At 39.9% G+C, this 72,089-nt stretch overlaps 2 protein-coding genes across 2 annotated transcripts in view; both read left to right on the forward strand.

Annotated features, from left to right (window-relative positions):
- The first annotated feature begins 19,599 nt into the window (after nt 1-19,599).
- On the forward strand, nt 19,600-51,560 carry LOC139448774 (protein O-mannosyl-transferase TMTC4-like). The gene is made up of 18 exons (XM_071230311.1): nt 19,600-19,608; nt 20,210-20,261; nt 29,120-29,456; nt 32,054-32,273; nt 32,696-32,783; nt 33,557-33,798; nt 35,204-35,308; nt 35,943-36,107; nt 36,472-36,674; nt 37,981-38,161; nt 42,969-43,025; nt 43,447-43,518; nt 44,338-44,411; nt 45,467-45,574; nt 46,792-46,933; nt 48,884-48,998; nt 50,043-50,225; nt 51,154-51,560. The coding sequence occupies exons 1-18, from the start codon at nt 19,600-19,602 to the stop codon at nt 51,303-51,305; spliced, it is 2,505 nt and encodes an 834-aa protein (XP_071086412.1). The 3' UTR covers nt 51,306-51,560.
- An 11,246-nt stretch (nt 51,561-62,806) lies between these two features.
- The window catches only part of LOC139447493 (protein O-mannosyl-transferase TMTC4-like), an 18,095-nt gene continuing 8,812 nt past the window's right edge, over nt 62,807-72,089 (forward strand). Inside the window, exons 1-4 of the mRNA XM_071228893.1 lie at nt 62,807-63,123; nt 64,387-64,606; nt 65,484-65,575; nt 69,891-70,005. Of these exons, the coding sequence (XP_071084994.1) occupies nt 62,807-63,123; nt 64,387-64,606; nt 65,484-65,575; nt 69,891-70,005 (744 nt within the window). The remainder of the gene's footprint in view (nt 63,124-64,386; nt 64,607-65,483; nt 65,576-69,890; nt 70,006-72,089) is intronic.

The raw sequence follows: 72,089 nt of genomic DNA on the forward strand, positions 1-72,089 counted from the left end.
ACCTATAGCTAGATTGAAGACTACATAACCCCTCTTGGGTTAACATATCTTTATCTCCTTGTTTAAAATCCATCAGAAATATTTGAACGCTGCTCACTTCATGGAAGATACTAACAAAACAAACCCCCAAAGTAAACAACACATTCTTGACAGACGTTGCCCACGTATGACGATATGCACAATCCAAGACATACGTGTATAAAGCATTACATATGCCTTATGGGTATATCTACTGCTTGCTATATGGATAATCCTTATCCAAAACAGAATATATTTCACATTCTCCAAAAACATCGCATTTGGAGTTGCCTTAATTTTATATTCTGAAAACGTTTACAAGCATCGTAATTTAACCTGTCTGTGTACTCCTGTCTTTGGTAATCTCATATTTCTGAACAATAGAGTAAAACTGGCATTTTTAAACAATCTTAAAGTAAACTGTATGGAAACTAGTTATTATTGGTACGTCAAATGAAGCCTTCTTGGCCTTTATTGCGTTTTATAACTTTGAGACTTGTGATTAAGATAATTAAGATAATTATTTTGATTCACAACTTCGACATTACAGTCATAATATGTTCGATTCTTGCTGATCTCCCTCCTGTTCTATTGTAGTTTGGACACATCCACGGACAATGACCTGGACTTGCAATAATTATGCAATACATTGAACCGTTTATGTAATCCATATACACTATCTGAAATTAGAGCCACATCGTCATCAAAGAGTGAAACAAAATAACTCCAATCTGACGATAACTGAACATTATTAGTACATTACAACTTCTGTAGCAAATTCATTTATGATAAAGAAAACAGAATTGCACTTAAGACACATCATTGTCTCAGTCCCACAGGACAATCAAACAAAGATGTACAACTTATATTTGTCTAATCACAGAATCTCTGCACTTACACACAACAAACTTAATTCAAACTTAACATATCGTTTTTAGTTTCAACAAAGTCAGTCAATGCTGTATTGTGTTTCACTGGATTGTCTGGTTTGTAAACAGGCGGCACAGTTTGTATGGCGGGAGTACTGCCGTGCGGCGTCAGACACAAACACTGACATTTTTATGCAAATTGTGCGAGTGGCGCGTGTTACATTTAGGGAAGGACACCTGGTGTCATCACCAATTTTCAGTGACCCATTCATATACCATATTGCCTTTTCAGCCCAAGGGAATCTGGGGGGCACGGGTGGCCCAGTCGTCTAAGGCGCCGCGATTCGCTGTGCAGAGTTGCGTCCCCTGGACACGCCAGAAACCTAAGAGTGTGGGTTCGAATACCGGTTCACCCCGATTATGTTTCTAGGTTTGTCAGCACCATACCCGTGCTCGTGGGTTTCACCGAAGTAGTAAACGTCTAAGACCTGCACCACTTCGGGCTTTCCTCTCACATTAAGCTGACACGCCGTGATATAACTGGAATAATGTTAAAAGCGGCGTTAAACCCAACTCACTCACTCACCCAATGGAATCTGTTTCGGTGGATAATCGAGACTGGTTATTCTATGGCGTTGACGTTTTATAATAAATACCGAAAAAATAGTCTCATCACTCTGAAACATCTTCCCATTTATTCCCACATTTTTAGGAGGATATAACAGTTGCTTCCTGTACACCGAATCGAACAGAAGCGACATATAAGTTACCCTTTTTCGTAGAATTATATTATTGAATAACTGCACACAGTGTGAATAAATTATCTTCAAACCCGCCAGTGCTTCAGTGAGTATTTCATTAACGTAAGCCCTCTTCCTGATCCTCATGTTCAAAATACTAATACATATTTGCTAAATATCGACAGTAAACTAATACCCCGATATTTGTCTGGGGCAATCAGTTACACCACACGTAGTAAGCAGTACAATAATACATGTTGACCACTGACTTGGGAAAACACCAATTTAAAAACAAGTGTAGCTTAACCATATAATCAATAAAGTATTGTCTACATTTTCGCAAGCGTTCGCTCGTCACGCCGAAGACCCGAGTTCGATTCCCGACATGGTTACAATGTGTGAAGCCCATTTCTGGTGTCCCTCGCCGTGATATTGCAGGAATATTGCTAAAAGGGGCGTTAAACCATACTTACTCACTCACTCACTTCTTCTTCGCAATAATATTATATCATAACCTGCGGAAAACTTTAACCCATTGATAGCTGAAATAATATCTTCTCTATCTATCGGGGAAATAAACAAACGTCCTCAAGGGTTTGGAAGAAAAAGTTGACGCAAGCTGTCATGCTGGTGAACTACCATGCAATACAATAAAATGTCCATAAAAATATAATTAAAACTTTACTGTTTATCGTAACCGTGCTATCATCTCGTAACGAAACAACAAAAAGTTTGTCGTAAGAAGCGACTCACAGGATCGGGTGATCAGGTTCGCTGATTTGGTTGATGCATATTATAGTATCTCAATTGCGTAGATCGATGATCATGATTTCAATCACTGGATTGTTTGATACAGACGCGATTGTTTACAGACCACTACCATGTAACTGGGCTATGGCTGAGTAGATTGGAAGAGAACAAACAAACAAACAAACAAACAAACAAATCATAGAAAACCATTAGGCAGTCGAAGGTCAAATGCGTGTTTTCAATTTGTCTAAAAACGGATATGATCGGTTTTATCCCCTTGATGTATCATTAGACAATCGTAGCATTGCCAATCAGATGTTGCATGAAAATACCCTATTCATACGTTTTCGATTTTATAAAATGAAATATTAAATTACCTTTTCAGGTCTCCGAGGTAAGTGCATTACGCCACAATCTTCACTTACATAGGTTGTCCTCTCCATATTCGTGTCTATGTGGCTTGAAAACAGCCGGTGCGACGTAAACTATCACTTTACACGCTCTAGTCGATATATCTTACATCATGAAGCTGGTTCCACTGTTAGTTCGCGCAGGAAGCTTAGCGCTTCAGCCAACAGGCGGTGATCAAATATTGTGGTAGGCATGCCTAGTATCTCTTACCTACGATAAGAGATATAAAGTTTGTCTGGGGCCATGGCAAACATCCTGCTGATGTGTTTTTGGGGGATAGCAAGTTTACTATAACAGACTTCTACAATTGTTTTTCATTAGATACAAAGGACCAATGAATGCTTATGTTTATCTGTCTTCCAATCATAGCCTACGTGTCATCGGCCACTTGGTAGACAGAAACCCAGTCACCGCATCATGTTGAACAGGTTGCTGTCACCGGCATCCATGTACCTACATGTTACGACCGCCTCCGTGGTCTAGAGGTAGAGCGTCCGCCCGGAGAGCGGAAGGTCAGGGTTCGATCCCCGGCCGCGTCATACCAAAAGGCGTTAAAAAATGGGACTTGTTGTTACCCTGTCTGGCGCTTGGCATTAAGGGGCTAAAACAAGGACTGGTCGGCTCGGAGTCAGTATACTGTGTCTGAGTGAGGTATTCATGTTAAACTGCGTCGTGGTATCTCAGTGTGCTAGCACTATAAATCGGCATCAGACCGGACTAGTACAAGCAGCCACACACACACGTGCATGCACGTCGCTATATAAGTGCAATAATCTTGGACGCGACGTTAAACCCCATTTCACCTCACCTCACCTCACCTCACCTCACCTCACCTACATGTTACGATTGTTCGTGGTACAGCTTGGCATGTAACTATGTTGCCGTCATAGTTATATTATCACCAATCTATTGTTGTATAAATCCTATCTTTTATAACTCCAGTACTTACAACTAATGATAGCGGAACACTCTATCGTTTAAGTAAGTATATTGGTTGCATATTTCAGAAGTTAAACAGAAAGAAAGACAATAATGGTATTTATCATCCAAAACTGACTCCCACATGCGATATCGCTTGGTTTAGATCAAACGATATCTACACTGTAGATATCGCTGCAATGAAATTACATCACAATGCATTGTAGACCATTGTGACGTCACTGGTTACCATGACGTCACAATCAAATGACATCACTAATGGCTCTGCTACTGAAGCTGTTTGCAGTACTTTTTACACTGAAGACACTGCTAATTACTGTATACAAATTGAAAAAGTTGAAAGAATGATGTTGGATGATAAATAAAATCTCACCCTCGTGTCTTTTGATATCAAATATATCAACACTCGTTGATAAAAGTGGCAAAATTCCTCGGCAAGCCTCGGAATTTTTTTCCACTTTTATCAACTTGTGTTGATATATTTGATATCAAAAGACACGAGGGTGAGATTCTCTATTTATTATTACTTACTACCACTGACCTGTTAAATTAGCTCTCACTTGCAGACTGTCCTATCATTATACCATTAGCACCAATTTTGTGCTATGATACTGCTCATATAGATATACTACTCAACATTTTCTAAGGACCAAAATAGCCCTTGGCAAAAGTTGAGTGGTACTAATGTGCTGTAAGGATTTAGCTTCACACTTACTTAAAAAACATGGCAAATGTAGCCTGGCCGTTTCACCATTTGTAAACATATGCATTGTTGGACACCTGTAGCCAACTTAAATAGCTATATAGGTATGTAACCTGCACCTAATTAGTCTACCACATGACGTGCTACTCAGTGCATAACTCTGTAATATCATATAACTGATTTGAATATATAAAGAAGAAAAACGTTGAGTGGCATAAATACAATAAAGTACCACTGTGAGTAGGTTTGGGTGAAATATAGAACTTGATGACTTGTATGAGATATTGACTTGTAATTATTAACACAGCTGACACATGTCCCTGATATAAACCACAAAATGTCAACTGCTTCCGGAACATGAGGGATTTGAAAACCCGAAATCGATAGCTGTGTTAATGACAGAAAATTCTGGTACAGAAATGTTTTGTGTTTTAATATCATTGCTTTTGATGTGCAAGGACGTTAATGTTTTTTTTATTACGTTCGTGACTTTAATAAAGATTTTATAGAGTTAAAATTATCAACAAGTTTTGGCCTCTGGGGTTTGAAGAGTAGTCTCCCTTTGACCCTTAACGTCTTAGGTTATAAGTGTTAAGTGTTGAGTTTTAAGTTTTAATGTGACATGTGCGACAAAGATACCAAATAGTGTAAACTTTTCGGCACAATAAATTCGTTATGTTGTCTTTAGTTGTCGTATACGGTGTCGTATTAGGTTAGCAGAAAAATATTGGGCTCGGCTGACGGCATAAGACAGACAAACATGCAGGTGTTAGATGTGTAAGTTGATCGGTATCTTCTGTTTCAATTGCTTTTCTTCACCCATATTCAATGATGCGTGTTTCATGGGACTGTTTCACGGTAGCGGGGACTTCCTATTTTCCACAATGTTTCTCCAGGTAGAAGATAGGTCTTCAGCAACCCAAGCTGGCCGTAAGAGGCAACTATGCTTGTCGTAAGAGGCGACTTACGCGATCGGGTGGTCAGGCTCGCTGACGTGGTTGATGCATTTCAACGTATCCCAATTGCGTCATGTTCATGATATCAATCACTGGATTGTCTGTTCCAGACTTGATTATTTACAGGCCGCCGACATATAGCTGGAATATTGCTGAGTGTGGCGTTAAACAACAAATAAACAAACAAACCTCGGCCCACACACAGCCTTGCTTATACAGAGTATTGGGCCCATTCACCACCACAGCTTCTTTCGGACGTCACTTAACCATCTCTGTCTCCATCAAATGTACAGCCAATCAAACGGGACGAGAGCGGCATAGATCTACTTTCACATTGGTTGCCTCAAAAAGATGTTTTCCTGAGTATCAACAGATCGGGGAGCAAGTGTTACCAGGCGTTTCCATATGTTTTTGACGACTACCAATATATCGCCGCTTATTACAATAATGAGTGAGGGTGTGGAGTTTCATCGAATTGCTTCAACGTGGGGATCCCAAATTAAGACGTGATACAACTTAAACTCTGTTCAAAGTGGGGTTAGGCCCACTCACTCTTGTTTTATACCCAGATCCTCTAGGATCAGGAGGTAGTTTTCCAGGTCCCAGGTGTTGTCGGACTAGTCTGTGTTGCATTCTGCCACGCAGCGATCGCATTTGTATGACGACCAGTGTCTCGATACTGCAGGCCAAAACAATGAAAATAATCTAATCAAAGCGAGCGTCTTCTTGCGTGTTTCGGGAGCACGGGTGGCCTGTTACAACCCTTAATGTAAAAATTACTCTTAATGTAAAAAGTTTTACATTAGTGAGTGAGTGAGTGAGTATGGTTTTACGCCGCGTTTAGTAATATTCCAGCAATATCACGGCGGGGGACGCCACAAAATGGGCTTCACACATTGTACCCATGTCGGGAATCGAACCCGGGTCTTCGGCGTGACGAGCGAACGCTTTAACCACTAGGTTACCCGACCGCCCCAGTTTTACATTAAGGGTTACGGGTTAACTCTTGTTACAACCCTTAATGTAAAACATACTCTTAATGTAAAAATATTTTACCTTAAGGGTTGCGGGTTCACCCTTGTTACAACTCTTAATGTAAAAACACTCTTAATGTAAAAAAATTCCATTAAGGGTTGAAGTGGTAGATAATATTTTTTACATTAAGGGTTATCACTATGAAATAATACTCATCGAACTTTCATGAAACTTCGCAGATTTAGTTGGTCGTTACTTTGTCTAGATGTGCAAATGACTAACCATTTTTCGATTCCTACTCTACAACGACCATCTGGTTGTTATATTCAGGCTTCGTATTCATAACCGATTTTTATCAAACTTACTGTTTTACAAAGGTTATTTTTCGATACTCTGCAAGGTAACCTCGTTACTATCCTAATACCGTAATAACGGAAAGGAGGACTCAGCCCAAGCAGATCAGACCAAGTTGTAGATGATGCTTGGTTGTTCGAGTGGTCAATTAACAGAGTTTCAGACATAAAATAATGGACATTTTGCTACAGTATTACAGATATAACAGTTAAGCATACAATGCAATGGTGTTTGGTTAAAATAACAAACCGTAGGTTTTCCAAGTACCGTGCCGAGTCAAATATAGCCACTTAAAATTTATATTTTTCGGATATGAAGTTTCTATAGCAGTTTAGCATAACTTGTAGTAAGACCATATTGTTGATTGAAAATAGCGAAGATGAACATAACGCATACGGCCTGTAGAGTATTTCATGTCAGTTAGGAGCTGACCATTCCATCTTCTGGGGGAGCTGACTCATAAGCTCACCACGGAACTTCGTACCAGGTGAGCTGTAAATGCTATTTTTCGACATATTTTATGAATAAATCGTATTGAATTGTGAAGAGATTTCGCATGACAGATGACGCACGCCGTACAAAGACGGATGGCGATACGTCACACAAGCCTTTCAGACATCTTGCATGTATAGATAAACATGGAGCTCACTAGAACTGTCCATTGAGGAATTAATGAAGGCATGTCGTACAGCGTCCGTAGCTACACCTACGTACATATCTGAAATAAATCGACGTAGTAGTTTAGAAGATGTCCAGACAAATTGAAATGACGAAGTAATAAAAGCAATAACTCCGCCCAAATGAAAAAAAATAAATTGGTGGGTCCAATAACATGTTGAAGTGGCCACGTGTATAAAGTTAATTGAAATCAGTCAATGAGTTTGGAGGGAATTATTCGGAAAGTAATTTTCTGCGGACAGACCGACAGACGGGCTGACACGCTGATTCCATCAACGTGGGGGTACAATGGACTAATAATCTAATGAAATGTTATTCACGAGAGTTTTCAAAAGGACTTCATAAATAGATATTTACTCATTTAGATGTTTGAGATCTATAAATTACAATATGGCGACTGTGAGACCATCTTGGATTTCTGAATGAGGTTATATAACTGTATGTTGTGCTGATCATCCAAACCTTGTTTAATAAAGAGCACTTAATAGTATGGTAAAATAGTCTTAAATAGGGTTAGCTATATACATTTCGACCAATCAGAGGACTCCATTCCGTTGGTATTGTAATAAATTATGCTTTATGTGCAAAAATATATCTAAATATCCCTTTCAACGAAATCGAACAACTTTCGACCAATCAGATGCCGCAGTTATATTGCCATGATGGTAAGAAAACCTATTCGGCTGAGTCCTGAAATGCATTGTATCTAAATACTAAATTTGAACGAAATCTCTGAATAGCGATTAATCAGCTCTGCAGGTGCCCTTTCCGTTTACATGGAAGCAAGGTAGTAACGTAAATAAAGTCATATTGTATAGTGTCCCTAGATACACCTTTGTACCAAGATTTATCAAAATCATCAGTTATGACCCATAAAGAAAATAATGACCTGTAAATAACGACCAGGTTGTCGTTGTTGAGAGGTTGTTGGAATATGAAAGGTGCTGTTAACTTACACAAGTTCCATGGCACTACTTTTTCGTGTTCCTGAGAAAACGCGCACAGTTGAAGGAAGAATATATTCCATTACGAATAATTGGTCTTCACTTTATTCAGTACTTGTAGGCCACGGGCTTTTTTGTACAAACGAAATACAATTTAGGTGCAAAGACTATAAAATACAACACATTCCTTTGCATTTTTTTTAAAAAGCAGTTTTAACATAATTGAGTATTATCAAAGTTGGAGTATTTGTGTTCTTCCAGCATTGGCGTAAAACAAGAAGTTTTCTGTATTCATAGGGTATTGATAATAAGGTCTTGCGATGACAGTAGTGTGTTAAACTTCAGAATATTTCGAAAGATGTAAATACTTTGCCTGAGTCGAAAACAAGTCAATGTGGTCCTGAATTTATTTACAGTTATACTACTCAAATAGTTGTCACATGAAACGGATGTTTTAAAATGGGCATTATAAACAATTTAGGGGCTTTCGCATAGATCGAAATCACTATGCCAAACCTGAAAAATAGTTTCAACCGCTTACGTAACATATTTAAAAATGCGGTTTTATCACCACATGTTTGAAAATACCAGACATCACCAAATCCTAATCTGAAAATAAAAGCTTTAAGTTTCGTTACCCAATTTACGTGGCCTTGTTCATCGTACAACCGCAACATATTGTAACATTTTGGGGGGTAAACGAGATTCCTGCATATTATACAGAGAACATCTGTCAGGCTCGGTTCTATGTCACTGAACCCCCAAATGTCTGCCCCGTATAGAAGTATTGGTGTTATCTTTGTATCAAAACATTTGAAGTAAAAGTGAGGCGAGTATGGTTTCAAGGAATGTATACTACTTAACAGGACCATGAACACCATTCTTACCTGAATTGCAATATTGTTTAAGCATTCGACCTCAGTAATCTATTGCTACGATACAAGCCAAGATAACTGTATCCAGTAACTACTTTATACGCATTTCCACCATAATACCATTTTTTCGTAACGTGATAAACCTCCCCTATTTTTTGAAAAACAACTATTTTTGTATTCGATAGATTGACTGGCATTTCCCATTTACAACAGTCATCATGCAAGAATTCAACTTCATTTGTACGTTGTTGACAGTATTGCCAAACACAAAAAAGTCTTCCGCAAATAGAAGTAGAAAAATATGATTAAATTCCGAAAGTAACTCAACACCAAAACGACAATTTTGTTCCATTTCAGTAACGAATTCGTTCATAAAAAAAACTGAAGACAAAAAGGAACAAAGCATGCACCCTTGCCTCACACCCATGAAGCAACAAATATACCAGATACTCTGTTGTTTGAACGAACACAAACCTTTACATTACTGTACATGGATGATAACATTTTACCCATTTTAGCACTCAAACCATGTTTGTACAATGGCTTCCATAGATGTCGTCAAGGTCAGCTGATTTATTATGTTTCTTGGCACTGATGCTTTCAAAAAGTTCGGATCTGGCGATTGGGGATTCTAATATGTCAATTGTCAGTTCTTGCACATAACCTTGACATGTCACTCTCTCCTCCACCTCACCAAGATTATCCTGAACACCCATTGGTTCAGAATTCAGCAACGAGAAATAGTCCCCCCAGTCTTGTATATCAATAGGGTCGGGTCGTTGCGGTCGTCCAGACACACGCTTTATGATGTCCCACAAACGTTTAGAGTCTACAGCTTCTGCAATTTCTAGGTCATTCATTTTAAAATGTGCAAACTCTTTCTTGATTCCACACAGTTTTCTGTGTTCATTGTAAACTTTGTAATACTTAATGAGGTATAAGTTATCTTTAGTTTCTTCTGAACGCATTTAAATAATGGCATCGTTCATGTTTTTTAAAGAGACATTCATCATCATCGGGGAACATGTCACTCGATGCTAAACCATAATCTATCACACTACACCCTAAATGCCCAATAGGGGGCACGGGTGGCCCAGTCGTCTGAGGCCCCGCGATTCCCTGTGCAGAGTTAAACCCCAACGTTAAACCCCAACTCACTCAATCACTCACTCACTAAAAGCCCAATACATATACAGTCACCGATTTGATAGTCAGTTCCAAATCTTCCATTCACAATATGTATGTTCAGAAGTGAACACATTTCCGAATAGTTTTTCCAAAGTTAGTCATTAATTTATCACATGAATATCTTTCCATTTTGGAAAAATTGTGGAAAAAAATATACTTGGTAATTATTACTTTCGTTCTCCACATAGTCCCACGTCACACCGGTTTTACTGTTCATGTACAATGGACCCGTGAAGATCCGCGGTGAATAGGTCTTCAGCAACCCATTCTTGCCATAAAGGGCGACTATGATTCGGATCGGGTGGTCAGACTCGCTGTCACCATGTCCCAAATGCGTGGATCGATGCTCATGGTGTCGACCACTGGATTGTCTGGTCCAGACTCGATTATTTACAGACCGCCGTCATATAGCTGGAATATTGCTTAGTGCGCCGTTAAACAACAAACAAACAAACAAAAAAATCCAAGTACAATGATAGAAACAGCTGGGTACTCTTACAGTGTACTCAATAAAAAAAACCAGCAAAATCTCTATCCCATTTTGTCTATCTTTGTTATCATACCAGGTCGATCTCCCCGGCTGGATATATGTAAACAAAGCATAATGTAGCTCTACTGAAACCAAACATACTTTTATCCAACAGAATAGTAATTACATGTTCTCTGTATCGAACATCAATAACATATCTTACCAGTGAATAATTTATCAAAAGTTTTCCTCCCGAATACCTTCCGAACTTGGGCCTTTGTGGCTTGTAAACAAAAAAGTTTACATTCTATTGACTATGTTTCATATAAAGCAACAATTTTCAGACACAAAAGAAACAAAGCCAATGTCGGACAGTTTGTTGGTTAAATCTTCTATATTCCTTGCAATGTAAGATATGCTTTTGCATAACCTTCGACCTTGACGTCATCACCCGCTCCTGATCCACAGAAAAGTAGCTGGCATGTACTAAATGACAAGCCTGTCATTCTTATAATAGACCCTCTTGTTCTCAGATCTGAGGAAAGTCAGTTTCTCATGTTGTCGCTTTTTACGAAAAATTGCAAGAAACAAAATCACTCAAAATCCCAACTCACTCACTAAACATTGTATATAATTTGATATGCTGCCACACTCCTGGGCGACCCAAACATACGTAAATCAAGTTTTTAATAGCAGCAAACGAAAAAGCGTTACCCATTTGTGGCTGCCGTTTTCATCCTGTGATTTCAACATGTCATAACATGCTTTGGGGTTTCGATAACTGTCCATATACAACAGCCTGCACAAATACTTTATACAACGACTAAAATAATTAACACATAAGTAGGTTCGACCAACTTCGCCTGGTAGAGCATTGGCTTTTTATTAACATATAAATATCGTTTAAAGTAAAAACTCTTTTTTCAATATGTGCACGAGAAGTGTAACCCCAAATGTCCGAACCATATAACAATATGGAAGCTATTTTACTGACAAATATTGTAGATGCTACCTTTAGAGAAATGTTTGGATAATCCTTCAATAAGGTCATAATGGTAAACGAAGCCTTTCTGGCTTGTAGTGCTAATGTTTCACATGCAATACCTAGATATTTATAGTGGGATAATGCTTTCATATGTCCATTTTTCTGTTTTTCTTAGGTATCCTCCATTTCTGAAAACAACAATACATCACTTCTCCAGGTTAACGTCTAGGCCCCATTTGTTACGATAACCTGTTAACACATCAAGTTTTCTTTGCAGGACTATTACAGTGTCGTCAATCAATGTTACGTCGTCTGCAAATAATATCAGTATGATATGGGTTAGTCCATCTCCGACAAAAACACCTCTCAATTCACATTTCTTCATTTCATCTACAAGCTCATTTATAAAAGATATGAATAAAACAGGACTCAACATACATCCCTGGCGTACTCCACATGGTGTTGTAAATATTTCAGTTTTCGAACTTCCGATTCTAACAAAAGCTGAAATCTTGTCATACATATCTTTTAGAATTCTAAACATTTTCCCATATACACTTTTCATCAGCAGTTTCAATAGCTTATGTCTGTCAACAAAGTCAATTTGTAGGACAAATACATTATCAATTGTAGAATAGTCATGTCTAAAACCTACTTGACACTCATGTAATACTAGTACTCTATGCACTGTAGCTATATCCTTATACTGGATTCAAGGATAGATGTGAATATCTTACCCATTCCATTTAGCAAAGAAATACCACGGTAATTATTTGGATAATAAACATTCTCTTTATTACATAATGGAATAAACATGCCGACATTCCAACTATCGGGATAAACACCGCCATCCAATATAGCATTGAATAGCGTTTCTTAATATGGTGAAATTGAATTAGCGTATTTAAACACTTCGGGTGGTATACCATCGATACTCGGGGATTTGCCCATTTTAAGTGACTTGGTTGATTTCTCAATGACCTCTCTGGTAATACTTTCTGACAGATTATCCATACTTATACAATAAGTACATTCATCATCTTGATGTGTCATATAATCATTGACAGTTGCATCAAACCCATCACTGCTGTTACAACGAGTCGGGTTGAGTAAATCTATAATATATAGAAACTACTTCTCTGACGAGATGTGCATCTTCTCATTATGGTTCTGGGTGTTTTCGCTTCTGTGACAGCTGCGGTAATTTGAGCGCGTTATGTAAAGTATTGTTGTACTAGACCTCGCTGTTCAATCATCTAGTCGACACGAAGGATCTGTAAACACGCCACGGTGCAACGTGATCAGAGGCACAAAGACCACGAACGCCATATTCTAAAGTGAAGGTAAGGCTCTTGTTAGGGTGAGAGAAAGTATCAGGCGAACAAGCATATTTATTATGCACATTTGAATCCTTGCGTTATTTCTAAGGATAATATTTGTTAATCTTTTGGTTGTGACTCTTAAAAAAGTTGTTAGCCTTGTCACAAGTGAGTTGACACGAAGGGTTGGGGAAATATGATGTTCATGTTGGGAAAAAAATATATGTAATAAATGTTCGGTCCCTAGTTGGACAAGATATACCACAAGGCAGATCTGATAGATGTTTATGTATGTTTTGATTAATCGTGTTTGTTGAGAATTCGTTTCAATTTTGCTATTTACACAGAGAAAAGGTTGTGCTGAACTGGAATATGTGTAAATTATGTGAAGCTTATCACGCCCTCATCATACAAGAGTCAATTTACCTGCTTTGAAATGGTGGTCATCCTTGACATTCTACAATTCGGAGGACGGTGACTCTAGGTTCTACTACACCAAATCAGTACCAGTTTGGACAGTGCGGTGAGTTTGGCTTAACACCGTTTTGAACAGTATTTATATTCCAGTTATACCCTGGCTTGTCAGCTTCAAATGGGACGAAACCCACCATCATAGGTTTCTGGCACGCCCAAGAAACGCAACTCTACACAGCGAATTGCGACGCCTCAGACGACTGAGCCACTAGATGACTGTCCAGGTAATTGGCCGAAAAACGCGAGATTGGTCAAGAAAATAGTTGCATATGACTGTATAGGCAATTGACACAAAAGCACGAGAACGCGAAATCGTGTCATTGGCGAAGTGTCGCAATCTCGCTATCTCGCGTTTTTGAAAATAGTTGCACATAACTGTATAGGCAATTGACACAAAAGCACGAAAGCACGAGAACGCGAGATCGCGACACTAGTAAAGTGTCTCAAACTCGCGTTCTCGTGTTTTTCAAAATATTTACAATGAACTGTATAGGCAATTGACACGAGAACGCGGGATCGTGACATTGGTCAAGTGTCGCAATCTCGCGTTCTCGCGTTTTTGAAAATAGCTGCATATGACTGTATAGGCAATTGACTCAAAAGCACGAGAACGTCACTAAAGTACGCAGTAACAACTTTATCGTCAGTTTAATCAGTCAATGAGATTATCTGTAGTTAAAATTATTCATTGTCATGTCACATAAGGCCACAAGGTTGCACTAAACTCAGTATCTCGTGTGACCGCCCGGGGCAGCAATCACGGTTCTGCATCTCCTCTGCACTGACTGGTTAAGCGTACGAATTCTGTCCCGCGGAATTCGGCGCCATTTTGCTTGTAACGCGTTGGCCAGTTGTGGAGTGTCTGCGGCGGTTCTGACGTTGACGTACACGTCGATCGAGTTCATCCCAGAGTTGTTCCATTGGGTATAATATGTATAATTTATGATGTAGCTAAGGTACGTGCACGTGTAAAAACTGTATTTTGCTGTCAATCAAAGAAGATCTTCAACACCTTATAATTGTAAACTGTTTTGAAATGTCTCGCCTCATGAACACGTTCCTTATTTCAATATTGTATTCAGTTCCACACATGGCTGTACACAACATTTATATATTTTACATGTAAACGACGTGGGCAAGCTACATGGGCAAGCATAACGGTAAACACAAACGTGTGTTAGTTTAACATTTTTATGTGTTGAAACACGTATTACTTTAAAGGGAAATATAAACATTTAGTCTGGTCGGGTAACTAACTCTGACTATTGTTTCCTGAATAAAATATGATTTACTTCAGATATACCTCTTATTTGTTGGTGTCATGTGACACCAGATGTTGTTATGAACCAGTACTCCTGTATAGAAATATGGAACATCAATGCTTGAGAATGCTAGTGAATAACCAATTTCGAGATGCCAACGAAACAAATTCCTGACTACGTTGACAATAGCGGTAAGAATATATTCATGGATCAGTGATCACCCAGTTGTTTGCAGAAAGAAGCTGTTGCCTCAGATGAATAGATGAAGTTATGCCGAAACAGTAAGCTCTTAGAACTCTTAAGCTTGTTTGCCTGCTCGGACCATGTCTATACATCATGTATGAAATGTATGTACATGTTAAACGCATTGACAGACAGTATTATTATCTTGAACGAATTCTGCAAACGAAGTAGACATTTGGGATTCCATTTATGCACACGAAGATGTTTTATTTATCAAAATATGCCTATGTCACCGACTTTGCTGCAGGCTTCAATGCAGGGATGGAGTACACAAAAACTATTCAGAGACAATCAATTCAATCAATTAATTAGTGTAACTACCAGTGCAAATGAAGAATGTTTATTATAACATGTCATTGTGTGTTTATGCGAATTCTGATTGGTCTTTCGACTCAAACCGTAATAAACGCGAGTATGCGAGATCGCGACACCTGACCAATGTTGCTATCTCGCGATCTCGCGTTCTCGTGCTTTTGTGTCAATTTCCTTTTCAGTCATATGCAACTCTTTTCAAAAACGCGAGAACGCGAGTTTGCGACCCTTGACCAATGTCGCTATCTCGCGATCTTGTGCTTTTGTGTCAATTCCTTATACAGTTATACGCGAGAACGCGAGATTGCGAAACTTAACCAATGTCGCGATCTCGCGTTCTCGCGTTTTTCTGCCAATTACCTGGACAGTCATCTAGTGGCTCAGTCCTCTGAGGCGTCGCAATTCGCTGTGTACGTAAAGTTGCGTCCCTTGGGCGCGCCAGAAACCTATGATGGTGGGTTTCGTCCCATTTGAAGCTGACAAGACAGGGAATAACTGAAATATAAATACTGTTCAAAGCGGTGCTGAGCCAAACCCACTCACTTATTCAGAGCCATGCCGGTCCCTCAGGCTGGATATTGGGGGTACTTATTCAGTATAAAGATGTTATTGTTTTCTTGTCGAACTATTTAAGGCATCTGTGTACAATTGCTGTCGAAGGATGCGATTCACATTTATCATGCGTGTTCAATAGGGCTACGTGCACGGAATAGGAATACACATATTAGCGATATTTCTATTTCTAGGAAGTTTGAGGCAATAGAATAATGTAAGGCGGGATGTTTTGTAGTCAGGTGGGAAAGCATGATAATCTATTAATTAATTTTGTATGGCCTAAAGTACCGACTATGCTGTCGTGTAAAAACATCGGACAATCTCATTTTAGCAGAATGCTACAAATTGGTCTTGGAGAATTTTGTTTTAATGAATAATAATGTGATTATTTCTGTAACTGATACAGCAATACTGCTGATGTGGCTTTAAGCAATATTTACTCTCTCACTGACAGTGGTATATATTGTTTCCAGCTTCCTCACCCTTTAATGTTTTCACTATCCATGAACATTCATGTACACAATTTCTTTTGTTAAATTATGTTTAGCATGTTGAGGGTTTTAATTTAAAGTACATAGAAAACAGCACCAAAGGGAGAGGAGTCTACTCTACTCTACATGGGTCTTTGTGTATGTAAATTACATGATAGCATTTTCAAGCTTAAGTCATACATTTTCTAAATGCTACTTGGAGAATGAAGAGCATGAAAGAAGCATGACCACTGTGCAGGACTACTAATGTGCGCATGCGCCTTAACCTTATGATATCACGCATGCGCACGGACAGCGTCTAAAAAACGAGAACGCGAGATCGAGAGAAAATAAAATGTCACATTCTCGCGTTCTCGCGATTTTGTGTTTTTGTGGCCTAATTTGACAAGTCGAGATTGCGAGATTGCGAGATTTTGCATCATGTCCAAATGTCGCATTCTCGCGTTGTCGACTTTTCACAAAAAGTGCTATGTATCAAAAACACGAGAATGTGAGAACGCGAGAACGCGATATTTTGTCCAAATCTCGCGATCTCGCATTCTCGTGTTATTGGCATATTTAGCTCGTTTCCAAAGGTCGAGATAGCGAGAATGCGAGATCGCGAGAATGTCCCTTAAAGTATTCCATAACTACCTGTAGGAACATATTGTTTATACTCGTCCATGTTTTTGACGGACAATACAATTTACATGCTCGGTAATAGTGAGGACGGGCATCATTGTGTGTTTCCGTGCTTTGTTCAGGTGAACAATTGACTTGTCCTTGCATGTGTTTGTGATTGATGCCACCTGTCTGGCAGAATACGCTCACCTTTTCGCGAACACCCGTTGGATGGCCTGAACCACTTCGGATTTTTATCCCACATCAGTCTGATACACCGTGATATAACTGAAATACTGTTCAAAGTGGTGTTTAATGCGATCACCGTAGTGTGTTACTGCAAGTGTCAAAATTTGGTTTAGTGATGTTATGTAATATGCAAAATAAAGCATATTCAATTATCCAATTGATTAGAATATACTTGCGTCAGTGTATTTTATCAACGCCCAAAACCGTATTTGTTAAACACATATAACAACAGATCATATATGCGCATGGTCCCTTGACTTACTATTAGCTTAAATAGGCCATTCCGGAATAAATTAGTTCCCCCAAAAGCGAGGAACATCTGTTTTAGTTTGTTTACAAGAAATATATTCCAAAAAATATCCTTATTAGATGAGAAGGTCTGTTAAGAACTACACCAGTAAGTCAATCACAATGACAGAGCGTCGTAATACATTATATTTACATCAAGTACAAGACGTCAAAATGGCCGACACGATAAACATGACGGGAGATATTTCAAGCCTTTGTGATCACTGATCAGTTGGCCGATCATTGAAAGGTGATTGTAAAGATGTGTCAAATAGATACTACGGTAATTTCATAGATTGCTGTAGATTGTCACTACGATAGTTTGGATTTTTGGGTTTTATTTCTCTAGGATGGGTTGTAGCGAGGGTATCCTTGAACGGGCATGCAACTATGACTTATCTCAGAGTATGCTAAGACGCTACGTTCAAAATTAAAGGGTCTAAATGATGAGAAACAACGCTTCTGTGTGAATTCGTACTAGGGAATTCCCAGGGTTTTCCCCAGGAATGTGGAAGTAGTCAGTGCTTACGTAATTTCAAGAATACAGTCACGTGAAAAACGTCATGTGACCCACCTCTCATCCTATGGAAAAGCCGTATATCGTGTAAACTTCACATTACAAAATTAGTTACTGTTATAACCAAATGAAACACAACCCAATATCCGATAGAGGTAACTGTGCATAGCGGAGGGATATGTTATCTCAATAAACTTGGTACATGGTTTGGTTTGACTTCTTGGCGCGTGTCTGAATTCCATTAACATGTTACATATCCTAAAACTGACTAATCAGCAAATCTCGCTGCGCGCGACAGATACTAGAGCAAGGCATGCCAGAAATACGAAACCTAATGCTTCCGAAAGGAAGTCTTCTGTATCACGTGCGTCGGGGGACCAGCGCCATCTGATTGGCGGTTAACAGTTGTACAAGGCGGAGCAAAGAGCATCGTTTTTCCGTCCATTTTACGCTTGAAAAACTCGACCCTTTTCCGGACACTTTCTAGACGCTAACCAATTAATCAATTTTAATGAATTTTTAGTCGTTTTTCCGTCCAATAACCATATACGGAAAAAAAACGACGTTTCCGTGTTTGCGGTGTGAAGTAAGGGCTATACACCAGTCCCAGAACCTGCTTAGATGAAAATAATATCCACTGGCTCTTTTGGAATGTAACATTATGGTTCTGAAATCATCTGTAAAGAATGTGATAGTGTTCGACAAAACTAAACTATCTCCCCTGTTTAGTTAATGCATTGTATCTTTGATTCCCCTATAAACTCATAAATTATTGGAGAGAAACACTATTTTAAGCTGGTATAACATGACACTGTTGATTGTGAATAAAAAGAATTAAATTTATGTCAGGATAAGCTGTACATTTTCAAAATTATATGGAATTTTAGCTTTGTTTCATTGAAATTGGCAAATAACTGAAATAAGCAAGTTTAGCCACCTTGAAACATTAAACAGTAAGAATGTTTGATGTCATGTGAGTATTTTAAAGTCTTAACTAAATAAATCAATAGAGTTAAGTGTAATTTCCTTCCATGTTGTGGTTTCAAAAAGCTTTTTTCTACATGAGGGTCCATTTCCAATTCTCCGCTTTAATAGGCGGTGTGGTTCACTGGTCAGTGTTTGAGATTGCTGGCAACAATGCACCCTTTTACTTCCTATTTGCTGGTAAAGTTCATTATCCAGCCTTACATATATGATGACTTTAAAGCTGCTTAATGAGTCCCTTGCTTATTGTTGGCCTGAATTCCATGCTCTCTGTCCAATTTTGAGATTTTTTTCTGATTCCTTTCCATGTGTACTTATGTCACCAGCCTATATCATAGGTGATTATACTTTTGATTTTTGGAGTATATGAAAGCACAAACATTTGTGATAGCCCCTCCATAGATGATTTACCAAATGCTGACAGCCATTTGAGTGTTTAATTATATAAACAATGGATGGTGTAAGTTCGAGCAATCTCAAACAATATCAATCGCATCATGTCATGAGTGTCAAAACCATATTCCATGAATGTAGCAGGCCCTGCTATGTTCTGATGATGTCAGCAAAGGAAGGCAAACAACAGACCACTACTCAATTATAAATATGTATTGTAACTGGTTTTGAGGTTTAAAGATTTGTTCAATTTTCTTAGTCGAAAAAATATTTTAGGGTTATATGATCTATGCAGCCTCAATCATTTATAGAATTGACCCCTGACCCCCATCTTTTATGAAATATGAATGAACTCCCATGGTCAGTGCATGAAGGTAAAAACTTCGTTATCAATACAGAAATACCTTTTGTAAAACATTGATGAAGTGTACATCATTAAACTCTCACAACTCTTTCTGTGCATCAAAACTATGTATTCTGGTGCCATATAGACATGCTGGATAGGAACAAGTAGTGAAGTTTAATCCAATTTCCATTTTTTTTTCTGAGAAGCTACATATATATACAATACATAAATCACAGATTTGACAAGTGCAAATATATTCTGATTTGTCTACAGGTTCTACTACACCAAATCAGTACCAGTTTGGACAGTGCGGTTTTCGTAGGCCTTCAGTGCAGATCGAGAGATATCTGCTGGCTGTGACTGGAGGATATTCTGTAAGATTTTTATGTCTTTCAAATGTACATCCATCCAGTTAGTAAAACTGACCATGTTTTTCTATATTTAGTACTGTCTTTTTCAACATGATGACTTATGCTGAATGTGACCACAGCTATTTTCAAGTAGGTGACGTTTGGTGCGTAACTGGGGGTGGTGTGTTTAGCTTCCGGTACTCGGAAAAGGAGCTGACTAAGCTAGTCATTTCTTATTTTTTTATTGCTGCTCTAAGGCCAAACTTTGCACACACGTACAGGTAATAGCTGTTGAATGCTTAGTTATTTTAAAAAAAATATAACGTTACTATAGAAATCTATCATGGGAAAACATTTGGTTGTGTGTAACCTCTTGGGCTGAACTGGCACATCCACGTGGTGGTAGGGTCATCGATGTAGAGTACCAATGATCCGTGAGTGGAGGGTTCTATCCATTTTTTATGCTTAACTTTGGACACTTTACATATAAAAAATTGACACTTTTATCCACCTCGATTCTTTTATTGTATGTTATTTTTACAATTAGCAATTTACAATTTATTTATCAAATGGATCGACTTTACACCATTCAATGCCTCAACAAAGCTTTCAAATAGTTTTATTATTTACATGTGGGGGGCGTTTCCAAATTTGACACATGCGAGACGTTAGACTTGACCCATTCATTTCCGTGTTGTTTCACCAGTGGGGCAGGATACGCACACCGTTTCGCGAACGTCACGTATCATCACTATTGCCACTTTTAATGAAATACTGCAGCGCTATTGAACCGGCCGTTGTATACGAGAAACTACAACATGTGAGTTAAGTGACCCGAAAGTTTGTATGAGTTTCTACACGTTTAATGGCACTGTTAGCATAACACAAGTTGGATAACCCCATCCCTTTTTGTGACTCAGAAAACATATATTTTATCTTAGTTTGGTTAAAATGTAACAACCCATGTACTTGCCCAGTGATGGAGGAAGAGAGGTCTTGATTTAGTCTTTCTTCAATAAAATCCATATCAGTAGATGAAGTTCATATACATGCGTCATCGGCAAATACACCTGGTGATATTTGGAACCTGGTCAGTCATATCATTTATGTCAACTAGAAATAGGAACGGCCCCAGTACAGAGCCCTGTGGGGCACCTGCTTTGGTGAATTGTTTACTTTACCATTACCATTACCCTGTCGAATGCCTTTGAAATATCACAGAATATCATACAAACATATTTATGATCGTCAAACGAATTACAAATTTAATGATACATTTCGATCAGTGTATATGTAGATAAGTATAATTGTTTGGCAAGAATCCCAATTAATATTTGGAAAGTAGTTTAATCTCCAGAAAGTATTCTTTTTAAAAATTAGCCTTTCAAGACAAGATAACTGTGGAATAGGCCTGCAGTTGGAAGGGTGGGATTTCTCGACCTTTTCCACTGTGATGAGAATGTGCTTTGTTCAAGAGTTAAATTAAATAACAAAAGTAGAGGATTGGCTCTCGATAATGATATACATTTTAATAATCTGTGATTGTACTCCTAATATCTGATTACAATTTACAAATAAAATATTAGCGTGTAAGGAAATATAAAGAAGGACATCTGCAGTACACTGTGAATGTATATTTAGTGACGTTCATCGTACATGTAGTGGCAACCAGTATTTCCCTTGTTTGAGGATTGTCGTCCCCTGATATTATTTATACAAAGAAACTTGACACAATCAAGAAATGTTTGATGATCGTTCAGATAAACTCTCGAGGACTGAGGCTTTTTTGAGACCCGTGAAGATCCAGGGTAGAATAGGTCTTTAGCAACCCATACTTGCCGTTAAAGGCGACTATGCTTGTCATAAGAGGCGACTAACGGGATCGGGTGGTCAGGCTCGCTGTCTTGGTTGATGAATGTCATCGATCTCAATTGCGTGGATCGATGCTCATGATATTAATCACTGGATTTTGTCTGGTCCAGACTCGATTATTTACAGACCGCCTTGGGGTGTTGTTGTGATATATGACTTACCTAGGATTAATTAAATACAGCTCTTACATGGATTTTAAACAACACGTAATCATGCTATTAAAAAGAGATAGGTTACAATGTGAAAGAAGTTAGCGATAGTTTTGTAACCGTTCATATATACATGTAGAAGTTGCATTTGACGATTATTTAAATCGGTCTAAAAAAATCGGCAGTTTTAAAAAAAACATGTTTTCAGTTGAGTCTTAAGGGACTGACGTCATGGCGCTGTTCAAATGACCTCCCCCGTGATCTAACGTATCCTTGGTAGCATCGCTCTTTCATTGCTGCCAAACAGGATGGCGGATGAACAAGGATTTCCTGTAAAAGAGTTTGTTTAAATTTGTCGAATATTCGAATATTATTGTCTCGGAAGAAATATGGCAAGAATATGTTTACCATCTCTCATGCCATTGTAACCGTCTACTATCTCTCAAACCACTGTATCCGTCTACTATCTCTCATGCCACTGTATCCGTCTACTATATCTCAAACCACTGTATCCGTCTACTATCTCTCATGCCACTGTATCGTCTACTATCTCTCAAACCACTGTATCCGTCTACTATCTCTCATGCCACTGTATCCGTCTACTATATCTCAAACCACTGTATCCGTCTACTATCTCTCATGCCACTGTATCGTCTACTATCTCTCAAACCACTGTGTCCGTGACACAGCACTTACAAAATTGTCCGAGGCGGGCGTTGGTTCGCTACGAAGTATGTATTTCTCTCAGGACAAAAAAATGAGCAATCCTTGAAACGTTTCAAGAGAACATGTACAAGTGTTGCTCAGCATTCGGCATTTAACAATATTCATCAGTCTAACCAACCGGCCGCTGCTGCTCTTCCTCCGCCATGTTCCCATGACGACGCCATATCATGCCACAGACCGTCGCTTCACGTCGGTATCGGTATCGTGTAGTGTAACCAGCTCGGTAAGCACACTATTTCATGGTTTGCAGTTGCTACACTCTGCTTACATCGGTAAGCACACTATTTCATGGTTTGCAGTTGCTACACTCTGCTTACATCGGTAAGCACACTATTTCATGGTTTGCAGTTGCTACACTCTGCTTACATCGGTAAGCACACTATTTCATGGTTTGCAGTTGCTACACTCTGCTTACATCGGTAAGCACACTATTTCATGGTTTGCAGTTGCTACACTCTGCTTACATCGGTAAGCACACTATTTCATGGTTTGCAGTTGCTACACTCTGCTTACATCGGTAAGCACACTATTTCATGGTTTGCAGTTGCTACACTCTGCTTACATCGGTAAACACACTATTTCATGGTTTGCAGTTGCTACACGGCTATGTTTACATTAGCTCACCCCAACGTGATAAACATGAAGCAAGGTAATATACAACCTTAAATTTAAAATGTCTTCTTTTTGCTGCATAAATTTGGGGATAACCACACTTTGAACGGATAATGAAGTGAAACCTATTTATCAAATATGTTGCTCAATGACATGGAAAGCCCTCTAAAACAAAACAATCATGTTTATATTGTCTTAATGGTATCTCCACAGCAAATGTCAACAGCCATGTTACAAGTATTGCTCAGTGACGTCTAAAAGTGTCAACAATCCTGCTCATTATATTGTTCAATGACATAAAACGAAACTGTTAACAATTACGATCAAGTTGAAATTTCAAGATACTAAGTTGAAATTTCAAGAAACATAAGTTGAAATTTCCAGATCCTAAATTGAAATTTCAAGTTATAATCTTAATGGTTCAACTTATTATCTTGAAATTTCAAGATGATTATCTTAAAATATCAACTTAGTATGTATCTTGAAATTGTAACTAAGTATCTTGAAATTTCAACATAACATCTTGAAATTTTAACTCGGTATCTTGAAAATTCAAGAAAAAAACAAAACAAGAAATAGCCTTAAACGGCTTGCGTACAAAGCTGCCAACACACGTTTTAAAAATATTGTTCAATGAAGTCAACACTGCAATGCTCAGGTGAGGTTCTTCCGTGTGATTGTCCAATCGGTGTAGATGGCAAGACTATACCACATCAATGCTCAAAAGCTTTAAAAAACCGAGATTGATCCCAAACAATAGATAAATAACTTTATTGACTTTTCTCAACCTGCCATACTATCTCAATATTATACCACGGGGCGATATATTGACTTTGGGTCACATATGGGAGTTCTACAATTCTTATCATGAGCATCGATCCACGCAATTGGGACACAATGACATGCATCAACCAAGTCAGCGAGCCTGACCACCCGATCCCGTTAGTCGCCTCTTACGACAAGCATAGTCACCTTTTACGGCAAGCATGGGTTGCTGAAGACCTATTCTACCCCGGATCTTCACGGGTCCGATTATTTACAGACGGCCGTCATATAGCAGGGTGTGGTGTTAACAACTAACAAACAAAAAGCAAACAATTTTTTCTCGTCCACTTTCACTTGATTGTCTGGTCAAGACTCGATAGTGCGCAGTTTGCTGTCGTATGGCAAAATACTGCTGCGCGGCGTCAGACAACAAACATATACTTTATTTATGCAGGTTGTGTGAGTGGCGGGCGCGGGTGCTACCGGTAGAGCAACACATACGTATCCTTTTCGTGAACACGACGTAATTCCTGATTTTCAGTGACCCGATAATATAATTTTCATGGGGCGGTCGGGTAGCCTAGTGGTTAAAGCGTTCGCTCGTCACGCCGAAGACCCGCGTTCGATTCCCGACATGGGTACAATGTGTGAAGCCCATTTCTGGTGTCCCCCGCCGTGATATTGCTGGAATATTGCTAAAAGCGGCGTAAAACCAAACTCACTCACTATAATTTTCATAGTTTGATATATTTAATTTCAATGATTCCCGAATTATATATTTTCAATCTCATTAAAATCAGACCTCAGTTCTCGCTACCGCTAAACAAAGATCTTTGTTTAGCGGTAGCGAGAACTAAGATCTGATTTTATTGAGATTGATATATTTTAAACAAAATTGCAATGACTGCGCGAGCGTACGTGTGTGTGTTTGTTGTGCGTGCGTGCGTATGTGTATATTACAGCTATATTTCATCGGGTTGTTAATAATGGGATCTGGACCAGGCAGTCCAGTGATTGGTACTGCGAGGATCGACCCACGTCGTCAGGGTACGATGACACGCCCTCACCCACGTCACCGAGCCTCACCCCTCACCCCTCACCCCTCCATCCTCATACATTTTAGAATCAAATGACCAATGGTCTTTGTCACCAATACAAAGTGGCTGGATGAAATCAAGCAAAATATGTCAGGTGTGAAAACGAACGCTGTGCTCGAAAAACTGCACTTGTTTGAAATGTAAACAAAGCAAAAATACAAATTTTACACAGTGTAGCATTTTCTCCTATTTTGAGCTATTCATTCGTCTATTCTTTAAGACATTGGCTCAACATTTTCAGAATATGCACGGGAAGAGAATAGTAGGGAAAATTAGGGAATTTAAAATAGATACATTGCAATGATTTGATATTTTCAACAGAAATTGTCAAAGTTACCGTCCTGTGTGACGCCATGACGGACGCAAAATCACGCACAACGACAACGGCATTTATCGGAATTTCTGCCTATTTCGGTTCTATTCAATGAAAATTATAACAACAAATAACAGTACATAGATTATCAGAATGTTTCTGATTACTTACATGTCACATTTATGTATATGCGATCCCTGAATCAACAAAAGTCCCCTCGTACAATCCTGCGTACTGTTGAAAGTGTACACGCCATTTTGTAAAAGTGGGTCACAGGTAGTGATGTCATACGTCAACATTGTTGTACATATTTGGTAATTTCTGTGATGTGAAGGTCCTTGAACAGAGTGCACACGATCATTGTATCATGCTGTTTACAGTTTCAGTTATGATGTAGATTTTGCATATGTTTTATACATTTTTTCACAAAATTAATTTCCCTTTGGATATTTGTCAATGTTCAAAATGATATCATACGCAAATATAAACCACAATATGTATGAACGAACCTTTGATAATCTCCCGTTTGTTTGAACATTGTTTACATAACAATTGATAGGTTTGTAGTGTCGAATACGACATTTCTTTCCTTTGGACAAGTGTTACAAGATGAAGAGTAAAGGTAACTGCAGCATGTACGTATTTCTTGGGATGTGTAATAGTCAATATCATAAGTTCATATAACCAATGTCTATGAATAGCTGTTTCATTTTATTTTATAACTAAAACTGAATAGATCTACATTACTTTAACAAAATGGATAATATTTTTCGTAAAAAGATATGCACACATTTATGAAAGAATTGTCTTGGTCTTGGAATTTATTTTTTTTTGTCGTTTTATACACAGAGCCGTGATATCTAACGATTCGCCAGGTGCGTGTTAGCCACAAACAATTTACGAATTATTCCTCTCGTTTTGCATTATGTAATCAATGGGTTTATTCTTTTTTTAATATTGTAATCACAGGATATTAAACTGTTCACTTTATTTCTCCAGGAACTGTAAAATGTATAAAATATAACCCATGCCAAGTACCCTAGCTGTTGGTTCAACCGTATACGATTATCCTGACAATTCTATACCAATAGAGCTTTCTTCGCATCTTTTAGTGTGTAATTCTGAGACGAGATGAAGAGAAATAATGACAATATCTGTCCAATATTGAATATAATTTGGTTGTTTTGAAATATTCTTTTGGGTATATCTTTACGTAAATTGATGCCAAACAGGTGCGTGTCTTGTCCAGTAAAGACACACGATAAACTAGCTAATTGTTTACATATTCAAGACATTATTTACTTGGTGAAAGCAGTCATTTTATGTTGTGTCGAAAAAGCGTCAAATTCCGTTTTACACATCGAGATTTTCCATATCATGAACGTAAATTAGGGGAGATATATATTAATCAAAATACCTGAGTCATCTTTCTCCGACGTTATGAAAGACATAAAACCAGTCATGACGTCAAATAGAACGGTGTTATTTTTGGGGGTATTTCATTACATTTGATGATAAGGCTAGTGCTCCATTAATAATGGTGCAACATTAGTCAAATTACACTTACACAATCAGGAGAATGTTGGAATCTAAGGACTAAGTTATAGGTTAGATAGGGCCATCCATTTCTCTATTAGCTCTTTTTTATGAAGCACGATTTCATCATTTCTTATGGTTTTTTTTACAACTAAACGTGTACAGTTTCTTTATCGATATTTGTTTTGGAATAGTTTGGTTCCTCGTGAACAAAACACCACGAAAATATATTGTCCTTTGCCACAGTTAATTCTCACCAAGTTACCTGAGTTACAATAAACTAGTGCTGAGCTTAGCGGAGTTATGCCCCCTTTTCTTTGTACGTGTGTAACCTCCCTGTCGCCTTTTGACGTCATAGAGAAAAATTAGTTTTCGTCATTTACGGCAAGCTATTTTTGGCATTGCATGTTTGTCGTTATACATACGCATATAACTCCATTTGGTATATAGTTATGTCGTTCAGATATTAGGCAGTATTTTGTTCGCTCACAGATTCCGTAAAGCTTGTAAATAAAAAAAAATCGTCGCACAGTACTTTTATCGGTGTACGATAAAAAGCGGAGAAATTTACTGTTTTTCAAGGCAGAAAAAATTCTCGGGCAACACTTAGAAGTGTATTTTTTTAAAACCTGTTCAATAATTGCAGCTAACTTTACACAATCAAATAGGAAATTTAATATTCTCCACCTCTGCGTAATTTTATAGCCAGAGGTAGATCCAGTGCCGCGTGAGCGCAATTCTCGCACAACTTTCACTTTTCCGATCTTAGGAAAATGTGCGTCAGAAAAAAAACTCGGCATCCAGAGGGTTAACGCTGCACTCAGCAATATTCTAGCTATATGACGGCGGTCTGTAAATAATCGAGTCTGGAACAGACAATCCAGTGATTGACATCATGAGCATCGATCCACGCAATTGGGATCGATGACATGTATCAAGTCAGCGAGCCTGACCACCCAATCCCGTTCATTGCCTCTTACGACAAGCATAGTCGCCTTTCACGGCAAGAATGGGTTGTTGAAGACCTATTCTACACCGGATCTTCACGGGTCTCACAAATAGTAATAATATTGACCACATTATGGCAGAAGCCGTAATGATAAGAGAAGCGGATAGCCTCAGTGTTTCGTATCCAGTTGTTTACAAGTCCTGCATTCCTGACTGTAGACGTGGTGTAACGTCACCGGTGTTGCCTGACCTGTTTCGATATCGTGTGTTACCCAAACACTAAACAAAGCGACAACAAGACACACGTGTCGACGTCGCTAGTTTACTCGGTAGCCATCATTTTTACAAACCCGGATGTGCGGGGATCAGTCATTGTGCTTGACAGTAAGGGTGATAGGGACCAGTCTTTACTGGACATGGCAACATGGCCCATCCCAGTCTTTGCCACCTATGGTTAGCTGTTAGGGCCATACCCTTCATAGGTTGCCTTGCTTTCAGGCGGGCTGCAAGAGCAATCTATTGCATACCGCAATTAATGCGATTAGCCAACCTTTTCCAAGGTCTCAATGCAACCCTACCATTTTGACCTTACTTGTCCCACACTCGAGTAATTACACTTTTTTTATTCGCCCAGCTGTCGGTAGTATATATTGATAAGAGGCTCGATACAGTCATTGATTTTACCCACTTTTTGTCACCTTTTGGAAGAGTTGGATTGGTAATACACGAGCATTGTGAGAGCGATGGTGGCAGGGTGGTCTAAGGCACCGTAATACCCTGGGGCAGCATCCTGAGAGCGTGGGTTATACCCAACAAAAAAGTTGCACTAAATTAGAGGTCATAAAGCACGCTTATCCTTCATAGGGAACATCATGATAAACGCTTCAGTGAGAAAGTCAAGATTCCCGAAGACCAACGGCCACGTAAGCAGCGACCAGCAACTAGATTGGGATGACGCCCTGCCTGTACCCAAACTCAGCTTCTCTGTGGCATCTGTCCTCGTCTTCTGTCTAGCGGTACTGTGTTTCGCGAACAGCCACGATGCAGGTTTTGTGTATGACGACCTACGGGCCATCATCAACAACCGAGATCTAATCCCTGAGACTCCACTCACAGCCATATTTGATCATGATTTCTGGGGGCAGGAGTTGGATGAGAAGAGTCACAAGTCCTACAGACCACTTACTGTGATGACCTTCAGGTGAGATAAGTGATAATCGACATAAAATAGCCAAAAAACCCTAGCATGGCAGCTTGTTGTTGCCAGCATTACACATTGAATATTCGTTATACTATCGAAGACAGGCGCCTATGTATACACTTGACCGCCTATATCTTTTATTAATTTAATTTTCGAACGAAACACATATTTTTATTTACACAAAGATATAATTCAAATAAACAATCAAGATTCAGATGTCACATCTCCATTTGTCACACACTATATGTCATCCCCCATTTGTCACACATCCTGTGTGCCACACACCAGTTTGTGTCACATTCCATCTGTTACACATGTCTTTTGTCACAAATCTAATATCATCCCATCTTTGTCATCGTCCATCTGTCACATCTCATGTCAAACCACCTTTTGCCACACATTCATAACACACATTTGTCACACTCCAGATTTGTCACACTCCACATCTGTCACACTCCACATTTGTCACACACCATACATGTATGTGCCACGCCACCATTTGTCACACTCCACATTTGTCACACACCATATGTGCCACGCCACCATTTGTCACATTCCACATTTGTCACACACCATATGTGCCACGCCACCATTTGTCACATTCCACATTTGTCACACTCCACATTTGTCACATTCCACATTTGTCACACTCCACATTTGTCACACACCACATTTGTCACACTCCACATTTGTCACACACCACATTTGTCACACACCACATTTGTCACACTCCACATTTGTCACACTCCACATTTGTCACACACCACAGTTGTCACACTCCACATATGTCACACTCCACATTTGTCACACACCACATTTGTCACACTCCACATTTGTCACACTCCACATTTGTCACACACCATATGTGCCACGCCACCATTTGTCACATTCCACATTTGTCACACACCATATGTGCCACGCCACCATTTGTCACATTCCACATTTGTCACACTCCACATTTGTCACATTCCACATTTGTCACACTCCACATTTGTCACACACCACATTTGTCACACTCCACATTTGTCACACACCACATTTGTCACACACCACATTTGTCACACTCCACATTTGTCACACTCCACATTTGTCACACACCACAGTTGTCACACTCCACATATGTCACACTCCACATTTGTCACACACCACATTTGTCACACTCCACATTTGTCACACACCACATTTGTCACACTCCACATTTGTCACACACCACATTTGTCACACTCCACATTTGTCACACTCCACATTTGTCACACACCACATTTGTCACACTCCACATTTGTCACACACTACATTTGTCACACACCACATTTGTCACACTCCACATTTGTCACACACCACATTTGTCACACACCACATTTGCCACACTCCACATTTGTCACACACCACATTTGTCACACCCCACATTTGTCACACACCACATTTGTCACACTCCACATTTGTCACACACCACATTTGCCACACTCCACATTTGTCACACACCACATTTGTCACACTCCACATTTGTCACACTCCACATTTGTCACACACCACATTTGTCACACTCCACATTTGTCACACACCACATTTGTCACACCCCACATTTGTCACACCCCACATTTGTCACACACCACATTTCATGCCCCATTTGTCACACACCCATGTATCACATTCCATTTGTCATACATGGGATGTAAGACACCAGCATGTTTGTCACACATCGCATATGTCATCCCCCATTTGCCACACACTTCATTCATCACACCGTCATTTGTCACATACTGCATCTGACACACATCCCATTTGTCACCCCCACTCCCCAACCCTGATATGTGCTGTGATCTATAGTTTGAGTATTGAACATTTTCTGCGACAGATGTTTTTCAATTTGAATTATTTAATGAAATGAATATGAGAAGTATTTGTGTCACTGGGTATTCTATTGTAAAAAGGCATATCGCACTAAATATTATAACAAAAACCATGTTGATGAATCAGTCGTGATCAGTAGTTTTGCATACAAGGTACGAATAAAACGTTATTGTTTACGGAAACATCAGTATTTGAAAATTATAGCCAATATAAAACATTTACATTTACAAATGACCCTCAATTTCTCACGTGTAGCGAAGTTCCATTGATGACGCCATAAGCACAAGCAATGGCCCCAGTGAAGAAGGATGTACTGCTACTCGCATTCATTATTGTTCTTGAAGAAGTGTGCGACATGCCGTAAAATGGGAAATAATGCGCAGTTGGAAAGTAATGTCGTTAATTTGATGATTTGGCAGTATTGTTATTGGCTGTACTGTTTCATACTGGTGATAGTTTGACTCTTACACGTCGTTCCTCCCTCACGCGACAGTTCGAGTCTCGATGTAATTAGTAGAGTGATTGAGTATGGTTTTACGCCGCTTTTAGCAATATTCCAGCAATATCACGGCGGGGGACACAACAAATGGGCTTCACACATTGTACCCATGTCGGGAAACGAACCCCGGCGAACGCTTTAGCCACCAGGTTACCCGACCTCCCCAGTAATTAGTAGAAGAAAAGGAACCAGAAGAGCTCCTTAGAGAGTTCATCTTGTTGCTGATGATGCCTATGTTCTGATCCAGGTGGAACTATGCATGGGCAGGTGGCCTTCATCCTCGGGGCTTCCACGTTGTCAACATCGTCCTGCACGGCTTGGTGTCGGTCATCTTCCTGGCAGTATTCTCAGTCCTCATGTCTGGTTACCAGGTGGACCAGGAATCTGCCAGACCGGTGTTTGCCTCGCCCCGAGCTGCTCTCCTGTGTGCTGTGTTGTTTGCTGTGCATCCCATTCACACTGAGAGTGTGGGTAAAAAATGTTCTAGAAATAAACAATATTCTTCAGTAGAATCAGGAGCAGTTTTCGTTTCAGAAATGGAGTACAAGAAAGACACACGTTTACCTCAAGCTTAATTTTTTTATTAAATGTCCTGAAAAAAATATAGTGAGAAAAACTCAAATGTTCATCCTTACAGCGAAGAAAGAATTGACCCAACTTATTCTGGTTCTTTAAAAAATTCCAAAATATTACATGTTTGAATGAAATGCCAATCAATATCTAGGAATGTCACCGTATATGGTCTAAACCTTTGAAGGGCAGCACTGTTTAATCGCAATAAAGAATATGGATAGGGTTAGTTATGAAAACCAATAAAACAATCAACGATATTGTTGCTTGGTAACATGTGATGTGATGTAATGATGTGCTTGACCTTGCTGTGTTGCAGGTTGCTGGGGTCGTGGGTCGGGCTGACCTCCTCTGTGCCTTGACCTTCCTTCTATCATTCCTTCTGTATGCCAGAGCCTGCCTCTCGCGTAAGCTGTGACACACCTCAGATCAAATCAGCACATTCTATAATAAAGAAATTTCCGTTGTGTTCATTGGAATTCCCGCATTCTGAATTGGTCAGGTGTTATTGCATTCATTTCCAAATGAATGTGAACAGTTAAGCCACGTCCACCGAATCGGACTACCTTCATCGCTACGGAATGTCGGGGAATCCCAGTTACAGTCGAAGGGAATTCCCTTTCTGTTTACAAATATCATCATAAAGTTATCAGTCCTAATAACATTTTAAGGTTCTTGTTTAAAAAAAACGACGAGTGGGAGTTGTTTATCGAACAATAAAACACTGTGCACAGGGAGAATAAACCATGACGGGTGCAGGGAGTCTTATGATTCTTATATGAGATATCAACAAGGTTTACAGACTCCTTTGAGTTGTTGATAAAGTGTAGAAGCTTTTAAAATATTAACCCTAATAGAATAGACTCCAACCTCGGACAAGTCCATTTTACAAAAAGGCGGCTTAAGTTTGGTAATTCCCGCATATTCTCACAATCCTCACATCGGTTATCTGTACATTTCCTCCTAATAACGACAACAGTTGCATGCTGAATCGTTTGTGGTCAGAGAACCATACTCGCCATTGTCTGCGCAGTTTAATTCATAACTTGTGGGTAGAATCCAGTGTGTACACTACCAGAACTAGTATGCATCACGTGCCATAAGTGTATTTGAAAGATTATTACACACATAACCTTCACGTGGTTACTATGAGTACAACACGTCATATCCGTCATTGCAGCTTCAACCCTGGTCAGTTACCGTCCCGTGTCCTTCTCCCTGGTGTCTCTACTGGCCAGTATGTGTCTGTGTGTCGTGTCCACCTTCTGTAAGGAGCAGGGCATCACTGTCATAGTAAGTGTATTCAGTGTTTCATCCCTGGTCAGTTACCGTCCGGAGTCCTTCTCCCTGGTGTCTCTACTGGCCAGTATGTGTCTGTGTGTCGTGTCCACGTTCTGTAAGGAGCAGGGCATCACTGTCATAGTAAGTGTATTCAGTGTTTCATCCCTGGTCAGTTACCGTCCCGAGTCCTTCTCCCTGGTGTCTGTACTGGCCAGTATGTGTCTGTGTGTCGTGTCCACCTTCTGTAAGGAACAGGGCATCACTGTTATAGTAAGTAGTTTCTCAGTTAATTGAGATCCTTAAAGAAACTACCAATGTAGTGGATGAAGAAATTTCATAACGTAACCAAACCTGAAAATGCTTCATTGAAGAATGTCACACAGTATGAGATTAATTCATGTTTAAATGACACCATGATATTGTGGAAACCTCGATACATAGAGGTTATCACGCGAGTGTGTTTGGGGATGGTAAATATCCTGCATTAGGTATAAACATTGTATTTAGAGAGCCTTGGCACAAACACACAAGCGTGATAACCTCTTTGCCATATAATGTCATTTTATAATTCTGTGCTTGAAAATCGCTTTCTCTCTCTCACAAACATTACCGAAACATTGAGAGTTTTCCTGAAATGCGCGCATTAATATATATTACGTCACAGGGTCAGTGAAATGTCAGTCGGACAGTGTCAGTAGCCAATATAGTTCCAAATGAAATCTGTTTCTTATACAGTGGCGAAGCAACATATACGCAAAACATCAATTGATTGTACTTGCCTTTCGCGGCAATCCATCGGTCTGTCCGCTAGAGTGACTGACCTTTGTCAAAGGGAAGCTACTCTTACCCTAGTCTATCAGACGTCACGGCCACGTTCATACGTTGTTGACAGTCGGTCTGTCCTGTCATAACGTTAAGAAGTGCAGTCAGATGTACACACAGCGACAAAACGAAACAAGGTAACAATTCAAACATATTTCGGCCAAATGCAACTATTTTAATTTGTGGAAAAGGTTTCGAGACGCAGAGGTCTACAAGCACAGATATGGCTACTGATCCCGCTTGGCTCGGCCTAGTGCCCTCGCAAAGTTGTTTCGAAATTTATATCTCCAAAGTTGCCAAAACTTATAAAGTGCCTTAGCTACCTCACAGCTAGACAGTATATTAGACTGTTCTTTTGATAATGATAGCAATTATCCCTGTAGTTTATCCATATTCCCGATGGTTAATTCTGACTCGATCGCGGAATGACAAGGGCGACGCCATGTTTGTTTATGAACACTGAAAGTAGTCCCTACTTGACCCTTGATTTTTGCATCTCCATCCGCATTTGACCCCAACGGATATCGTTTTTATCCTTTGGCTTTATCCTGCCGAGAAACCTACCAATTATATGATAAATATGGCTACTCCACATACCATAACACCTATGTGTACAAAGTGTCCTTGTTGATCTGATGATTGTGTGTGCGCAAAAGTCCTTCCCAACCTTGTATGACCCCTCCATACTTTATTTGTCAACTCAGCATACATCTTTCATCTGCAGGGTGTTTGTAGCGTGTTTGACATCATCGTTGTGTGTCGAGTCGATCCTTTCCAGTGGTTGTCATATAAGAAATATGTGTTCAGCACACATTGTGTCCAGAGCAAGGTAAGACAACGACATTCTTCAGTAATGAATGTAATCACTACCAATGCAGTTAGTTATCGTTTGTTATACGTATACTAGCTATTTTCGTAGTTTGTATTTATTGAAAAGATGGTAACGAGGACTGGCTACAATATGAAGAAAAATATCAAATTAAAATATTTTTTTTTGCTTAAGCAGCTACAGATATACAAGCACTAAATTAATGTATTTTGAGGACAGAATTCCCGTTTGTATTAACCTTATCTTAAAAACAAGCTAATCTGAGTATTTACGTTATCGGGGCGATCGGGTAGCCTAGTGGTTAAAGACCCGGGTTCGAATCCCGACATGGGTACAATGTGTGAAACCCATTTCCTGTGTCCCCCATTTTCCCGCCATGATGTTGCTGGAATATTGCTAAAAGCGGCGTAAAACAATACTCCCTAACTGATTTACGATATCCGTTTGACGCCACTCCCTCCTTATAGCGCGAGTAATCGCGATAAACATGGCCGTCCGAAAACGTATGCTATCCAACAACATATCACCCGGCGATCGGATATATGTACAGAATGTTGACATGTCGAATTTACAGCATGTTCTGTGGCTACCAGATATGCCATAAATCAGTTACATGTGTTTGTTTTTTTTACAGCATGCTATGTCTTCATGGTGGAAAAGTCTCATCAAGCGTCATGTGATCCTGTTTCTGACCGGCGTGTCACTCCTCATAACTCGAATAAGGATCATGGGATCAACAACGCCCATATTCTCAGAGAATGAAAACCCACATTCATTTGTCAATGACACAATAACAAAAGTGAGCCGAATGCTAGTTTGACGATATCACACCGATGTTTAGGTGGTCATAGTCAGGCAGAAATCACGAGCTTAATAACAATGCTACTTATTTTACTGATCTGGTTTACAGCGTCTTTAATTCATAATAGTATTTGGTTATGCTTTCGATTCTTAATGTCACATTCTGTTATATATGCATATAACGCTGATGCATTCAATAATGTTCGATGATACAGGCCATCGCAGTCGCATAAAGGAGTAAAAATAATTAAGAGACCGATCATTTGAAATTCGAGGGGGGTAATGGCGAGCCTGAATTTATTTATTTTAGTAATTCAACTATGAGACAAAATGTTGTTTTACATTGAAACCAGTCATTTCAGATTGTGAACTACAACTACCTTTATGCAATGAACTCTTGGTTGCTGTTGAATCCATGGTGGCTGTGTTACGATTGGTCGATGGGTTGTATACCTGTCATCACCTCATTGGCTGATAGCAGGATCCTGGCAGTCATAGCTCTCTGGACTGGGTTTGCTGCCTTGTTTTATCACTGTTACCATGGACACCTCACAAAGGATCGCAGGTACATTGCATGATCCATAGGCTTCAATTGTCTTATTCCTCTATGGGACAGAACATGCAGTGACCAGTGCTTACTAATGATGACCGAGGCGCCATAATGTGTCCTGGATGAAGGTTTGTCACGACTGCTTTGATCGGTGCTCATGTTATCAACCACTGGTTTGCCAAACCCAGACTTGAATATTTTCAGGCCGTCATGATAACTGGATTGTTCCTGAATAAAACGACATTACTCACTAAACACTTATTCTATAATTTCAAAGGGTAAAAACACGCACTGGAATTATCAGTGTCTTCTCAAAGCAATGGTCTTTTCATATAGTAGCAAACAGTTATGTCTTTATGATATATACTGTTTCCGCGGTCTCGTGGGTAAAGCGTCTGCGTCTTACCAAAGTAAGTTAAAACACAGCACTTGTTGTTACCCTGCCTGGCGCTCGAAAAATTTTCGGGATAAAACAAGAACTAATAGGTTCGAATTCTGCTTACAGTGTCTTAGTAGAGTATCCATGTTAAACTGCAGCATGATATCTCAGCGGGCTAGCACTATAAATCCGACATTAGTCTGGATTAGTCACATTGTTTTATCCGGGTTTTTAAAAATATAGATTTGCTTAAGTTTAATCAGGTGACTCGAAACACTCCAAAAGTGCATTGTGGGGCCGATGTTTCGTGTCGTTTATTATTTTGAATTCAGGTGTTTTCTGTTGTAAAAGTTGCAACTTTGTGTCCTCTACTTATGTCAAGTGTGTTTACCGAGCTGGTTGCACTACATCACTCCGTAACCGGCCGGGCGCGTCACCGTGGGGCGAACATGGGGAAAGTAAAGCAACAGTGGTCGTTTCGTTCGACTGCAGTATATTGCTAAATGTCGTACACTGAGCAACATATACTGAGTATATCTGGATATGAAAGTCTTTGAGGATCGCTCATACCTGTGTCGAGAGACAGCCATAGTTCCCAGGGCACCAACGTCAGACTCGGAGAATTTTGTGGGTGCTGTGGCACAGACACGGTGTTTTCAATTTGTTTGAGTAGCTCGCGGTATGAGTGAGTGAGTGAGTGAGTGTGGTTTTACGCCGCTTTTAGCAATATTCCAGCAATATCACGGCGGGGGACACCAGAAATGGGCTTCACACATTGTACGCATGTCGGGAATCGAATCGGCGTGACGAGCTAACGCTTTAACCACTAGGAATACTTAGATCACGAAGGTGGTAATTTGAACAGCGCCATGACCTCAGCCAATTAAAGTGTACTTTATCGCAGGATAGATAGAGTGTAATTAATCTTCTATATATGTTCAGAATCCTGATAACGTCCCTGGCAGTGTTGGGTATTCCCTTCCTGCCAGCCAGCAACCTGTTTTTCCGTGTGGGCTTCGTGATCGCAGAGAGGATCCTGTACCTGTCCTGTGCTGGCTTCTGTATGTTGGTGGTGCTCGGGACAAGGCAGATCTGTCTTCATCTACATAATACTGCCAAACAGGTAACCTTGTCATACACACTACAGTTTGTGAGAGGGACAACTGCTTTATAGATAAGATCAGTTATAGTCAATCCCTTAAACATTCACTCACGAGGCTGCGATCAATCTCCTATATTTTTACTGTAATTATCCTCTGCCTTTTCAATGTTTGCATACAATTCTAAAGCTTTCAGATGTTCATGTGACATTCTTCTCACCTGAAAAGGTTAGCTTAACATGTGACCTCATTCTACAGGTCTATACAACTGTGTTTACCCATAAATCCTTTAAAAAGTAAATAGTCCAGCAGCTAGACCTGAATATGTGAAAAACGCCTCACCCCATCAACTAGAAAATGTTTGCTTGTGTAATAAGTTTTATTCCCTTCAGCCATTATGCATAAAATAATATGGGATATATAAGTGTACAATGGTGCAATATGCTTTTATGCCTTCGAAAGGTTTGTTGTCAGATGCCCTCATTCAGTAGGTGTAAAAAGAATAAGTTGTCAGTAAGCATTGCCGATGAGAGAATTTCCCTTAGTTAATTTGATATTGGCTGTCGTGTGCACAATCCAAGGACAGCTTGTTGTATTCAAACAACACATCAAGAATGGTCACAACACAAGAAAACTGAGTATATTGCTAAATGTCATACACTGAGTTGTGAAAGTCTTTGAGGATCGCTCCAGAGACAGCCATAGTTCCCCGGGAACCAACGTCAGACTCGGATAACAACACAAGAAAACTGATGACATGTACCTGTATCAGACAATGTCAGCAGATTGGTTGTTTGTTTGTTGTTTAGCGCCGCACTCAGCAATATTCCAGCCATATGACGGCGGTCTGTAAAATAATCGAGTCTGGACCAGACAATCCAGTGATTGACATCATGAGCATCGATCCACGCAATTGGGATCGATGACATATATCAACCAAGTCAGCTGGCCTGACCTCCCGATCGCCTTTTACGACAAGCATAGTCGCCTTTTACGGCAAGTAAGGGTTGCTGAAGACCTATTCTAGCCCGGAATCTTCACGGGTCCAATATCAGCAGACTTCGATACACGGGCAATATCAGCATATTCGTATACACAGCCCCTTTCAGTACCACTGCAATGTTAGCACTATTTACCATCAACTACTTTAAGTAAGGTGTTACATGAAATGGGTCTTTTCTTAACCATACATAAAAGGGCCATTTTTTCATTTAAAAAAACAAACAAAATATTTTAAATTCCAAAATGTTTGCGAAATACATATTGACTTTATACACAAATTGTACATAAAATTATCATGATATATATTTTTAGACTTAGTTTATTTTATTGAAATAAACATGTACATATGGTGTTATATCAAACCCATTCTCAGAGCCAAGATTCATTAGGTGCAATTCTGCAGGATAGAAAGAGTGTAGGATTTAGAAGTATCAACAAAGATTTCTAATTTGCTAAAGGGCTGGAAGGCCCAAACATGACTAGAAAAATGTCTGGAGCATAGCACTGCTTTGGAAATATCCAAATGAATTTGTTTCACGAGGGCTCATTCAATCACTGCATGAGAGCAAAGGATTTGCTATGAAACTGTTTAAAGTTAAATTCACCCCTCTTAAACACCTGAAGAATCTTTTTTGGACTGTATACCATACCAGAAAGACAGAGAACATGATGATGAGGTTCGACATGATGAACTAGGAAGGGGAGGATTTCACACAGCCATATATTTCATGGGAGATATAGGTCTTGGTGCAGGACATTGGCTTTGAAGATATCCTAATAGAATCCAATCTGTATGGGCCATCTGTTGTGTGTCCTATTGGAAGTCCTACAACAGAGGTGTAAGTGTCCACAAACTTATGAATGAGGCCATGCATCGCCTAAACTTGGAATCGTGACGATCAAACACAGTATCCTGAGAAGCTCCAAACCTTCGCACAAAACAGATTCTGCAGACAAGGAGAATACAATGGAAATTCAGTATGCTGTAAAAGAATTGATCAATCAAACAAAACTTGCACGCAAATCATGGCCACATTTTTCTGAATTTGGGAAGAGGTGTTCATACACATTTACCTTTTGGGACAATTACCTCAGCCACATGTCCCAATTACTACCTAACGAAAGTGCTTCGAAGAGGGATGACAACAGGCTTGTTGAACTGAAATTATTTGCAGGAGTGTTGCCATGTCTAGGCATCTGAATTATGCAAAGTGGAGAGGAGTCAATGATGCAGGGGGGCACTTACTTCGAGGAAGGAAACCACACATCTCTGAAGCCTTGTCAAATGGGAACTGGTCCCTTTATCCCACTGACAGACCGTTGAGTGGAGTTGGCATGATAGGGGAATAGAACACTCCCTGAACAGAGACTCTGGATCGTCATCTGTACACATCTGAAACAGCTCTGAACAAATATGATCTCACTGCTCATCTCAAAGCTGAAGTCAAAGCAGCCATGAAACATATATCTGGTAGCCAAGAACACCAGAAGTCCGGTATTTGCAAAAAAAAGGAAGCTTATCAAGATGGATAAACATGAAACTGTCAAAACAGTGATTGCAGGAATTATCAATCCATTTGCTGTACATCAACAGAAAACAAACAGCCGCTTGTGAACATTGCTACTTCATAGGAAAGGAAATGATGTGTTGCCAGCTATCCATGCACTCAGTGGATGTGACTCTACGAGCGCTTTTAGTGGTATTGGAAAATTGAAATGGATGAAATCCTTGAAATCCTTTTGGCAACATATGAAAATCTTCCACACATTACATTGCATACTGTTTTGAAATGTCTCGCCTAATGAACACGTTCATTATTTCAATATCGTATTCAATTTCACACAGTGCTGTACACAACCTTTATCTATTCCACATGTGTACGACGGCTACAGAGACATTCAAAAATAATTCGAGTCAATTAAAACAATCCAAATAAAAACAGTTCCTCGTGAAGTGATTAGTATGTCTTTTAGTGTCTGTTGATTGATTTTCGATGTGGGTATTTGAGATATAAATATACTATTTCTGATATAGCTTAAGGTATGTGCTCGTGTAAACCCTATATACTGTAGTCAAAGATCTTAAACAAATTATATTGCATACTGTTTTGAAATGTCTCGCCTAATGAACACGTTCATTGTTTCAATATCGTATTCAGTTCCACACAGTGCTGTACACAACCTTTATCTGTTCCACATGACAGTGTGTACAACGGCTATTTAAATCACTTCACGCCTGGCTTAAAAGCAAGTATGACGGTTAACATCAACTTTTGTTTGTTAAACATGTTTGTGTAATTTAAACACGTGATACTTTGAAGACAAATATAAAAATTGATTGTCTGTTCAGGTAACCATTTGAACTACCAGTCTGTTTCCAGAATAAGATATTTTTCGAACCACATTAGCTTACCCGTTGCTGAAACGTGTGGCACGGTCTATATCAAATATTTATGTCAAACCAAACAATATATAGCGATACATAAATGTATGTGGTATTTTTTGTAATACCAGATGTTGTCATCAAGCATTACTCGTGCCGTTACAACCATTGTTGCAGAAATATAAAACGTCAATGCAACATAATTATCAGTCTCGGTTTTCCAAAGAAAACGATTGAATTGGGTGTGAATGCAAAACAGCGGTGACAATTGATTTATATCAATGAATTATTAAAAATCAGTGATGACGCCAGGTGTTCGCAAAAAAGTAAGGCCTCATATGAATACACACAATTTTGCGGAAACGTAAGGTCTTAGAATTCTTGTCTGCAAACTGACACCTTGTCAATATTCCATGTGTTTCATATTTTAAAATTCACCATGTGCTTTTACCGCCTGTTATCAACCCAACTCATTCAAACTCGCTGGGAAAGGTACCATATATCATAAAACATTATTTCCATACAGAAATAAAATATCAATATTATCGTCTAAAACATAGAAAAGGGTACAATTTCTTAAATATGAACGACGAAAAAATTTTCATTGTGAGTCCATTGTTAAATTCCGACTGTGTCATGAGCACGTGTCTATGAAGCACTATCAAATAGTGGGAATTTTGAAATATCTAATGTAAAACTATTGGTTTTTTTCGTAAGTTTGTAAAGAATGGACAAATAATGTGAAGTGATACAGGTCCAGGACGTCTGACCACATGTTCATGGCGGTACAGGATGCTTGTGTCTGGAGGTAGGATAGGTCTTCAGCAACCCATGCTTGTCATAAAAAGCAACTATGCTTTACGTAAATGGAATCGTGTGGTCAGGCTCGTTGACTTGGTTGATGCATGTCATCGTATCCCAGTTGCGTGGATCGATGCTCATGATGTCAATCCCTTGATTGTCTGGTCCAGATCCGATTATTTACAGACCGCCGTCATATAGCTGGAATATTGCTGAGTGCGGCGTTAAACAACAAACCAACAGCAGAATATGTCTCAGGAAGCGTCGCAACAACATGGGGGTGTGAACGTGTGTCATTCAAGCACAACCCACGTCACCATCCACACCCGCCTCCAATACATTTATAAATTCATACATAAGCATGCCAGAACTTACAATCAAACGTGGACATTTGGAAATGTAAGGGAAGTGATTTGATCCCGGGACTCATTTTGCCCTACGAGGGTGGAGTGCTCTTAGTCTAGGCGGAGTGATCTGAGTTTAGGCGGAGTGATCTTAGTCTAGGCGGAGTGATCTGAGTCTGGACTCAAAATGCTCTTTCACTGTTGAATTGATTAATCATGAGCATTCTTTGTTGATTATACATTCGTATGTTATCATGCAATTTTTATTACAGTTTCTCTTTTATGCAATTTGTATTACAGTATACATCAGCGGGATTAACGTTTCTCATCGTGATATTTCTGCTACGCTCAAATCAAGTAAGTCCACTTTCAAGTGAGTGCATAAGTGAATGGGTGAATTTTACAAAGATTCTAGCAATATCAAGATTGTGGACACCAAACATGAGTTCACACATTGTAACCATGTTGGAATCGAACCTGGGACTTTAACCACTAAGCTACACCATCGCTCCAAATACAGCAAGGGTGTCATCCTTACTAGATAAATGATGAAAATCGCGGTTGTTCTTAGTCAATCTGTTCACTCTCCAGTCAATGTCATGAGATTGTAATTACTGTCCTGTATAAATAGTGTGGCATCCTTGCTATGGAAGGCCATCTCGTTCCAGAAAATTCTTAATATTTCTTTTTACCTCAGGTTTATTTAGAATGTTCCCTTAAGACAAAATGACGCTCAAATATTCCGTCTCTAAAAATGTCCTAACTTGTTTTGTTTTAGAGATGCAAGGAATTTAGCGGGGAATTGGCACTGTATACGGCTGCAGTCAAAGTCTGTCCCCTGAACGCCAAGGTCAGCTGTTCACTTTATAATATTCAGTAACCATTGGGCTCTGCTTACCTTAACGAAACTAACAGCAAAATTAAAATACAGTAAAGTATGTTTATAACGAACACGCTTATATCGAACTGACGGATATAACGAACTGATTTTTTGGTCCCGACTATTTGCTATGGTTATGCTGTATATATGCATATAACGAACTACGGTTATAACAAACTAAAGTTCGTGGTCCCTTCGAGTTCGTTATAACCGTAGTTTACTCTAACCAAGAATACAGATTTCAGTCAAATTACTTTTGTTTGTTGCTTAACGTCGCAGTATTCTAACTATAGGACGATGGTCTGTTAATAATTGAGTCTGGACCAAACTACACATTTGGGATATGATGACATGCATCAACCAAGTCAGCGAGCCTGGCCACCCGATCCCGTTAGTCGCCTCTTACGACAAGCATGGGTTGCTGAAGATTCAGGAGTTGTTTCCCTTGGATTCCTGGAGCCATTGGTTGTTGGTTCGAGTCACAGATGCATCAAGGTTGATCAGTACCATGCCCGTGATCGACGGTATTATCGTTGTAGCAAACTTCTACGACATAACCCAATTGGAGAAGAGCCTGATAATATTTTGTGAACCTAAACCATTTCTTTCAGGGCATCATGAAATTGAAAATTGAATGTCTGAAGAGCTATCAGAAAAGAATATTCTATCGCCAACAATTCCCCATTCCCTTAAAACAAATATTCGGTTGGCAGCAACCTACCCCTTTCCCCTCCCCACCACCCACCAAAACTAAATGTTTGATCCTTAAGACAATGCCACATTTTACAGATTCACTTCAATATTGCAAAAGTACAGGACAACAATACAGACACCGCCACCGATGAATACAGACTGGCTTTGACGTAAGTATGCGAAGAATAACACACGTCAGATGTTTTTTTTGTGTGATTAGAAGCCCGAAGGATTTAAATCTCATTTAAAAACCGAGTTGAAGTACTCACAACGGAAACATTTTTCATAAACGTTAGGAAACGGACGTAAAATGTCTCTTGCTGGCATACACCTGCTTGAAAATAAGATTCTCAACAGCATTGGGATTGATCGGCGTCTTTGTAACTTTGTGGTTCTCTCGTTAAGCTGTACGTGCGAAGCAGCACGTTTAATACACTGAAATATAAATTTTAACGTATTTTTGGTGTGAATTCGGCGGTATTTTGTGTGTAAAATCGAAGGAAGTTTGTATATAAAATCCCGGTATTGCACCAGTTGAGTTTTTATATGAGAAGTGAAGGCAATGACAGGATAAAAGCATGTCGTCACTGGAGGTTCATGAACAGAGATGTAGCGGGTGGCTTACATGCCCTTCTAGCACAAAGGTAAACTGACCCGTGAAGATCCGGGGTAGAACAGGTCTGCAGCAACCCACGCCTGTCGTAAAAGGCGACTAACAGGATCGGGTGGTCAGACCCGCTGACATGGTTGATTCATGTCATCGTATCCCAATTGCGTGGATCCATGCTTATGATGTCAGTCACTGGATTGTCTGGTCCAGACTCGATAAGTTACAGACCGCCATCATATAGCTGGCATATTGCTGAGTGCAGTGTTAAACAACAAACTAAACAACCAACACGGGTAAACTAAGTTTTATATAGTTGCCTGTAGTTATATATGCAGATATATACTTTTATGAAATGTGTGAGTGAGAGAGTGAGTATGGTTTTACGCCGCTTTTAGCAATATTCCAGCAGTATCACGGCGGGGGACGCCAGAAATGGGCTTCACACATTGTACCCATGTCGGGAATCGAACCCGGGTCTTCGGCGTGACGAGCGAACGCTTTAACCACTAGGCTACCCGGCCGCCCCTTAAGAAATGTGTAGCGTTGACTAGTGTGATATATGTGCATCGACAAACATCTTATGCCACACTCATTGTTTTCATTTTGCGTCTATAGGTTGAACCCGAGGTATGTCTCCGCCATGATAAACCTTGCGACCATTCTCAGGCAGAGGGGTGACGCATTGGAGGCCGAGGAACTACTGGAGAGAGCTGTCAGTGTCAGGTAGTGTACCAGACCATGTTCGTATAGTATTGCATACTCATGTCAGCAGTCATTAACACAGCTGTCAGTGTCAGGTAGTGTACCAGACCATGTTCGTGTAGTCTCGCATACTCATATGTCAGCAGTCATTAACACAGCTGTCAGTTCCAGGTACTATACCAGACCATGTTCGTGTAGTATTGCATACTCATATGTCAGCAGTCATTAACACAGCTGTCAGTGTCAGGTACTATACCAGACCATGTTCGTGTAGTATTGCATACTCATATGTCAGCAGTCATTAACACAGCTGTCAGTGTCAGGTAGTGTACCAGACCATGTTCGTGTAGTCTTGCATACTCATGTGTCAGCAGTCATTAACACAGCTGTCAGTGGCAGGTACTGTACCAGACCATGTTCGTGTAGTCTTGCATACTCATATGTCAGCAGTCATTAACACAGCTGTCAGTGTCAGGTAGTGTACCAGACCATGTTCGTATCGTACGTCAACTTGGTAAGCTATCATGAGGTAGGCACCCCTAAAGAAAACTATGCAAGCTTTGCAAAGCTTTCGTTCTACACCATTATGACGTCATATCACTCATTGTGACTGCCCAAAATTAAAGTACATTCTCTTTGCAGTTTTCTGAACGAAATGTATTGCCACATATCCTTTGACTATTGTAGTGCCACAACTTTGCATGTTGTAACTTATAATTGTAGATATAATGATTTAAATATGCCTACCAACAGTGACTGAAAAAAGTACTATTCTATGAATATTGGCTTCCGCGGTGATGCGGCCGTCAAACCAGCTGTTTCAATCAGAGGGGGTTTATTGTGATTTAATAGCCTCAAACTGACCAATCAGAATCGAGTAATTTCCAAATTCATGGTAGAATGTACATTTTTATGTAATGGCATTTCTGTGGTGATATGTTTTTATCAGTGTGAGTGTTTGACATGCCGTCAGTATCACTTCTATACCCTTATTGCACGTGAAGTGTCGGCTGCCCAAGCGCACGTGTTTCCACTTTTTCGCATTTCCTACAACAAAACGTGCCGTGGACATGTATCACTTTCTGCATAGAGCATTGTTGTATTTCGACGATGTATTTTGCATTAATTTAGTTGGAACTAGTGTTTTTAATTTTGTCCAATTTCATTTTTAACGTAGTAAAGTTTCTTTTAGCCGTTAGTATATATACACATACTATACCAGACAATGTACCCTACAGGAATGACAGCGTAGATGCTTGGATGAACCTGGGTGTTGTCCAGTCAGAACTGAAGAAGAATGACTCGGCAGTGGCCAGCTTTATGGAGTCGATCAGACACGACAAGAAGTGCTCTGACTGCTACTTTAACCTGGGAAATCTAGTAGGTCTACAAATGACGTGAACAGATTACGTTCGGTATCCTTGTAACCCCACTATCCCTCTCTTCTCTCTGTTTTACTCCCTCCCCTCTCTCCTGGTCTATTTTATTCTCGCCCCGCCTTTTCCCCTTTCTCTTACGTTCACTCTCTCTCGCCTCTCCCCCTCACGCTGCCCCCTCTCTCTATCTCTTCCCGTTTCTCCCCTCTTTCGTTCACTCCCCTCTCTCTGTTTCTTCCCGTTTCTTCCCTCTTTCGTTCATGCCCCTCTCTCTATCTCTCCCCGTTTCTCCCCCTTTTCGTTCACGCCCATCTCTCTATCTCTCCCCGTTTCTCTCCTCTTTCGTTCACGCCCATCTCTCTATCTCTTCCGTTTCTCTCCTCTTTCGTTCACGCCCATCTCTCTATCTCTTCCGTTTCTCTCCTCTTTCGTTCACGCCCATCTCTCTATCTCTTCCCGTTTCTCTCCTCTTTCGTTCACGCCCATCTCTCTATCTCTTCCGTTTCTCTCCTCTTTCGTTCACGCCCATCTCTCTATCTCTTCCCGTTTCTCTCCTCTTTCGTTCACGCCCATCTCTCTATCTCTTCACGTTTCTCTCCTCTTTCGTTCACGCCCATCTCTCTATCTCTTCCCGTTTCTCTCCTCTTTCGTTCACGCCCCTCTCTCTATCTCTTCCCGTTTCTCTCCTCTTTCGTTCACGCCCCTCTCTCTATCTCTTCCCGTTTCTCTCCTCTTTCGTTCACGCTCCTCTCTCTATCTCTCCCCGTTTCTCCCCCTTTTCGTTCACGCCCATCTCTCTATCTCTTCCCGTTTCTCTCCTCTTTCGTTCACGCTTCTCTCCCAGTTTTTCCCCTCTTTCGTTCACTCCCCTCTCTCTGTTTCTTCCCGTTTCTTCCCTCTTTCGTTCACGTCCCTCTCTCTATCTCTTCCCGTTTCTCGCTTCTTTCGTTCACGCTTCTCTCCCCGTTTCTCCCCTCTTTCGTTCACGCCCCTCTCTCTATCTCTCCCCCTTTTCGTTCACGCCCATCTCTCTATCTCTTCCCGTTTCTCCCCGCTTTCGTTCACGCCCATCTCTCTATCTCTTCCGTTTCTCTCCTCTTTCGTTCACTCCCCTCTCTCTGTTTCTTCCCGTTTCTCCCCCTTTTCGTTCACGCCCATCTCTCTATCTCTTCCCGTTTCTCCCCGCTTTCGTTCACGCCCATCTCTCTATCTCTTCCGTTTCTCTCCTCTTTCGTTCACGCTCCTCTCTCTATCTCTTCCCGTTTCTCTCCTCTTTCGTTCACGCTTCTCTCCCCGTTTCTCCCCTCTTTCGTTCACGCCCCTCTCTCTATCTCTCCCCCTTTTCGTTCACGCCCATCTCTCTATCTCTTCCCGTTTCTCACCGCTTTCGTTCACGCTCCTCTCTCTATCTCTTCCGTTTCTCTCCTCTTTCGTTCACGTCCCTCTCTCTATCTCTTCCCGTTTCTCGCCTCTTTCGTTCACGCTTCTCTCCCCGTTTCTCCCCTCTTTCGTTCACGCCCCTCTCTCTATCTCTCCCCCTTTTCGTTCACGCCCATCTCTCTATCTCTTCCCGTTTCTCACCGCTTTCGTTCACGCTCCTCTCTCTATCTTTCCCCGTTTCTCTCCTCTTTCGTTCACGCCCCTCTCTCTCTATCGCTTCCCGTTTCTCACCGCTTTCGTTCACGCCCATCTCTCTATCTCTTCCCGTTTCTCTCCTCTTTCGTTCACGCCCCTCTCTCTCTATCGCTTCCCGTTTCTCTCCTCTTTCGTTCACGCCCCTCTCTCTCTATCGCTTCCCGTTTCTCCCCGCTTTCGTTCACGCCCATCCCTCTATCTCTCCCGTTTCTCCCCTCTGTCGTTCACGTCCCTCTCTCTATCTCTTCCCGTTTCTCCTCTCTTTCGTTCCCTATATTTTGACATGTATTTAGATTATTATCATTGTTTTGGCCTGCAGTATCGAGACACTGGTCGTCATACAAATGCGATCGCTGCGTGGCAGAATGCAACACAGATTAGTCCGACAACACCAGGGGCCTGGACAAACTACCTCCTGCTCCTAGAGGATCTGGGTAAGAAACAAGAGTGAGTGGGCCTAACCCCACTTTGAACAGTGTTTCAGTTGTATCACGCCTTAATTTGGGATCACCACGTTGAAGCAATTTCATTACTTTTACCATAATTGGTGAAACCTACGAGCACGGTGTCGTGCTGACAAGAAAAACATTACAATCATGGCGAATCTAGGATAATCGAAACCTAGGTCGCCGGATCCTGAAGCAACTAAGGGACGTAACTCTAGATCTACACGGAGAAATGCGGCGAATTATTAAACTTCTTGGTCCCTACATAGGATAGCAATATCTGCTTGAATACAGACATTTCCAAAGTTTGGCACAAGTAAAATATTATATCTAGAAAACGGAAGAATTGTAGTTAATTCCATCATACATTTATCATTACATAAATTTAAACAGACTTTACGTCATATTCTGTAATGTTGTCTGTCTGATTAAAAGTCATAATTAAACTGTTGATTTTATCATATGTTTGATTTCCAATTGAACATATCTTAAGTTAGCGATATTATAAAAAAAATATGAAATGCACTGGTGCATAGTCAGAACTCCAGAAACACTTCTTCATGGTTATATTTTTATTTACATTACGCAATTTGAATTAAGACTTTTTAAAAATTAAACAAATAACAGCATAAGACACAACGGCTGATGTGTATCTTAGACATCACATCTTTGGAAATCAATAAATTTGCTTTTTCTGCAAACAAACATAGTAGGGGTCAGGTGGTTGCAAATTCATTTCTTATTTATTTATTAAATTTATTTTTGCACAAAAGTACCTCGCCTCAGATTACTCTTCATAAAATAATTGCAGTGATGAGTGATGCGTTAAATAAACATAATCAAATTTAACAACGGTTCTTTCAATTATGAGTTACATAAAAAAACCAACTCGGTATACTTTCTTGTGCTCCTCAATTTATTTATCTGAATCAATAAGGAACTTTCTGATCCCATACGGTGAACGTCTAAGGAATCTCTAGTTCATGAATAAATTGTGATTTCAAACCAAAGAAATGACATTTTCCCATACAGGGAAGTACGACCATGCTATTGAGGTTGGTAAGGAAGCAGTGAAGGCACTTCCTCGTGACACAGACCTGATATTCCGCCTGGCCAATATTTACATCCTGGCAGATAAGTACAAGGAGAGTGAGGACCTCTTCCTGGCTGGTATACAGATAGAGGAACACAGCGCCCGGTTCCATCACAATCTAGGTAATATTGCTTGTGTTTGTCCAATCTTTTGCATACATTTGCTTTATTTGGATGCCTCCTTTAATTGAGCTTTTATTGCATATTTTCTTTATTAAATTATTATTATTTAGCGGGGTTAAAATTAACATTTGAAACCTCACGCTGCGCGTTCGGTTCCAAATTCAATTTAACGCGGTTAAATCTACAGGTACCCTAGCTCTTCATTGAAAACACAGTACTACCTGTACTCTCCATTCTACCATGACTAAATATAACGCGAACTCTTTGGTGTGAGCAACAATATTGAGTGAAGCGGCATGGGTTGAGTCCAGTGTTTTGAGTGGGTTGTCGACGTGAATTACGGATTGACCGAAAACAGCCTTTAAACAAAATATGGCGCTGTATATGCTCAGGCAGTTTGTTTACACTGTAATGCTTCACTCGAACATATGGCACGCATTGACAATTTATAAGCACGGCAACTTTGAAAGCTAGCATGAGGTCGGCACTCATAAAGAAAAAAGCAATCTTTGTAAAGCTTTCGTTGTACACCACACGTCACCATCATATCGCTCTTTGTGACGCCAAAGATATAACGTCAAAGTCGTATTTAGAAAAGCAACGAATTCCAAGCTCTCTGTTGTCTCCAAACATTCTCTTTGTTGATTTTTTTCGCGTTTTGTGCACGAAATGTATTGCACACCTCCTTTGAATACTGTAGTAACCGCAACTTTGCATTTTGTAACCTATAATTGAAGGTATAATTATTGAAATATGCCTACCGACAATAGGCTCTGATTGACCAATCAGAATCGAGTAATTTCCAAATTCATGGTAGAATGGTCAATATACATCAAATCTGTCCTGCCACGACCGATTAACTATAGTAATATTTAAGAATCTAGTGTTCGTCTTTTGAGTACTATATACTATTTTAATTTGTTTTCAGGTGTGTTGTATTACCGATGGGGAAAATACGAGAAGGCCAAAAAATCAGTATCACAGGCAAACCTGCTGTCACCAGACGATGCTACTATCCGCTCAAACCTACAACTGATTAATAGAAAAGTTGTGGAAAATAGGAAGTCCCCACATCTGTGAAACAGACACATGTATACGAGAAACACGCATCTTTGTATTTTGAGGAAGAAAAGCAAATTCAATCAACTTTCATGTCTGTCCATGTAATATATATATACAGATTCATCCATGTGTCTATATACTGACGCCCAAAAGAAACTTCCTCACTATAAAAATGAAATTGCAAAAAATTAAAAACACAAGTTCAAACTAAACCAAGGCAAAACACGTCATGTCAGGCATGTCAGACACTAACACAGAAATGTCACGACTGACACACGAACAACGCGAGTGGACCCTGGGTATGATACCGTTGGGAACCACCCATGCTCACATTGGCAGGGCATTTAGTTGCTCACGTGTTGCTGTAACTTAGCTGATGCAACGTTACAGACAGACCGAGCATACATCTAACAGGCCAAGAACAGACAGTCCAAGGGTAACTACGCCCAATGAGGACCGGTACTTGCGTTCTTTGCGTCTCCGGAATCGATTCTTGACAGTCATGCCATCATCTTTCTACAACAGCTGCCACATGGTGTCCTTTGTCATCATGACAACGCAGAACTTATATCCAGCCAACAACGTCAACCTTTTGCCGTGGCCTGCACGCTCCCCAGACATGTCCCACATATAACACCTCTGGGATGTCATGGATCGTTGTTTTCGACAGCGACCACAGCCATCCGACAAGAAATGTGGTCAGCATCTGTCGGGGGAGGGGGGGGGGGGGGGGGGGGGTGTAGTTGGTGGGTCCTAGTTGATCGTGAGTATGTAAACTGTTAAGTTATTTATTAGTATATTCACCTAACAAATATATTCTTAATCCATACTTTGATAGTGTTATTGCTCCGTGCTTTTGCATTGTAAATTTGTCAATAAATTGGTTTCTCTGTAGAAATTCTCACATTTCTCACTTTGAAAAGCAACTTGTTAGGGCTACATGTCTGTGATTTGAACAATCATGTGCATTAACTTTTTTTTATAGACTGATGTAGTTAACGCTTCTTTCCATGATGACGGAAAAGTTTTATCTTGAACTGGCTTGATATATTTTGCTCGTATCGAAGCCATACTGTTTGCTGTCAATTTAAGTATATTGTTCCCCACACCATCTACGGATAAAAGAATACCACAACCTTCCATATCGCTAACACTGGTTGACGACAATGGATTATCAATTTTGAACGATTCGATTATCGGAAGATTTGAATCTGGATTCCTTAGTTTTGATTGATGTGAGAAGACACTATCTTGAGTATTATCAAACATGCTATCGTTAAATTCAGTCGGGGGGAAACATGAATTATCAGAACGCGTGTTGACACTATTTTTAACTAAACGCCACCAAGTCTTGTTTTCTTGTGTCTTATGTATATTTTATTCTCTTTTGGATACGTGAACACATTTGGTTTCCTTACAGTTTCTAAGTAGTCTAAAATTAGATCAATCTGATGGTTAGGTAATCCCATGAATGCTGGATTAGATGCGGGATTAGAGTTTGTAGAGGTTTTTTTCACATTATGTATCCACAGAGGATCCTTTGGTCTTACAGTGATAATCTTATTTGGTATATATCTGTTCGCTCGTCACGCCGAAGACCCGGGTTCGATTCCCGACATGGGTACAATGTGTGAAGCCCATTTCTGGTGTCCCTCGCCGTGATATTGCTGGAATATTGCTAAAAGCGGCGTAAAACCATACTCACTCACTCACTGGTATATATCTGTTGAAAATACTTTTTAATTTAGAAGTCATATCTTCGGTGATTTTATTAATGTTTCCTAATGAGAAAATGCGATCTGAATTTATATCATTTGAACTCTTTTTTCATACCATCTGTATCTGGCAAGGAAAACATTGATTTTTCTCTTGAAAGTGTCAGGGTTGTGTATCATCTATTTTATAGTAACAAAGATGGGACATTGATTACTGCATATTGAATCAAGTGCTCCGGACAATCTTACATTGATACATGATACAAACAAGAGATCGATCAAAGTTCTTGAGATTATTCTGGTAGGTTCATTTATTATTCGCTACAGACTGTCGTTTGACGAAGTGTCACGACATATGTCTATATTAAGATCACCAGTAACAATTGTATACATATTAAGATCAAATCCATTGCATATTGGCTGATCAATGAAGTCTCAATAGTGAATACTTTCGTCAGCTCGATAAAATGTTCCTTTATGTAAATACCAGTCTTACTTTGAATCTGTATCCATATCGCCTCAAGCACAGCTAGATCTAAATTGTTAATTATTTTAGCACACAAGTTCCTGTTAAAGAAGACTACTACTCCGCCACTGCGCGTTGGTCGGTCTTTTCTGAAAGGTAAAATAAAACCATGTATCCTTATATCAACTCTTCTTATATTCGCATTGAACCAAGTTTCAGTTAGACGATTTATATTATAAGATCCAAATTATGCATTTAAAATCTCAAATGGAACTGCAAACGTTAAGATGTATAATTTGAAATTCTCATAGTATTTCGGTCCGGGATTAGGATGACCATCTCCACAACAGAGAAGAGAAAATAAAATAGACTCACCGGGACCGGACAGGCAGGAAATTTGAAATATGTAAAGTAAATCAGAACTTTGGATACATACATGTATTTTGCGTGAATTCTAACTGCAAATGTACCCACTGCTTGTCTATATGGCGCACTTTCAACAGACATCGAAAAAGAATCTATGAATCAAATAGACAGTGGGTCCTGAGAAAACAGAACAATTATTCATACACATACTAGCTACAGCTTGGTACAAGGACCATAAAGATGAACTATCCAGTGATTGACATCATGAGCATCGATCCACGCAATTAGGGTGCGATGACATGCATCAACCAAGTCAGCGAGCCTGATCACCCGTTAGTCGCCTCTTACGACAAGCATAGCCGCCTTTTACGGCAAGCATGGGTTGCTGAAGACCTATTCTACCCCGGGGTTTAACTTCGCGTCCAAGATTATTACACTAACAAAGCGACGTGCATGCACGTGTGTGTGGCTCCTTCTAGTCCTGACTAATGCCGATTTATAGTGCTAGCCCACTGAGATACCATGCCGCAGTTTCACATGAATATCCCACTCAGACACAGTATACTGACTCAGAGCCGACCACTCCTTGTTTAAGCCCCGAGCGTTAGACAGGGTAACAACAAGTACTTTTAACGTCTGTTGGTACATGTATGACGCAACCGGGGATCGAACCCCGGACCTTCCGCTCTCCGGGCGTACGCTCTGCCACCAGACCACGGAGGCGGTCGTATGTTGTAGAGAGATAATAAAGTATATAACTATATACAGTGAATAAAAAATATTCTTCAGTTTTACCCTACCCGGAACTTTGATATGTGTGCAAGTTTGACATATTTATTCAAATTATGTTAGATTTGCCTCAGTATTAATGACGAAAATATTTGAATAGCAATTGTGACGGCAGCGTTTGTGTCGTGACTGTCTTTGTTGACACTTTTTTACTGTTGACTACATTTCCAGGTAGGCAATAATGATGTAGCACTATGTCTTGTAGGTGTATAATTAATAAGGGATACACTGTTTTGATTGGTTTTTGGTTCAAAATCGCTGTTTTAATTCTTTTGACTTTTCACTGGAAAATATTTTTGTGTTGATATTTATGAATATGTATAAATGTATCAGATAATGTGCTCTTTCATCAATATTCCTGCAATATCACGGCTGTATGACTAGCACAAGGTTGACCACCCACAATGAGAATATGCTTTCTGCACCCTATGACTCTTGAGAATATGATTTTAAAACTTTTTGATAAGTTGATTTCTTAACAATCTTCACAAAAAGGAACCCGGACGTCAAGTAAGATGCGATTCTGCTGGTTAGAATTCGTACAGGTCATTTGGGCTTTAGGGCTATAGGTATATGCGTACCTCTTTGATAAAATATTGATTAATTTATTGACAAACGTTGAATCTCTGTGAGTGTAAGCGCACTGCCCAAAATAAATGAGGTGAGGTGAGGTGAAATGGGTTTTAACGTCGCGTCCAAGATTATTGCACTTATATAGCGACGTGCATGTACGTGTGTGTGTTTGTGTGGCTGCTTGTACTAGGCCGGACTGATGCCGATTTATAGTGCTAGCTCAGTTTAACATGAATACCCTACTCACACACAGTATACTGACTCCGAGCCGACCAGTCCTTGTTTTAGCCCCTTAATGCCGTGCGCCAGACAGGGTAACAACAAGTACAATCTTTTAACGTCATTTGGTATGACGCTGTCGGGGATCGAACCCCGGACCTTCCGCTCTCCGGGCGGACGCTCTACCACTAGACCACGGATGCGGTCCCAAAATAAATGAACATGGATGAATTGATTGTGGCGTTTTCCTCCATTGGGGATTCCGGAATTGACCTTTGAAAAGAAAATAGTTCCTTAAAATCTTTATAGAATTTGTAATAAGTAATTTATCCTAAAGTTGCTGTATAGTTGAGATATTGCCAATGCAATGTTAAATGTGAACTCACTCACTCGTTTCGTTAACACATTTATAGCTGTTCTTGCGAACTGTGTATTTATAATGAAGAAAATGATGAGGATAATCTGTACGTAAAATTAATTTTGAAAATATAGTTACTAAGTTCGCAATAATTTTGTTTGACTTCAACCTTATTTTGGTGACAATATCTGTGGCAAAATTGGTGCAAAATCGTTTACAAAAAAGTTTTAGAGTGAACATTGTATTAACGTTTAAAAGTTTTCTGGATCCAGTGGTTTTCATTACTGCTTCCATGTTTTCTAAAATATTATCTGTTACACAGAATAAAAATATCTTTTTCCTGAAACTAATAATAAAATCACATTGACTTGACCAAGTTAAGATGCCTTCATCAGAAGGTTGGTTGGTTGGTTGGTTGTTTTACGCCGCACTCAGCAATATTCCAGCTATATGACGGCGGTCTGTCAATAATCGAGTCTGGACCAGACATTCCAGTGATTGACATCATGAGCATCGATCCACGCAATTGGGATCGATGATATTCGTCAACCAAGTCAGCGAACCTGACCACCCGATCCCGTTAGTCGCCTTTTACGACAAGCATAGTCGCCTTTTACGGCCAGTATGGGTTGCTGAAGACCTATTCTATCCCAGAATCTTCACGGGTCTCATCAGAAGGAATCTGCATGCTATCTGAATGTTAGGCTCAGTCTCAGTGATTTCTCAATCGTAAATGTGTATTTGGCTCTAGGAGTGTAAGTATATGTGCATCACTTTGATAAAGTATTGATAAACTGATAAAAGTTGAAAGGCAAAATAGTGGTAAAAATAATAAGAATGAATCACTGAAAATCAATGATGACACTAGGTGTTCGCAAAAAGCGTAAGCATGTCCTGCCCTACCGGTAGAATAGAAGAACTTATTTGTTAAGTTTCAGCTTAATGCGCACTGTGGTTCTTAAGAATTCACATTTTCAACCTGTTTTGTAAAATTTGATCTGTTTTATAAAGTGAAATAATTTCAACCGAAAAAAACTAATAATGACACCACTACACTAATGGTTGGTTGGTTGTTTAACGCCGCACACATATTCCAGCTAAATGACGGCGGTCTGTTGATAATCGAGTCTGGACCAGACAATCCAGTGATTAATATCATGAGCATCGATCCACGCCATTGGGGTCGATGACTACACTAATGACTTGAATAAGATAGTATGTCTTCATGTGAAGGAACCACCATGTCAAATATCAGTTCTGTCAATATCAGAAGAGACTTACTCACCGTAAGCTATTTAAAAGCATGGTTAAAGTGCAAAGGTCCTCCCAATGTAAAGACCCGTTAAGATTCCGGGGTAGAATGAGTCTTCAGCAACCCGTGCTTGCCGTAAAAGGTGACTATGCTTGTCGTAAAAGGCGACTAACGGGATCGGGTGGTCAGGCTCGCTGACTTGGCTGATGCATGTCATCGATCCCAATTGCTTGGATCGATGCTCATGATATTAATCACTGGATTGTCTCGTCCAGACTCGATAATTTACAGACCGCCTTCATATAGCTGGAATATTGCTGAGTGCGGCGTTAAACTACAAACCAAACCAAACCAAATCCCACTGTAAAGATCAATGTCAGACCCCTCTGTCTGTAGGTTATGGGTCCATAGCCCTTACATTGACTGCCAAATCATTTGGCTTTATGTGATGGAAGCTAGGTAACATATATGCTGGGTAGACGTGTAGACGTGTCAATCACGCCTCTCAATAAGAGCATCGGAACTGAACTCTATAGAGTACAGATAGGAACATTCTCCCAACCAATTAAGCCAAGAAGAAACTTACAAGGGGAATTACTGTATTACAAAAATATAGACAGTGACAAATGGCAAATTTACAAGGTTAGATAACAAAGTCACCAAAATGGCGACCGATGTCAACAATGATATGACCGATATACGAAAAGACGACTCTAGATTTAGATGTTTTAGAAGATCAGCTGGACGATATTCAAACCATATCTAGAAGTAACAACCATGTTTTTCGTGGAATTGAAGGTGAACGTGGAGAAAACTGGGAAACGACAGAGACAAAATTCTATTGAAGGTGAACGTGGAGAAAACTGGGAAACGACAGAGACAAAATTCTGTGAATTCAAGAAAAAGTAACTCAATATATCCTATGCTCAAGAAGTCCTTATAACTGGGGTGCACATTATCTATTCGTCAAAGAAGAACCCACCGATAATAGCGAACATTGTCATAACAAGAGCCAGGAACGAGATACTTCGCAAAGCCAGTTTTGGTAACCGAGGTCCTCACAAGACAAGTTCCAAATGATCGACGTGCACGGTCTCCACTCTTCACACAGGCTGAGGAGGCAGGAGAAATCCAAAGATCCGCCACAGCAACTTACTCATCAAATACACGAACGCAACAGAATCAACAACACAGTTATATACGTGTCCGATCCTAACGACCGGCCTATACGTACAACGGTACCACGAGAAGAAATGACTCACAATACAAATCTACAGAACAAGCGTGTGGAATGTTCGTGTTCCAGCACATATACTTTGTCACATATTCTTGGTTGACACTCATTTCTGTACCGTCCAGCAGTACAGAACCATCAACAAAATCAACACCCACATTGAGATTATCTCCCACACCCTTGGCCCTTTTAAGTAAACTGTGGAATGCCTTGTTTTCATCACGAGTCTTGACATGCTTCAAAAGGGGATCGTCAGACAAATAAATGTGTGCAAAAGTGCACAAAACAATTCTATCGTGAAGAGCCCCAACGTTAATCAAACCACGCCCTCCCATAAAGATTGGTAAATATAAGTGATTGAGGGAAGAGCGACGGTGGTGGGATCTATTGCCTGACATGACTCTTCGTGTGAGGGTGTCAATACCCTGAATTTCTTGTTTTCTCCAATCAACAACACCAAAAGAATATGAAAGCATATACATACAGGATAATTATTTGTGGCTTTAACTTTATTGCGAGCGTTCAGCTCTGATCTCCAGATTTTCTTAAGTCTACATTTGTACTCTGTCCGAAGTTTTCTCTTGATATGGGCATTCTTGAGTTTGTCCCTAATCTGCATCCCTAATTACGTATAGGCCTGACCTTCCGCGAGATGGTCAATAACTCTTCCTCCAAGTAAACTGACTGATCCTCCCTCTCGCCTCGTTATTGTTATTGTTGTTATTATTATTATCAATATTATTAATTTTATATATTATTATGCAAGCATACAACAACAGGGGATTTTATTACACGGAAGTACTCGTATGTATTGCTCAATGTTATCGGATGAATTGCACAAAGTACTCACAAGTATTGCATAAAATACTTGTCAGCCTGGTTTCCTGGGTATGCTGCGCTGACGCTACACTGAACCAGGCAATGACTGCACAATGGCCGCCTCCACAGACGAACACACATGGCATCTTATTATAGAAAGATATTTTCACGAGTGGCGTAGGCACGAGACACATTAAATATCCTATTTATTATATACTTTTGTGTGTAGATTTCTTCAGCAAAATAAAATTATTTCATTACAAATGTAAAACCTTGAAACGTAAATTCTCCCTACCTAACATACAGGGACGGTTCACCACCCCTTGTATTTGCGACTAAAAAAATACTTTCGTGTTTGCAAAATATCAAAAAATGTAAACAAAAAGTATCAAACAAAATTTAGGGTCACAAAAATTCTTTGTCATACATTTCGATATAATTATTTACAAAATGAACTTTAGCAAAGAATATTCTAGAAAACTAGGAGACCGCTGTTGGAAGCGAAAGAATACACGCTGGTCAAGTAACAAAAATGGCACTTTGCAAAACGAACAATCTCGATTGACGAGTTAAATGAGAAATTAACAGTTTATAACAAAACATTTTCTAGAACATAAGAAGTGATATTAACTCCATAAATGATCATCTGCCATTGTCAATGTGGATCTAACGTAAAACGGACGTCAACAGTTATTGTACGGGCTTGACACTTACGACAAAGGGAGACAATTTAAGGGGGGTAACTCTTGTGTGACAATAGTTCCGTCAAAGTGTTATGTTCACTGCAGTGAAATATCAAGTGTTTTGTTCACTCCAGTGAAATATCAAATGTTATGTTCAGTGCAATGAAAATATCACTTCTCAACTTCCGAAAACTCTGTCCTAACACACTGAAGCATATAATAAATTGTTTGATTGCGTGCTCTCTAATATTAACTATAATATTATGCTAAGTATATGTTACTTTTCCAGTAAAGCTTGACAAGTGCTCTTTGATATTGAAGGCATCATTAGAGATCGACAACGATGAAATAAGTACATTCCACAGCATAAAATACACAGAAGCCTCCTACATTGAAATAAGAACATTCCACGGCATGAAATATACAGCAACCTCCTACGTTGAAATAAGAACATTCCACAGCATGAAATACACAGCTACCTCTTACGTTGAAATAAGAACATTCCACAGCATGAAATACACAACTACCTCTTACGTTGAAATAAGCACATTCCACAGCATGAAATACACAGATACCTCCTACGTTGAAATAAGTACATTCCACGGCATGAAAAACACAGCTACCTCTTACGTGAAATAAGTCCATTCCACAGCGTGAAATACACAACCACCTCCTACGTTGAAATAATTACATTCCACGGCATGTAATACACAGCTTCCTCGTACGTTGAAATAAGAACAATCCACGGCATGAAATACACAGTACCTCGTACGTTGAAATATGAAATTCCACAGCATGAAATACACAGCTTCCTCCTACGTTGAAATAAGAACATTCCACAGCATGAAATACACAACCATCTCGTACGTTGAAATAAGAATATTCCACAGCATGAAATACACAACCACCTCCTACGTTGAAATAAGAACATTCCACAGCGTGAAATACACAGTACCTCGTACGTTGAAATAAGAACATTCCACAGCATGAACTACACAGCTACCTCCTACGTTGAAATAAGAATATTCCACAGCATGAAATACACAGCAGCCTCGTAAAATGAAAAAAGTACATTCCACAGCATGAAATACACAGCTACCTCGTACGTTGAAATAAGAATATTCCACAGCATGAAATACACAGTACCTCGTACGTTGAAATAAGAACATTCCACGGCATGAAATACACAGTACCTCGTACGTTGAAATAAGCACATTCCACAGCATGAAATACACAGTACCTCGTACGTTGAAATAAGCACATTCCACAGCATGAAATACACAGCTACCTCTTACGTTGAAATAAGAACATTCCACGGCATGAAATACACAGTACCTCGTACGTTGAAATAAGAACATTCCACGGCATGAAATACGCAGCACCATATGTTATGGATTTGTTACAGGCACACTATTAAAATGACAAGTTGAAGTAAATAGCCATACATGGCAATAATCAATCGATTTCCGGGTGTAACATGTTGGCGTTATGATGAGACTCAGGCACTTGCTCCGGAGAACACAATCAAGAACTCAACATACGTAAGTAGACAAACCTGTGTTTCATCTTGAAGTGCATGATTAACCATTGTTAAGAAAACATATGTGAATACAAAGACTTTTTTATGAAAACATTATGTCTCAATTGAGTGAAAAGCGGAGTGCCATTTTCTTTTGTACTCTAGCTTCATTGTATAAACTGCCGGGCAAACACACTCAGGTTTGATGGTGGTTAATAATGATATAAACAAGAAGTGGTTATTCGATGACGATCTATTTGATCATTATTGCATTTTTAAAGTGGTAAAATTGGTAATTTTTTCTTCAATATTTTTGTAAAAGTTAACAGTGTTAATAGTCTTCATTGCGTTTAATTTAGGTACACGTAAAGTGCTGTATTAGGTCAGTCTCACATGTGAAGGTCGCAGCTATCTGGAACATTGTATAACATTCTTGGAGCATGGTCAGTGTCATCTATCTGTGGGTGTCTCGGCCTCTATCGCAATGAATTTGGATCATTGTATTTATGTTTGCAGTGTTTTGGCGAATGTTTTCAATCGAGTACCGTTTTCATGACATTTGTATTATTTTGGTCAAACCCAGTTTCAAGTGTACAATTGTTTTTCCCGGCAGTTTAGAATAAAATAATCAAAGTCCAAAACATGTCTTGGACATTTTCAAATGTTTTGGAATTTGATTTTTGCTGTCACTGTGATCAAATATAGTGCTTGCTGCAAGAGCCGACTCGACACAGTAACGCAGAGGTGACATCTGTTGTAATGTTAGAAATGTTTATGTGTAGTACTATATACCGTTTTCAAAGGTCTTTCATTAAATGTAGACACACTGGAAACTGGAATCTTTAAATTACCTACGAAGATTCGTTTACCAATTTACATATCAATCACTCATAATTTCGCAGTTTTTCTTCAAATTGTGCCACGACCGCTTCCGTGGTCTAGCGTCTGCCCGGAGAGCGGAAGACGTTAAAAGATGTTACCCTGCCTGAGGCTCGGCATAATGGGACTTAAACAAGGACTGGTCGGCTCGGAGTCAGTATACTGTGTCAGTGTCGTATTCATGTTGACACTACGGCATGGTATGTCAGTGGGCTAGCATCATAAAATAGGCATTGGTGCGGACTAGTAGAAGCAGCCACACACCTACGCGCGCACACACACACACACACACGCACGCACGCACGCACGCACGCACGCACGCACGCACACTCGCACGCACGGGTGTATGCACGTTTTTTAAGAATCTCCAACATATCTGCAGATCATATACATTTTCATTAACCATGTTACGTATCGTTGTTTGAAATCCAAGACCAGAGATCTATTCATCTTGTCATAGCGTTTTGATAAAAAAAAATGTATTTACGTTATAACGTTGAACGTCATATAATTCGCCAAATGATTTATGCTTTGGATTTGGACAATTTTACACACCATTAGAATTTACTGGAATCATCATTATGACGATATGATTTTTATGGTAACAAACTTTTTAATGTGATCTACAGAATAATATCCTTGTGGTGATGATGGCAAGCAGAGGTAGGTGGCCCAAGATTAACGGCCGTGTAAACAGTGACGTCGACCAGTGGGATGATGTGCTGCCTGTACCCAAGCTCAGCTTCTCTGTGGCATCTGTCATCGTCTTCTGTCTGGCGGTACTGTGTTTCGCGAACAGCCACGATGCAGGCTTAGTGTTTGACGATGAGCGGGCCATTATAAAAAACAGGGATGTGTTACCCGAGACTCCGCTATCTGAGATATTTGTTCATGATTTCTGGGGTCAGATGCTGGATAACATGAGCCATAAGTCATACAGACCTCTCACTGTGATGACCTACAGGTACGATATTTTAAGTAATCTCCAAGTAAAATAAAAAAGATTTGACCTGAAACCTTAAGATTGATTCTCTTAGTGTTACATCCCGGTGAAGTGAGTGAGTGAGTGGGTGGATATGGGTTGACACCGCTTGTAGCAATGTTCTAGCAATATCACGGCGCGGGACACCAGAAATGGGCTTCACACATTGTACCCATGTCCGGAATCGAACCCGGGTATTCGGCGTGACGAGCGAACGCTTTAACCACGAGGCTATCCATTACGATGGAACTACGCATGGGCGAGTGGGCTTCACCGGTGGGCTTCCACGTTGTCGATATCAGTAATCTTAACACATCATTTGGACATGTATCTCTTATGACTGATTCTCTTGCTGATACTCTTAGTTTAAACTTATCTTTTTCTCATGAAAAGCATTGAGCACAAGTTATCACAACTTAGAACGCCCTCTCCCATAGATTTAAATGTGTGCTTATTTACAATTAATAAATTAATGACAGAAAGGAAAGAAAGAAATAGAGAAACGTATGTACCTTCACATTGCTCACTCAAACCTTTTTTGTTTTCTTTATATATGTATTTACATGTACATTCCTAAAAATGCTTTCGTTCACATGAATAGGTAAAATTGCCTTGCCAACTAGCATCAGGTTAATAATGACATCACAAGTATCTTTCACAATTAACAATAGTGAGTGCATCAATTCGTTTCTAGTTAATTTAAATAAAGGACATTCATATGAATTTTCACATGGGCTGCCACATCGGCGTTTTGGATCCTCGTTTAAACCTTTCCTAAATAAGTCATTTTTTAATTCACTGTCATCATATCTTAATTTTGTATGTATTGTGATAATTTACGTCAGACCATATGAGAAATATGATGGAACTGTAGATTTATTTGTTCTTAAACTGGATTTAAATCGAGGGAATGTTTCAATATTCCTTTGCTGAATAGGTAATGTATTCCAGAATTTAATAGGGGATGGTACAAACGAGGATTCAGATAACTGAGTGCGTAATAAAGACATAGTTATATTCTAAGGTTGTATGTTACGTTTGTCCACACAGAGTGAGGTACTAGATCTTTAAGGTATGAAGGTGTCACATTGTTATATATTTTATAAAATATTTTCTTTCTCCTGCGCTCTGATAAGGTCTCCCAGGAAGCTTTGAAATATATTTTTTTGAAGTATAGGTTGGTAAACCAGTTACAATTCTTGCTCCTTCTTGCTGTTTGAGCTTTTCTGATCTGTCGCTCTCCAGGTGGAACTACGCATGGGCAGGTGGTTTCCATCCTCGGGGCTTCCACGTTGTCAACATCGTCCTGCACGGCTTGGTGTCGGTCATCTTCCTGGCAGTATTCTCTGTCCTCATGTCTGGTTACCAGGTGGACCAGGAATCTGGCAGGCCGGTGTTTGCCTCGCCCCGAGCTGCTCTCCTGTGTGCTGTGTTATTTGCTGTGCATCCCATTCACACTGAGAGTGTGAGTACATTAGTTTTTCACATTAAGGATATTTTTCAAGTCGGGAGACTTATTAACATCAGTGTATGTGACATAATGTTGAACTATTTCATTTTGATACATGACAGATATATAAAGAGAACAATTGCACATCGATTCTATGATGAATGGCTCGTCATAGAACAGGGGCAGTTTGAATCAAACTAACCTTTTGTACTTCAACCTTTTGGATGGTTCCTTGCGCCATTAGCCTGTTGTAGGCCATCTAGGTGACACGGCTCTAAGACGCCGCCATTCATCACGCCCCCTAGGTGTGCCAGAAACCTATGATCGTGAGTTCGAATCTTGGATACGCCCTGATAATGTTTCTAGGTTTGTCAGCAGCATACCTGTGCTGGTGGGGTTTTCTCCAAAGTGGTAAACATCTGAAACCTGCATCTCTTCGGGCTTTATCGCATCAGGGGGCACGGGTGGCCCAGTCGTCTAAGGCGCCGCCATTCGCTGTGCAGAGTTGCTTCCCTTGGGCGCGCCAGAAACCTATGATTGTAGGTTCGAATCCCGGTTCGCCCCAATTATGTTTCGAGGTTTGTCAGCACCATACCCGTGCTCGTGGGTTTCACCGAAGTGGTAAACGTCTATGACCTGCATCACTTCGGGCTTTTCTCCCACATTAAGCTGACACGCCGTGATATAACTGGAATACTGTTAAAAGCGGCGTTAAACCCAACTCACTGACTCACTTGTGTTGGTGTTTTTTCTCCAAAGTGGTAAATATCTTAAGACGTGCATCTCTTCAAGCTTTATCGCATCATGACCTTGACGTGCTGTGATATTGCTGAAATAATGTTCAAAATGCTTAAACCAGTGCACTTAGTCACTCACTTACGCCATGTTTTAGGTTGCAGGGGTCGTTGGTCGGGCAGATCTACTTTGTGCGCTGACCTGTCTCCTGTCATTCCTCCTGTATGCAAGGTGTTGCAGCCCAAGTGAGTTGTGTTGGTGACTTAATATGATTAAAGCAATAGATATGCCCGTATCAAATATATCGCCATCGAATAACCACTTCTTGTTTGTTTCATTATTAACCATTATTGCCCGGCAGTTTATATTATGAAGCTAGGGTACAACAGAAAATGGCACTCCGCTCTTCACTCAATTGAGATATTATATTTTCATAAACAAGTCTTTGTATTTACATATTTCTTCTTAACAATGGTTAATCATGCACTTCAAGATGAAACACAGGTTTGTCTACTTACAATGTACGTATGTCGAGTTCTTGATTGTGGTCTCAGCAACAAGTCCCTGAGTTGTGTTAATGTGATTAAAGCCATATTTATGACTACAATGGTCAGACCTAGTATTAGCATGTGACCTGCAAGATGTTATGAGAATGTTAACCTCTCCCAAAACATATATGGTATGTCCGAAATCGAATCATGTTTATATTGGCCGGTGTGATTCGAGGACGCCATTGCATGACAGGAGTACCGCTGCACGGCGTCAGACAACAAACACTTACCTTTTAGGCAAATTGTCTGAGTGGCGAGTGGTGTCATCTATGGAATACTGCGAAGGTCATTTTCGCGATCTCGAACTTTGAAAACAAACTAGCTTTAATGGGCAAAATGTTTATTTTTATTTTCTATCAATTATGATAGCTTAATTGGTTAAGGAGGTATGAAATCTGGTTTCTAGAATTTCCACAAATTATGTATTGCATATAACAACAGTAGTATACAACATTAAATAGGATGTGTATTTTAATATCCTGGTTTTGAAAGTTTTTTTGATCATGTGCCAATTTTATGTCAACCTTAACAAGAAGGGAGATAAGCACAGACTGGTGTGGTCATATCACCATGTGTTTTAAGCAGCATGCATGAGGAAGTCATGCAAGGAGCCAGTGGGGTACTAAAGTAATGGTAAGCCACATTTAGTCACTCATTTGAAAATTCATAAATAGGAATGTGTTGCATCTTCTTAATTTCTACCATACATAGTAAATGAATTCTTCATAATTGAGGGTTTGTGGCTGATTTAGACTTGACTCCAACTTTGTTCAAAAATATTCTCATGGCCTTAAGTTATGAAAGGTATATGAAATATTAAGCTTTTGATATTAAGCTATATTATGCCAAAAGTGAGAGAACGCGATATTTGCCAAAAGTTTGCGTTCTCGCGATCTCACATTCTCGTTTGTTTTTATACATCGTACTCTAAGCGGCGAGAATAAAGTATCCTTCGATAACGTACACTTTAAGAGTTACGTCATAATGGACTGACGTTGAAATACTCCCCCCCCCCCCCCCCCCCCCCCGGGGATCTAACGTATCCTGGGAAACAGCGTTCTTTCATTACTGTCATGCAAGATGGCGTATCCACATCAATTCTCGGTGAAGCAGTTTCTTTAAACTTGTCGAATATTCGAATATTATTACCTGGGAGGAAATATGGCAAGATGATGTCAACCATCTCTCATGCCGCAGGTGATAAACCTAAACATGTTCAAACCAATGTGTCCGTCCCACATCAGTCACAAAACTGTCCGAGGCGGGCGTTGGTGCTCTAGGAATTATGTATGTCTCTCCAGACGAAGGAATAAGCAATTCTTGAAATGATTCATAACTGCATTTACGCCTGTTGCTCAGCGTACGTCATTTAACAAAATATACAGCAGTAAAACAAAACGGCAGCTGTTGCACTTCCTCCGAAAGCGACGCCGTAATATGCCCGAGGCCGTCGATTTTAGTCGGTTACGATATCATGTAGAGCAACCAGCTCGGTAAGCACACTACGAGGGCTGGTCAAAATGGTCTAAGCCTAACAAACAAAGCGAACAATTGTGAAAGTGTTTTTAATATTATTTTTCAACATAATTTCCCTGCTTTTCAATACACTTCTCATATCGATAGTGAAGCTTTTCAATTCCAGTCAGGAAGCCACATTTAAGGCAGCTTTGAGGTCATCGTTGTCGTCATAGCCCTTTTCACGAAGGTGTTATTTCAGTTTAGGAAACAGGTGGAAATCACTTGGTGCCAGGTTTGGCGTGTATGGAGGGTGAGGAAACTATTCTAACCCACATTGTAGGACAGCAGCCTTTGCAAGTCGAAAGGTGTGAGAAGAGGCATTGTCACGAAGTAGTAAAACTCCAGCAGTCAGCATTACTTGCCGCTTTTCATTGATAGAATCTTTCAGGCGATGAAGTAAGTCAGCATAGTAGGCACCGGTAATCGTCTTTTGACTTTCTAAGTAATCAACAAGGATCACACCCTTTCCAATCCAGTATACAGTAGCCATAACGTTCTTCATCGGTCATGAAGACTTGAATTTCTTTGGTGTGGGGAAGTGGAATGGTGCCATTCCATGGATTGACTTTTTGACTCGGGATAATAGTTTTTGAATTTAACGAAATCCTCCTCAATTAGCTCTAAATGTTCTCTGGCAATGCCAGTTCTTTTTTCCTTAGGATCAGAATTTAGAAACTGTGGCACCCAACGTGCAGATATCTTTGTCATCTGTAAATGATCATGAATAGTAGTTTCAATTGTCATATTGCCTAGACATGTGTCTGACCTGGCCTTTAAATTTTAGGCACCACTCATTACAGGTTTCTTTTTCAACTCAACTTTAGGGTTAGGGTTAGGGTAAGGGTTAGGGTTAGGTCATCTTAGAAAGGTAATAAAGTTTGCGCAACCACCATGTCCTCGTGCTTTAACTATGATAGTTCAGGGCAAACCTATACTTTACACTAAACCTGGGGGTAGAGCAAACTTATTTCTCAAATACAATTTCAAATGCAGAAGTTATGTGCCAATCACAGGCCAGTGAGTTGCTCCATGGGCTAATATGATACACTTATTCAATGTTACGAAACTGACACAGTCCAAGATTGAGCGTTGAGATACAACTAGCTATAGCTTGTCCGATGTTTCACTCAACAACATATTCTCTACTTTAGACCATAAAAGATATTAATGCATTTTCATCACCGCCCGCCTCACATTATTTTATATTGCCTCTCATGTTCCTACAGATAATTAATGTTGCTTATGTGCGTGTTCCTACTTTCTTTATTTGATTAAGTGTTCCACATAGCATACGTTGCCCTGCTAAACTCGCATGCTGCATTCGAATCGGATCCTTCGACAGTAATTGTACTCAGATACCTTAAATACCTCCCACATCCCATTCTTTTTTTAAATTGAATGAAACCCTAATTTATTGCGGCCTCAACATCTACATGTTACACACGCTTGTACTGGAAGTGTACCCCAAGTCACGGCCTGAGGTACGTGAATGGCACTGACTAAGTGAGTGAGATTGTACAGTATTTCAATTATACCACGGCTTGCCAGCTTGGTACGGGAAGAAACCCACCATCGACGGTTTCTGGCTCTTCTCAGAGACGCAACTGTACACAACAAATTGCGACGCTTCAGACGACTGGGCCATCCGTGCTGCCGGTGTAGGAGCCCCAATTGAAATCACTCCAGAGTGTTTTGAGCCACCCTCGACGGCCTAATGACTCCCGGGTTCAAATCACCCCCTTTAATATTTAAAAAATCCATGTGTGATTGTGTGTTCTGGAATGTGTTGTTTGTGTATAAATGTTTGTATGTTTTGTTTGTTTGTTGTTCCACGCAATTGGGATACGATGACATGCATGAACCAAGTCAGTGAGCCTGACCATCCGATCCCGTTAGTCGCCTCTTACCACAAGCATAATCGCCTTTTACGGCAAGCATGGGTTGCTGAAGACTTATTCTACCCCGGATGTTCACGGGTCGTGTATAAATATGTAGATTTATTGGATGGCGTACGTTGCTGATGTTGTGGGGTGTCACCAGGCTTAAGGACTCTATTGATTTATATACATCTAAGTGGACATATATTTTGTAATAATTGTAAACGCATAATTATGATTATTTCTATTTCTTCAATCTGTATGAAAGGACTTTCACGTTTATATTTCAATAATATTATGACGATATTTGGAATACATAGATTCTACTTTGGATGAAAGAGATATTATATCTGTCATTGCAGCTATATGCCAGGTCAGCTACCGCCCTAAGTCCTTCTCCCTGGTGTCTCTACTGGCCAGTATGTGTCTGTGTGTCGTGTCCACTTTCTGTAAGGAGCAGGGCATCACTGTCATAGTAAGTGTATTCAATGTTTCATCCCTGGTCAGTTACCGTCCCGCGTCCTTCTCCCTGGTGTCTGTACTGGCCAGTATGTGTCTGTGTGTGGTGTCCACCTTCTGTAAGGAACAGGGCATCACTGTCATAGTAAGTGTATTCAGTGTTTCATCCTTGGTCAGTTACCGTCCCGAGTCCTTCTCCCTGGTGTCTGTACTGGCCAGTATGTGTCTGTGTGTCGTGTCCACCTTCTGTAAGGAGCAGGGCATCACTGTCATAGTAAGTAGATTCAGTGTTTCATCCCTGGTCAGTTACCGTCCCGAGTCCTTCTCCCTGGTGTCTCTACTGGCCAGTATGTGTCTGTGTGTCGTGTCCACCTTCTGTAAGGAGCAGGGCATCAGTGTCATTGTAAGTACTCTCTCTGTTTAACGACTTGCTTATACCAACAAACACCGTGTGTTTCATTGGGAAGAGTCAACATTAACATAATCTGACCAACTGTCTGTTTAAAGTGGAGCTGAGCCCTAACTACGGAAATCTTTGAGGGCCATTGTTTTCCTTGAAATTTCAAGATGCTGTGTTGAAATGTCAAGATACATACCAACATGATCTTGCAATTTCAAGATAAAAAGTTGAAATTTCAAGTTAATATCTTGAAATTTCAACTTATTATCTTGAAATTTCAAGATCACTATCTTGAAATTTCAAGATCACTATCTTGAAATTTCATCATATGTATCTTGAATTCTCAACTTATCATCCTGCAATTTCAACATAGCATCTAGAAATTTCAACCTTGTATGTATCTTGAAATTTCAACTTGGTATCTTGAAATTTCAAGAAATAAATAAAAAACAATTGACCTTAAAAGTCTTCCGTAAATAGCCTACCGGCAGTCCTAGCAAGTTCAATTCCCATTTTTATGAACTAAATCTTAAGAACAGTCGGACTCAAAATTTGAAATGGAAATTCCGTCAGGTCCAGTAGAAGATGATTCCCCACATAACATGGATACATTGTTTTAATTTCCCACAGGACACTGGGGCCGATACAGTCTGGTGGTTCAAGGGGTTCGCTCCTCACGCCTTAGGCCCGGGTTCAATTCCCGACAAGGATACAATGCGTGAAGCGATTTCTGGTGTCCCCTGCCGCGATATTACTGGAATATTGCTAAAAGAGGCGTAAATTCCAATTCGCTTACATAGGACACTTAATACCACGTCTTGACAAAGACTGGAGCTGGCTTCAGACAACAGATCATAGCCTTGTCCTGATGAAGACTTTCTACATGCATATAGAAGCAGCTGATTTGGCATTTAGGAACAGCCGTGTCTATAAAGTACTTCTTCAGAAAAAGAAGAGGCCTGTGGTCTTCCATCAGATAGTTAAAGCATCGCTACACCTTGTCAGGGTATCTGTGATCACTTGTGCTACATCTGTGGATAAAGAAGGACGGTTGGGTAGCCACATACTGTACGTGGTGTCTATCACAGTATTAAGACTTTAAATGGTGCTTAAAGCGATGTCGAGACTAACTCAATCACATTTTATCTACTGGTCTGAATATATCTGCTTGTAGACCTATCCATATGTTCACAAAGATTATGTCCGATTTCCCTTTTTTCACTTTTGCCATATGTTCCCGTAATTGATTAGGTGAAAATGTGACTTGCCTTTGCATGTGTTTGTGACCTGTGCCACCATGGGAGCTGGGTTCGTTCACCTTTTCGCGAAAAAACAGGTATCATGACCATGCGATAACGCATGCTTATGATGTAGTCATAATTGAACAGCGGATTATGAAAATCATTTTGTCGCTGGTGTTACCTATATAACCTATCAACCTTGTAATTCAACAAAAGTATCTGTTATCACCATTGTGTCTGTAGTAGTTCGGACATCATCACTGTGTGAGTCCCACATGCAAATATCTTTAGTTATCCAACAAATGCATGTTTATATGCGGAGGGATATGTACTAATCACTGTCTGTAGACGAACGTTTGGAGTAGACCAATGTTTGTTTGTTTGTTTGTTGTTTAACGCCGCACTCAGCAATATTCCAGCTATATGACGGCGGTCTGTAAAAAATCGAGTCTGGACCAGACAATCCAGTGATTGACATCATGAGCATCGATCCACGCAACTGACATGCAATGACATGCATCAACCAAGTCAGCGAGCCTGGCCACCCGATCCCTTTCGTCGCCTTTTACGACAAGCATAGTCGCCCTATGCGGCAAGCGTGAAGGATCTGTTGATGCATGTCACACAAATAAGTATATAAATACTCATGATGTCAAGCACTAGATTGTCTGGTCTAATCTCGATTATTTACAGACCGCCGCCACATAGCTGGAATGT

Source organism: Haliotis cracherodii, unplaced genomic scaffold (genome assembly GCF_022045235.1).
Source record: "Haliotis cracherodii isolate W230 unplaced genomic scaffold, xgHalCrac1.p SCAF_7, whole genome shotgun sequence".
Taxonomy (NCBI): Eukaryota; Metazoa; Mollusca; class Gastropoda; order Lepetellida; family Haliotidae; genus Haliotis; species Haliotis cracherodii.

What these genes read in the sequence shown, in the direction of transcription:
- LOC139448774 (XM_071230311.1), top strand. An exon ending in CACCTCACAAAGGATCGCAG is followed by an intron (nt 36,675 to 37,980) that starts GTACATTGCATG and finishes ATATATGTTCAG; the next exon opens with AATCCTGATAACGTCCCTGG. An exon ending in GAATACAGACTGGCTTTGAC is followed by an intron (nt 44,412 to 45,466) that starts GTAAGTATGCGA and finishes TTGCGTCTATAG; the next exon opens with GTTGAACCCGAGGTATGTCT.